Below are 71,744 nucleotides of genomic sequence, written 5' to 3'. Positions count from 1 at the left end.
GTCACATGTGCTAAGTGCCACGTGACCAAGCTGAACTCATAAATGGGCCAGATTACTTGACAAAAAAAAGGAGATTCCGGTCAGCCTGAGCCAATGTACTAAGGAAGTCCCCTCTGTTTAAACCCTATAAGGAGAGTAACTTTGAAATGACCAATCTACTTTTTGTTCTCTGTTTCTGTTTTCTTTAGCCCTTTTCTGCCTATAAATCCCACCTCCTCTGCTCAGCTCATCAGAGCACTCATTCTATTTTACAGAATTGGATGAATCACAAATAAATGCCAATTAAAGTTTTTAAACTAAATGCCCATCAACTGGTGTATGAATAAATAAATTTTAGCATTTCCATACAATGGAGTGTTATTTAACAATAAAAAAAAGTACCAACCACTGACACACAGCATGACATAAATCTTTAAGACATGATGTTAAAGCTAAAGAAGCCAATTGCTAGAGAATACAACCTCAAACTACCTGCTGCCTAAATTTTAGCAAAAGCCCTGTGTTAAAAAAAAATTGTATTTATATTTGAACCAGTCAGTCTACCATTTCATTGTATCAGTGATGAGCATACAATTTTGCCCAAGGGCAAGTTCCAGAGAAGAAAAAGAAAAATATTTGCAGGCTACAGTTTATTTCATAAATTATACATATTTTTCTATCAACAAGTATAATATGTACAACTGGGATTTAACATTAATTTAATATTTCTTTAACCAAGGGTTTCAGATTATATGCCACAGTTTCTGCAGTGACAAGAGGGGTACATAGTACAGTATCTGGTTTCACCTTTTTGCCCTTGAATAGATGTTGCTGTTAAGTATTCATGAAGCTCTTTACTGTCCCACATAACCTAGACTCTATCTCAGTGTTATGTCCAAGTTGACTCCCGCAAACCCCCACATTTCTCGCCTTGGTCTACCTTGTCTCTCAGCAAGCCATGTGGTTAACCAGACTGTCTACAGACTTCCTGATTAATTGATGGCTCACCATAGTGATGTTCACCACAATATAATAACCCTGTTCTCAGACCCAGACAGTAAAAAGATAGAAAAAATATATATATATATATGCGCTTTCTTCATTGCAGGGAAGTAGAAATTCTTACCTTGAATAAAAACATGAGTGAATTAAGCACAACCAGAGAGACAGCCAGTCCAATGCCAGTCTCTTTGGAAACTCTTCCCCTTCCTCTTAGACCCTTTGTCTGTTCTCAGCATCAGCCTCAAGATGAAGGTTAAAGAAAAATTAAACAGAACAAACTTTTCTCTACTTCCAGAAAAAGTGAAATATTTTACCGTCATTTGTGACTCAACCTGGAATACTCCTGAGTTGTTATTGTAGTTGCAAATTTTCTCAATGTCTTCAAACATTTCCAGTTCGACAAGCCTAAATAAGTTCTAAGCAAAAAAGAAAGAAAAATTGGAAGGAAAGAAGGAGGGAAGAAAGGATGGAGGGAGAAAGGAAGGTTGGTTCTATGGAGAAACTGCTGCTCAACATACATGCTATTTCCAAACGTTCATTTTGGATCACTCCTAAAACGCCCTGAAATGAGCTTTCAGCGTTTTACACCTAAAAGAACTAAGATAAGACAGGAGTCTGTACATATTCTAAATTCTCAGATATGGCTTAAAGAATCAATTCATCGCCTCTATTTATGTGAGCAGCACATATTAGAAAAACTGGATCTGTCCATCTTAACCATAAACATGACTCAGCTCCAACATCCTTCCATTCTCTCATCTCTGCTGGGATCAGCAGCAGTCAACTATAAAGGGCAAATTTCAGGGATGTGTGTTGTGCCTCATCTCACAGAACTATTTTTTTTTTTTCTCTTTTGAGACATAGTCTTGCTTTGTTGCCCAGGCTAGAGTGAGTGCCGGGGAGTCAGCCTAGCTCACAGCAACCTCAAACTCCTGGGCTCGAGCAATCCTCCTGCCTCAGCCTCCCGAGTAGCTGGGACTACAGGCATGTGCCACCATGCCCAGCTTATTCTTTCTATATATATTGGTTGGCCAATTAATTGCTTTCTATTTATAGTAGAGACAGGGTCTCGCTCTTGCTCAGGCTGGTTTCGAACTCCTGACCTCGAGCAATCTGCCCGCCTCGGCCTCCCAGAGTGCTAGGATTACAGGCGTGAGCCACCGTGCCCGGCCTCACAGAGCTATTTTTAATGGATACGTGCATGTGACTGACTGTATATTGTTTTTATAGCGTATAAACCTAACAGGTCTAAAGAATGTGAACAAAAAATAGACATATATATAAAGTTGAGTTAAAAACTGTTACTGTTACTAAGACATGTATTAAATTCATCAATATCTCACAAAAAGACCATGAGTCCTGGGTATTCTGACACTTGAATACATTTAGGAACATCTGTCCCAGTAATCCCTGTGTCTATTGTGCCAATTGTTTTTCATTCTCTTCCAGACCTCAACTCCACCCTTGTTTTCTTCCTTCTCCCCAGAAGACCTCGCTGAACCAAAGGCCTCCAACAGCTACCCTTTTCCTGAGTTACAACCCTCCCTTCTGCCTCAGAGCCCCCTTCCCCTATATCTGTCCCCCCTCCCCCAGCCGCCACCTCCTGAAACCATTCATTTCCTTTCCTCCTTGGTAGCTTTCATCTCTTCTTCTCTGTGGGATCTTAGTGCTGTAAAAGTTTATCCATGAAAGATGCCCGAAAGATAAACTCCTGGGGAAAGCTTCATCCAGCACAAATGTGTATGACAATTTTTTGAGAAAAATGACCTAAAGAATGGATGCCCTTCACCTCTGTTTACAGCCTCTCCCACTAGATCAAGCAGCCACCCACTCCAAAACATGGGGACCAAGGGGGACCTGGCTGCCCCACTTCTTTTGAGCTGCTGTGAGAGGGTGCTCAGGCTAAGTCTTCTCGGGTCTCTGGAGACTCTGGGAGCTACATCGGCAATGCTCACATTGTCCTGATCACCTCCCTGTGCAGAGGAGGTCAGCTCCTGGGTCATTTACCAAAACCAAAGAAAATACTTGTTCTCTTCGAAGGCCGAGTGCTCGTGCTTTGTCGTACAGCACCATTTCCAATCCTATGGAAATTGCTGCAGCCACTACTGCATCTTTCACAGACAGATGTGATGAACAAGTGGTCAGAATCTGTCACCTCTACCTCCTCACCTCTCCTTCCCTCCTAAGCCCTTGCATTTGGCTTCTACAACAAAAATGCAATGAAAACCGATCCTTGGAGAATCATCTTCTAATTGCTCCTTGAAGAACAGCTCCACTCTTGGTTACCCCAACATTTTGCTATTCTGGTTCTCTTTTACTTCCACGTTGGTCTCCTCTGAAAGCTCCTCTTTCTTCCTTAAGGAAATATACCTCCAAACAGTTGTCCTTAAATCAGCTTTAGCAAAATGGCACATATTGGCTCACGTAACAGGGGAGAGGAAGGGCTGCAGGAAGTAAGGAATGCCCAGGAACTGGAACTGAACTCTCTACACACTTGGACTCTTCCTCTCTATGTCCATCCCTCAGTTCTGCTTGCCTCTGCCTCTGGAGTGTCGATCTCATCACCTCCTCCTGCAAAAAAAAAAAAAAAAGAAAAGAAAAGAAAAAAAAACTTGCTTATATGATGGGAAATGTGGCCATATGCAGGTTCAGCTGTAAATTCCCAATGAAAAGAGACAGCTTTCTTCTTCCTTTTTTGCTGAGACTCCAGATGGTTCCAGAGTCTTGGTGCTGCCCACAGACACCAGTGGCATTTGTATAGAGGTCTTCCAGTAGAAATGTTTGTTGTATCTCTGAGAAAATCCTAGTAGAGTTGAGTAGGTGACAAAATCGGTCACCTTGCAGGGAGCTCAATGGACATTGGAAGCAGTGACGATGCCGGACGGAGAGGAAGACTCAGGCCTCCGTAAAGAAGCCATCATTCACACACCCATGAGATCGCATCCCAGGCTTGCCAGAAACAACCAATTTTCCAAACTGGCATTGCCTGTATACCTGGGAACATGCGGGAAAACTAGAAGAATGAATGAGAGCAAATTAAAAAAGAAACATAACTTATAAAGACTTCCTTGTAGATACCAGCGATTGTTGTTTGGAGTTCCTTGCCCAGGAGAAGCCCAAGTAAAGTTGTTAAGTTAGAGAAGATTGTCTTTGGTGTACTACCCTCTTTTGTTTCTCTTTCCCTCATTTTCCAGGCAGCCAACGACTCCATGATGCCTTTCATCTTGCCAAGGACCACACATCCAAGGTCTCCAAAACCAAACTAACTCTCTCTAATTCCTTTCTCAAAATGAAATTCCCTTTTACAATGGAATGATCTTAGTTGGTAGTGAGGAAAAAGCATCTCATAAACTAATTCACATTAAGGTATGGATGCCTAATATACTCTTTCCCTGATTTGTGGTTCTGAATCACAGATCATATTGACCCAATCACCAACTATAACTCAAGGGCTCCAAAATGTCTCTTTCTGGATTTTACCTTCACCCCCTTCCTACAAAACTGGACCAATATAACCAATTACTCATAGGCACCTTGAGTCACCCTAATTAGCATCTAAACTTATGGTCTACCCTACCTAGAAAACATTTGTCCTCAAACAGTGCCATCTTGGTTTTGAGCAGAGGCATCCAACCATTGGCCCATCAGACCCTGGAACCTTTTCCCAAACTCCCCCCTCTCTTTAACCTCTCCCCACCTCCTACCCCTACCTCAGATATGAGCAATTTCCAAATCCTAGCAATTCCATCCTCTCTCTGTTCCCCATCCCCTCTGATGTTTCAGGGCTTCATTATTTCTTGCTTGGGTTTTAACAATAGCTCTCAACCACAGCATCTCCATACCATACCAGCCCTATCAAATCTGATCCAACCTCATATGGTTGCCAGAGTGAGCTCCCTAAAATGCAAATTTGATCATTTCACTCCCTTGCCTAAAATCTTGAAATGGATATCTTCATTATTTGGAGAAGGAAATCCAAATTCCTTAAGATGACACACAAGGCTCTTCACATTTTGGTCCCCATTTGTTTCTTCAGTCACATGTTCTGCTGCCCCCCCTCAACTGTCCTTCATGCTTCTTCTGTGCCAACCATTCATATTTTTGAACATGATATGCCATTCTGTGCCACGATACCCATGCATGCTCTGTGTTTTTTGTCCAAAAAGCCCTCTGCTTCCCAGTCTTCCTGGTAAACTCCTATCTATCCTTTAGATGCAACACCGTCATCTCCTCTGGGAACCCTTCTAGGACCAACCCTCTGTCACAGAATAACTCAGTTGCACTTTATTTTACTTTGACTCTGTACTTTGTCTCTATTTACATTGTTGCATTTATCACACTATATGGGAACTGTTTGCAGTGGAGTATAAAAGAAGAGAATTCTATTTAAAACCACAACCAACTTAATTACTTTTGCCCTAAGGAGTAATTAAGTCAATCTGCATACACTTCTACTCTGGGATGTAATTTTTCCCCAGAGTAGAAGTGTATGCAACATACTTTAAAAAGCAGTATTTGATGCAGAAGGTAAGGTGACTGGGACCTGTTTTAGCAGACAACAGAAAAACAGAGACAGCTAAACTATACTGCAAATAGAAGGTACTAGAACGTGGTGAGGGACTTGGGGGACTGGGTGAGTACTAAGAAGAAAGAATAAACAGAATAGATGGAGTCAGGGGCAGAGTTACTCAGAGATAGGCAGGGAGCCTGTGGAGAAATAGTTACCCCTGAGAATCCCTCAATGCCAGTGGTGGCTGAAGAATGTTTAAGAACAAGAATATCGGGCCAGGGGCAGTGGCTCACGCCTGTAATCCTAGCACTCTAGGAGGCTGAGGCAGGCAAATCGCTCAAGGTCAAGAGTTCGAAACTAGCCTGAGCAAGAGCAAGACCCCATCTTTACTAAAAAATAGCAAGAAATTAATTGGCCAACTAAAATATATAGAAAATTAGCTCTGAGAGGCTGAGGCGGGAGGATTGCTCGAGGTCAGGAGTTCGAAACCAGCCTGAGCAAGAGTGAGACCCCGTCCCTACTATAAATAGAAAGAAATTAATTGGCAAACTAATATATATAGAAAAAATTAGCTGGGCATGGTGGCACATGCCTGTAGTCCCAGCTACTTGGGAGGCTGAGGCAGAAGGATTGCTTGAGCCCAGGAGTTTGAGGTTGCTGTGAGCTAGGCTGACACCATAGCACTCACTCTACCTTGGGCAACAAAGTTTGACTATGTCTCAAAAAAAAAAAAAAAGAAAGAAAAATTAGCCAGGCATGGTGGCACATGCCTGTAGTCCCTAGCTACTTGGGAGGCTGAGGCAGAAGGATCACTTGAGCCCAGGAGTTTGAGGTTGCTGTGAGCTAGGCTGACACCACAGTACTCTAGCCTGAGTAACAAAGTGAGACCCTATCTCAAAAAAAAAAAAGAACAAGAACAAGAATATCTCTATTGAGTGTGCAATTAATTGAACCATGGCACAGCTAGGTACCTCCCTCTGTCACTCCACATCTTCGGGGGAGGGGGGGACATCTGCCACACACATGTGCCCCGTGTGCTTTCCTCATGGGGCAAAGCATTCAGGCCAGCTCAGAGCAGAGCCATCTTGGGGGAGGTGGCCCACGACAGCAGAAGGTCAGGACAGCAGAGCCTCGAGAAGCCAGGGCTCTAGAAGAAAGCCAAGATCCTCCTGAGGAACCTCCAGGTATGGGGAGGGCCCATTGGGTTGTTTGAACCAATTATTGCCTAAATTTCAACTGTCATGATGATCCCAGCTGACAGGGCTTAGGTTTGCTCACTTTCTTTCTGACTCCCTTTCTAGAACGTGAGCCCTGTATAGACCTTTGATTCATTCCCCTTTGGCTACCAGGGTGCTGGACTCTTAAAAGGAAGGTGTTCAAAGAATGTCTAGAAAACTGAATCTGCCTTACCAGGTGAATGTGTCAACCTCCTAGAAGTACGTATTTTTCCCACAAAAGCCCTCAAGCATGATGTTTTCAAAGACAGCATTTCAGCAGAGCCACAAAGAAATATTTTTGAGGCAGAGTTTCCTCCCGGCAACCTCCTAAGTCACCCTGCATAGAAAACGGCCCGTTTGCTGAGCTCGGGACCCAGATGTAGCCACACACGGGTGGGAACAAAAAGTGAGAGGCGCTCTCCACTCTTTGTGGAGGAGGCGAGTTTCCCTAAAGGTATGAAACAGCTCGCCCACAAGGACAAATAATTACCGCTCACCCCCTTTTTTTTTCTTTTTTTTTTTTTTACCTCCTTGCCCTTTCGTGTATCAAATTCAAGGAGTCTGATGAAGACGAAGGATTTCAAATCATCTTTGCATGACCTGCGGTTGTCGTGCAATGTTGACTGCTGTGCGTTTAACCTTGAACCGCGCCACCAAATAGAATGGAGGTCACCTTGGAGGCTAAAATTGTAGGTCAGGCATCTCAGTTTAGGCGCGTGGAAGGAGCGCTCCACCGACACCCCGACTTCCTGGCCCCCACCCCCACCCCCGGGGGTGACTGTAAGAAAGCGCCTGCTTGGGTCAGATTGTTAAGAAGGCAGCTCTGGGCTCCTTCGCTGTCTCCCACATGGGGCGAGAGGCAGTCAAACCGAAACAGCGTCCTTGCTGCTCCCCTTGGGGACCCACCGCGTGGGTGAGTCACAGGCGGTTCGCAGCCTGCACGTCCCGCCGAAGGAGGGAAGACGTCGCTCAGCTGGCTGGCCGCTGGACAGAGCCAACTGCCTGGAATAGACAAACTTGGAATTGGTATATTCTGGACGCAGCAGACCTGCATTACTGCTCTGCGGCAGGGGACGTTGACACAGACATGACAAACGGGCAGGCCGTGCCTGATGATGCCTAGAGTGAATGCTCTTCCAGCCTTGAAAACAAGGATGCTTAGGCCAATCAAATATCCAACTTGATGAAGAGTTATCCATGCAAGAAAGAGTTTTCAAAAAAGAGAAACATACTCAGATACACATAGCATACTATTTTTTTCCATTTTTTTTATTTCAGCATATTATGGGGGTACAAATGTTAAGGTTACGTATATTGCCCATAACCTCCTCTCCCTCCTCGAGTCAGAGCTTCAATCGTGACCATACCCCAGACATTGCATATCTCACTTATTATGTTTGTATATATATACCCATCCCCTCCTCCTCCCTTCCACCCGCCGACACCTGATAGATGTTATTCCTATATGTCCACTTAGGTGTTGATCCTTTAATACCAATTTGCTGGTGAGTACATGTGGCACTTATTTTTCCATTCTTGAGATACTTCACTTAGTAGAATGGGTTCCAGCTGTATCCAGGAAAATACAAGAGGTGCTATATCATCAATGTTTCTTAAAGCTAAATAGTACTCCATGGTACACATATATCACATTTTATTAATCCACTCATGTATTGATGGGTACCTGGGTTGTTTCCACACCTTTGTGATTGTGAACTGTGCTGCTATAAACATTCGAGTGCAGGTGTCCCATTTGTAGAGTGTCATTTGATCTTTTGGGTAGATGCCCAGTAATGGGATTGCTGGATCAAATGGTAGATCTACTTGCATTGCTTTAAGGTATCTCCATATTGCTTTCCACAGAGGCTGAACCAGTTTGCAGTCCCACCAGCAATGTAGGAGTGTTCCTATCTCTCCACATCCATGCCAACATTTATTGTTTGGGGATTTTTTTGATAAAGGCCATTCTTACTGAAGATAAGTAATATCTCATTGCGGTTTTGATTTGCACTTCCCCGATGATTAGAGATGTTGAGCATTTTTTCATATGTTTGCTGGCCATTATTCTGTCTTCTTTCATAGCATACTATTAATGTTAGTTTCCTACCACTGCTGGAACAAATTACCACAAACTTGGCAGTTTAAAACACATTTTTTTACAGTTCACTGGGCCAAGATCAAGGTGTCAGCAGGGCGGTGCTCCCTTTGGAGGCTCTAGGGGACAATTGTGCTTTGCCCTTTCCAGCTTCTACAGCTGCGGTCCTTGCATTCCTTGGCTTGTAGCCCCTTCCTCCGTCTTCGAAGCTGTTTGTTTCCGTCCTCACGTTGCCTTCTGTCCTGTGGTCAAATCTTCCTTTGCCTCCCTCGCACAAGGAGCCTTATGATAGACTCAGGGCCCACCCAGGGAATTCAGAATAATCTCCCCATTGTAAAATCCTTAATTTAATTATATCTGCAAGGTCCCTTTTGCCATATAAGGCAACATTCCCAGGTTCCAGAGATTAGGATGTAGACCTCTTTGGGGACCGTTATTCAGCCTAGCATATCGTGCAAGAAAGATTTTCAAAGAGAGAAATTAGACACACGTAGGGCTCTAACACAACAGAACATGACAGTCTCTTAACTATACAGAGAACAATATCCAAGGTTGCTATCGTTCCGAACATCACCACAGTCATCGTGTTCCATCGGCACAGCAATGCTGGCTGATGCAGAGTTTGAAACCAGCGGCTCAGCTCTATTTGCCTTCAGACTCAGTTATAAGATATGGGCTTGTTTCTCATTTGGTGCCTCGGTGCAAATAATAGAATTTGAAAATCTGCATTTCCAGGAGGCAAGCATTTTTCTGCCTTGCAGGAAATGGGTCTTGAAACCCCCTATTCTTTTTTCTGAGAAACGCAGGTATTTGGGCCCTTTAATTATGCAAATATAAAGTGGGGCCACTTGGAAAGCTGTGGTTCTTGGGGATTAAGTTGGTTTTTGTGAAAAGTGATGTGAAAGGTCGTGTGTATGTATATACGGTAGGCAGAGTTGCAACTCTGCAGACTATGTCTTTTGTGGAAAAACACCTTTCTAAATGCCGATATACTGTGCTACTGTGCACGGTTGCTTGTTATTGAAGAGGTGTATGCTTGTGGGTTTTTAAATTTAGTCGTTGCAAAAATGCAACAAAGGTATAAAGGCACAACCTGCTAGAGGACAGAACAAAAAGTGGAATTGGATTAGACATAATCCAGCTCACTGACAAATTTAAAGCTGAGTGAACATTTAGAAAATGTAACAATGCTGAGTTCTTGCAGCCTAAAATAATTGTTCTTGGGGCCTGATGAGATTATTAGTGCCATGTAACAAATCACCCCAAAATTTCCTGATGTAAAACCGTAACTGTTTTTCATTTCCATCACAAAACTTCAGGAAGACTTCAGCAGGGCACCCGAGCCTTTCACTTTAAAGAGCCCCGCACTTATTTTAATCCTCTGCGTAACATGCTTAATTTTTTAATAAAAGACCTCATGCTTTAATTTTGCACCGGGCCCCACAGATTATGTAGCTGGTCCTGCTGGCGAGGTTGCATTCAGATAGCGGCTGGAGCTTCATCAGTTGAAGTCTCGGTGAGGCTGGATGTCCAAGACAGTGTCTTCACATGGCTGGCGTTTGATGCTGGCTGTCGGCTGGGAGCTCGTGTGAGACTGTCAACCAGAGCACCTCCACATGGCCCTTCCAGCATGGCGTTCTCAGGGGAGTTGGACTTCTTGCATGGCGGTTGGCTTCTGCAGAGTGAGCATCCTCAGAGAACAAGGTGGAAGCTGCATAGACTTTTGTGACCTAGCCTTGCAAACCATAGAGCCTAACAGAAGTCACCAGGGTTCTTCCTGCAGGTGGCTGCGAGGGACAGGGATGGGTTGTCCAAAACCAGATAGTTGGCCAAGGTGGTGAACAACTTCAGGAAAGATTTGAGGGAGGCCGGGCGCGGTGGCTCACACCTGTAATCCTAGCTCTCTGGGAGGCCGAGGCGGGCAGATTGCTCGAGGTCAGGAGTTCTAAACCAGCCTGAGCAAGAGCGAGACCCCGTCTCTACTATAAATAGAAAGAAATTAATTGGCCAACTAATATATATACAAAAAATTAGCTGGGCATGGTGGCGAATGCCTGTAGTCCCAGCTACTTGGGAGGCTGAGGCAGGAGGATTGCTTGAGCCAGGAGTTTGAGGTTGCTGTGAGCTAGGCTGACGCCATGGCACTCACTCTAGCCTGGGCAACAAAGCCGGACTCTGTCTCAAAAAAAAAAAAAAAAAAAAAAAAAGATTTGAGGGAAATGAGGATGTGGCTTAGAGATTCCCAGAAAACACTAGGGCAGAGGGCCTGGTAAAGAAGTGGACTTCCTGCAGACAAGCAAGGCGAGGGCCATTATAACTTGACGTATTTGTGGAAGCTAGCAAATCCAAGGATATATTTTTGGTTATAGTCTAATGAGCTTTCCCTTAAGGCTTAAAATTCCATAATTGTATGACTAAGCACATACTGAAATTAACATGCTCTCTCTGCTCACTCACAGAGAGAATGACCCTCCTATAAGAGTCCATGGTTCAGAGACTCCAGTATAGGCAAGTGACTTGTGGTGGATCTCCTACAAACACATAATGGAGTTCGGTGACAAAATTCAGGAGTTTACCACCATATAACTATTATAAGGTACTAACTCAACCTGTGCCTCAATTTTCTCATCTGCGCAATGAGACCATTTAATATTTCCTACCTCCTAGACTTATTATGACGATTAAATGAGAGAACGCATGTAAAGTTAGAAGTGTCTGTTATAACCATTGAACAAGTGTCAGCTTTCATCACAATGGGTTTCAGTACTAATGAGAATAATGGGGAATCTTTTGGCATTCACCTACTGTGCAGTAGGAATAATTAACATCATTGTTTCACCCAGTAAAACTCACTTTCATATGACAAGAACTACAATACATCCAAATTCTTAAAATCAAGTAATTGGCTGGCATAGTGGCTCATGCCCATAATCCCAGCACTTTGGGAGGCCAAGGCAAGAGAATCCCTTAAGGCCAGGAGTTCAAGAGCAGCTTGAGCTAGACCCTGTCTCTACAAAAAAAAAAAATAGAAAAATTAGCCAAGCATGGTGGTGCACACCTATAGTCCCAGCTACTCAGGAAACTGAGGCAGGAGGATCGCTTAAGCTCAGGAGTTGGAAGTTGCAGTGAGCTGTGATGATGCCACTGCACTCTAGCCTGGGCAACAGAGTGAAACCTTGTCTCAAATATATACATATATTTTTTTTTTTCAAATAATTGCACTTAATAGATCTTAACAATGCTAAGCAACATAGATCCGAAAGAGAAGATTTGAGGTTTTCTTTATGCTTCATTCTATTTTCTGTGCGTTTTCACGTGCAATAACCAGAAGCCTGGCAACATATGCAGACAGAGCCAACATCGAGGGGCAGGAGCAAGCCTCGCTTTCTTAATGGATCTCACTTGGGGTTTGACGCGACCGCAGAAGACAATCAGGGACTTGGCAAGTGGTCTGTGGGAAATCTGGGTCTTGTTTCTCTTAGGTGTTGAGAAGCCCAGGAATGTGGAATCAGCAGATGCCTAAGACCCGGGAAACTCCTGCCTGACGGGTCAGTATCTTAAGAATACTGGCCGGGCGCGGTGGCTCACGCCTGTAATCCTAGCTCTTGGGAGGCCGAGGCGGGCGGATTGCTCGAGGTCAGGAGTTCAAAACCAGCCTGAGCAAGAGCGAGACCCCGTCTCTACTATAAATAGAAAGAAATTAATTGGCCAACTGATATATATATATAAAAAATTAGCCGGGCATGGTGGCGCATGCCTGTAGTCCCAGCAACTCGGGAGGCTGAGGCAGGAGGATTGCTTGAGCCCAGGAGTTTGAGGTTGCTGTGAGCTAGGCTGACGCCACGGCACTCACTCTAGCCTGGACAACAAAGCGAGACTCTGTCTCAAAAAAAAAAAAAAAAAAAAGAATACTGAGCACTTTTCCACGAGCATGGTGTCCCTTCCAAAGGGGACAGCCACACTCAGACCCCACTCCAACATTCAGCACACACAGCCCGTCCGAGCCGTGCCTCCCAGAGCTGGCTTCCAGTCAAAGCCATGAGAGTGTGGTTGTGGGAAATGGTTACAGGGCGTCTGGTGTTGTCACCGCTATAAACAAGGGCTCGTCCATACAAAGGGCTGCGGTGTGTCACCTACAGATAGCATGTAAGGAAACCACAGAGGTAAGCCAGTGGAGTCAGAAGTCTCTGAATGTTTTCACAGCCACAACCCCAGACCAACTCATAAATCCACATTTGCCTAATGCATTCAAGTACTTTGAAAACAAGAATTTAAAGGTAGGAGCATTGATCCGCAGACCTGCATAACCAGTGACACTATTAAGAATTAGTTGAGGCCGGGCGCGGTGGCTCACGCCTGTAATCCTAGCACTCTGGGAGGCCCAGGCAGGCGGATTGCTCCAGGTCAGGAGTTCAAAACCAGCCTGAGCAAGAGCGAGACCCCGTCTCTACTATAAATAGAAAGAAATTAAGATATATATAGAAAAAATTAGCCAGGTATGATGGCGCATGCCTGTAGTCCCAGCTACTCGGGAGGCTGAGGCAGGAGGATCGCTTGAGCCCAGGAGTTTGAGGTTGCTGTGAGCAAGGCTGACATCACAGCACTCACTCTAGCCTGGGCAACAGAGTGAGACTCTGTCTCAAAAAACAAAACAAAACAAAAAGGCTAGTTGGAGCTGGGAACTGCTCTAAATGCCTTACATATATTATTTCTTTTAATCCACAATCTTATGAGGCAGATATTATTATCATCCCATTTTATAGCTGAGGAAACTGAGACTCAGAGAAATTAAGTAACTTGTCCAAAGTAGCCTGGAGATATCAATAACACACACACATACACACACAGAGGTGGTTAACATGCAAGCCAACCACACATACATAAAGGCATAAGCTCTTCTCTCTGTCTTATATATTCACAATAAAAAGTATTTATTTTTTAAAGTTCACAATAAAAAAGCAATTAAAACGGCTACAAGCATTATTTAATGTATGGATAAAGGTCCAAAAACAAAGGAATAACTAAATAAATTCTGGTTCATCAACTTAGAAGAATTATGCAGCTACTAAAAATCATTGTGAACACTCAATGGAAACACAGGAAATAAATAGAATATAACATTAAGTTTAAAATTACCCAGTACGAATTGCATATATGGTATAGTTATAGCCTTTTAAAGTATGAATCTGTGAGGCAAAAGAGCAGAAGAGAAAGCAAGATATTAAAAATGAAGCTATGGAGGGAGGATAATGGATGGCTTTCCTCTTTTTAAATAATATATTAAACAATACGCCTACCATGCCAGGTATTAGTCTACGTACCTTACAGATATTATTCTGTCCTCTTGACAACTCTACAAAGTAGGTACTGTTATCATCCTCATTTTACAATTGAGGAAAGGGAGGCTCCAAGAGGTTGGGTAACTAGCCCCAGATCATCAGTAATTGGCACAGCTATTAAGTTCCAGAACTTACCACACATTTGAACCCAGTATCTGGCTCCAATGCCCATGCGCTTACTCTTTATGCTGTGCTCTCTGATATTGCTACGATGCCTGTGCAGATGAAGAGATAAACGTTTTGCCAGCAAGAACATCTTAATGCTCAAATTGTGATCATTTTACTTTAATCTTAGTTTCAAAATATTTCCTTCTACTGAGCAGAATTCTCAGAATCAGTATCTACTAAGTAGTTGCCAGTGAGCCAGCACATACTTTTTAAAGCACATATTTATCCAACTAAGCATGCACCGGCTCCTGAAACTTATTGAACTAAAAGTGTCTTCCTTCCGAAGACACTTTTATAACACTGGAGTAGGTAACAATAGAATTGAATCTATAGCTTCCTTAATTTTCACAAATGGCAAGATGGTTTAAACAAAGGATCTCTATACTATTAATAATATATACCTGTACCATATATACTATACCCTATTAATATATGTGCATGTGTATAGGCATTAAATGGAGAAAGTAAATTTGATAACCATGAGATATAGTATAGTTGTCGTGTTTAAACAAAAAGTTGGTTCTGAGTTTCCTTGGGCCAAGCAAAACGGGAAAAGCAAATTCTGCACCTCTTGGAATAACAACTTTTACTAAGCCCAACATTTCCTAGTTACTATATTCAGTCACTTATGTTTTCTAATTTCAATTACTTTACACATAACTCTTTAAAATAGATATTATCCCGCATTTAACATACAAGGAAGCTGAGTCTCAGAAAGACTAATTTGCCTAAATTCACACAACCAGAAAATGGTAGAACCAGGATTCAAAAAGCCCAAGAGGCCGGGCGCGGTGGCTCACGCCTGTAATCCTAGCACTTTGGGAGGCCGAGGCGGGCGGATTGCTCAAGGTCAGGAGTTCGAAACCAGCCTGAGCGAGACCCCGTCTCTACCAAAAATAGAAAGAAATTAATTGACCAACTAAAAATATATATATACAAAAAATTAGCTGGGCATGGTGGCACATGCCTGTAGTCCCAGCTACTCGGGAGGCTGAGGCAGGAGGATCACTTGAGCCCAGAAGATTGAGGTTGCTGTGAGCTAGGCTGACGCCACGGCACTCACTCTAGCCTGGGCAACAAAGTGAGACTCTGTCTCAAAAAAAAAAAAAATAAAATAAAAACAAAAAGCCCAAGAGCCGTCAACATATTAAATACCTTTTTTTAACCTCTCCTTTTATTAGGAAAAGAAAAAATTAGGGAAAAAATAGACAAACCTACTTCCTATTTTCCTCACTGTCGATTACAAGTGAAATATCTCACACAGAGCTTTATGAATAAAGGTGACTTTTATCCAAATTTGGGGAGATGGGGAGGAAGGGAGGAAGAGAAAGAGAGAGAGTGAGAGAGAGAGAATTGTTTTTTCCTCAGTCAAGCCTTCATAAATAAGAACTGGATATTAAAAGAAAAGGTGAGGCCGGGGGCAGTGGCTCACACCTGTAATTCTAACACTCTGGGAGGTAGAGGATCGCTCAAGGTCAATAGTTCAAAACCAGCCTAGAGCAAGAATGAGATCCCTGTCTCTACCATAAATAGAAAGAAATTAGCTGGACAACTAAAAATATATAGAGAAAAATTAGCCGGGCATGGTGGCACATGCCTGGAGTTCCAGCTCCTCGGGAGGCTGAGGCAGGAAGACCGCTTGAGCCCAGGAGTGTGAGGTTGCTGTGAGCTAGGCTGACACCATGGCACTCTACCCCGGGGCAACAGAGGTAGACTCTGTCTCAAAAAAAAAAAAAAAGGAAAAGAAAAGGCGATATGCTTTCAAGTTGCCCTGTGGAAGAAAGATTTCTCTCTCCACACATTATGATGACAACCTTGTATGTGAACACCTGAACTGCTCAACTTAAGCCATTTCTCCTACAGGCAAAACAAGGGAGCTCCCAGAATGCAGAGCAGAAGAACACAGGCTGCTCATGCTGCCTCAGCATTGTCTTGAGTCAACAAAGAAACAGATTCCCCCATACAGTGGCCATTTATTTCCTTTGGCCACGTGCAAAATGGGTATAGTGTGCCACCTTGTGAGCAGGAGAAGACGTGCATGTTCCAACCCTCAGTAAAAGCCCCAAAGGGAAGCTGTAATTAGGGTCCCAGACCCCAGAGCACCACGTACAGTGTATTTGGAAATATGGGGTGTGGAGGTACTTCCGTACCCCCTCCCAAGGCCAGCCCTAAGCCATGAAGAGAAATGACAGAAATGAGTCTCTATTACAAAACACGTTCTTACATTTAGGAAGAAGAAAAAAATAAAAATAAAAAAAAGAAATGAGTCTTTACTGGACACGCTACAGTGTTGCTGCAAAACCCACATGAAAAGTCACGAACTTGGATTCGGTGAACCTGTTTCTGCCACTAACTACTGAGTGACCTCGAGCAAGTCACCTAATTCCTGCAAGGCCACTTTTGCAAATGAGAAAGGCGGCCCAGGTGATCTGCAGGGGTCCATGCAGCGCTAACAGTGTGAGTCTGCCAATCACAGTGAACTTGCTTTCGCTCTGCTCTTCTCTCTGGCCTTCAGGTTTCTGGTCCCTTTTGTACACTATCACCAAAGCTGTCTTGCGAGATACAGCTATGCTCTCGTCACTCCTGTAACAGAGCATGCAAAACCATCCATGCCCATTTGCCTACTGTTCTAGTACCATCCATGTTCATTCATTCATTCATTCATTAAAGAAATAATTTGTTATATGTTCCCCACTGTGTCCTCGTGTCCACACTATCCCAAGCACATAGGACTACTTACTGGCTGTTTCCCTAGCATACCAGGCTTTTTTGTACCTCTTGCCTTTGCTCATGCTGTTCCCTTTGCTAGGAATGCCTTTCCCACATCTTCCTCCAGACCAACTTCACATTTCATCTCAGTGCAAAAGCCTTTCTGAAATTTCTCAGTAACTATCATCTTGTGTTTTCCTAACATTTTATGCCTTGATCCTAGTATTTAGCGCACTGACTTGAAATTACATGTGATTTATTTTTGATGAGATACTATTTTGATACACTCAGAGCTGTAATTTTTTTCCCCTGCAACTTCCTATATTTCCTCCACTACTCAAAGAGGGCTTTTTACATGTACTTTCCTCAGGGTAGGGCTATTACCACCAAAATGAACAGAGTAAAGAAGATTCATTGCACAGATTTGAGCATCAAAATAAACTTGTGAGATTCATAGTAAACTTACGAAGCTGATGGCTATGAGAAAAAGGTTTTTTTAGGTTTCAGCATTTTAAGTACAAAAGTCAATATTTGGCTAGACGCAGTGGCCTGTAATCCTAGCACTCTGGGAGGCTGAGGCAGGAAGATTGCTGGAGGCTAGGAGTTCAACACCAGCCTGAGCAAGAGCGAGACCCTGAGTCCCTGTCTCTACAAAAAATAGAAAATTTAGCCGGGCATGGTGGCGCATGCCTGTAGTCCCAGCTACTCGGGAGGCTGCGGCAGGAAGATCGTTTGAGTCCAAGAGTTTGAGGTTTCTGTGAACAAAGCTGATGCCACGGCACTCTAACGCAGGCAGCAGAGTGAAACTCTATCTCAAAAAAAAAAAAAAAAAAAAGTCGATATATTTGTACCTTAAGCAAAAGACTCTGGAGCAAAGAGATGAAGAGTCAGTCTCCCCAGCAACTCCATTTTCACATCCACCAACAGATTAGACAAGAGAGTAAGAAACGGGGGCCAGACTCCTGCCCCTGCCCATCCTCAAGCCACTCCCAGGTGGCAGTGAGAACTTACACCCCACTTTCTCTCGAATCTGGAAAGCAGATGTGTTCTGAGTGGGAGCATAGAAGCAGTAAGGGAGAAATCGTGGTGCGCCGTAACTGGACAAGAGACACACAAGAGGACCTCTGAATTTCCCCAGAGTGGCATGGAGACCAAAATCTGGAAGCTCATGTGCCCCCAAAAAGCATAAGAGATGAACGAAAGACAACCAGTGACCCCCCCAAAGGGCCCAGAAGTCAGAATGAGGACACAAAGTGGCCACCATGGCCCTAATGACCAGGGGCCCTGTGGATGGCTACGACCAACATGTGGCCCTTCCCTACGCATTTCTTTTTTTTTTTGAGACAGAGTCTCACTCTGTTGCCCAGGCTAGAGTGAGTGCCCTGGCGTCAGCCTAGCTCACAGCAACCTCAAACTCCTGGACTCAAGCAATCTTTCTGCTTCATCCTCCCGAGTAGCTGGGACTACAGGCATGTGCCACCATGCCTGGCTAATTTTTTCGATATATACTAGTTGGCCAATTAACTTCTTTCTATTTTTTTATAGTAGAGATGAGGTCTCACTCTTGCTCAGGCTGGTTTCGAACTCCTGACGTCGAGCAATCTGCCCGCCTCGGCCTCCCAGAGTGCTAGGATTACAGGTGTGAGCCACCACGCCCAGCCCCCTATGCATTTCTGACTTTTCTTTGTACCTCCAGTGGCTGGCACCGTGGCCAACAAATGTTTGCTTTGTAAAGTACTATAGGCAGGACGACGGAGCAGTAAATGGTTACCAGGGAATCAGAGTTCTGTTTGCACCCTTCTCCTTAACTTTCTATGCAACCAACCTCCAAGCACCATTAATGATAAAACAACTCTAACACCAATGCCATAATGAGAAAATATGAAAAGCACGTGATAGGTATATAGAATTCCAACATCTTTGGGGCTACAAGGTCTGTGAGTCCAAGCTGAGACTAGAAACAAACACTTGAAGTATTTTTCAGTCATTAATACTTTATTATATTAGTACAGGATATATTATTAATTATTTTTCTCATTTTACATATAATCAAATATAAAATGCAATACATACATACAATAGTGATTATTTTTTCTGCACTTCCATATACCTCCAGCAGAGCCCCCAGGGAAGGGCACTGGGCCAGGCTGGCCGCATGGGCAGAAGGCGGTCATCATGTAACACAGGGAGTGGGCCAAGGGCTCCTTAATTCTCCTCCATCTGTTGCCAGGGGGTTGGGACAGTGGAACATCTAGGACCCCATAATCATTCTGAAACGCCCCGGAAGGTTAATATTATACCTAGTACAGAGCTTTGCGAATTCCATGTAGGTGTTAGTAAGAGTCCTATGAAGTGGAGGGAACTGGGGCTCAGACAGGACTTGTTGCAGAGCGCCGGGAAAGGAGTGGTGTTTCCATAGCTTCTCTGGCTGAGTTGATCCACTGCTCTCAGCGCAGGCGGTGGACCATGGGGGCAACGCAGGTGCAGCCGACAGTCACCATCACTTTCTCCAGCTGGAAGAAGATAGAGCAGCCCTCCCGCTTCCTCCGGAGGACCAGCGTCTCTTGCTGGATGGGGACAGAGTTCATCGAGACATCTTCCTTGCCCTGGGCATTGACGCAGCCCAAGTTCCTACACCGGGCCTGTGCAATTTCTGAGGGGAACCGGTTGGGGTCCCAGTTGAAACTGCAGGGGGAGCAAGCAAAAGCACAATGGTGAGGAGAGGGAAAGCAAGGAGTGAGGGTGACAGCCCCGCAGCACTGGGCGCTCCCTAACCCTAACCCTAGCCCTAGCCCTAACCCGTGCAGCGAAGCACAGGCTCTGGAGCTGGGTGGCCTGGATTCATCCCCGGGCCTCTGGCAGTTGCTTACCCACCCCCACCCCCAAGCCTCAGTTTCCTCAACTATAAAATGAAGATAGTCATATACTGTTCTCTCATGGGGTTGTTGAGAACACTGAGCGATACAAATGCATATAAGATACCCTGCTGTACAATGTTAGCATCCAACTCATGTTAGATCTTTTAGTTTATTTTTATTGGCATTATTATTATTATTACAATGATTATTTATCCTTTGCCTAGAGATGGAACACCACTAATAGGTCTCTCAATCTACAATCTACAGAGCTTACGGCCTGGAAAGGAAAGCCAGATTTCCCTAGGTCTGTGAATCCAGTGCCTTCTCTCTGCAAAGTCAATGCAGCCAGCATGCTCCTGTCCACGCCCCACTTGTGTGGGAAGTTAGGCAGCAACCCCAGAAGCTCTTCTAATTGTCCCTGGAATCTGTTGTCCTATTTGGAGAGTATTGGGGGGAGGGGTGCTTGATGTTCTAACAACCTGTATCTTAAGACAAAATTATAAAACTATACCCCAATGGCCCCCACCTAGGATCCCACTTCCCAAACTGGCCTGTTTCTGCAATCCTCCCTCACCCCCACTGCTGAAAGGGTAATGCCTAATGTGAGTGCATCTCCCCGAACTGACGTTTCCTGGTCCCCACTGATCCTCATGCAGAGATATTTACGAGGGCTGCTTTAAAGAGTCCTCTCTTCTGGGGGGGGTGGGGAGTCGGAAAGGGCATTTATTGAAACCTTAAAATATGTACCCCCATAATATGCCAAAAAAAAAAAGAAATGCAAACCAAAAAAAAAAAAAAAAAGAATCCTCTCTTCCAACACAGAAAAGAATTGTAGATTCCAACCTAGGACTGCATGAAGCAGAAAAAGGCACAGAGTCCATGAGAATACGGAAGCAAAATATTAGGACCGTCCAACCACCGGGGTGGACCCAGCCCAAAACGGCAAGAACAGCGTGAGCTCCCTGGTAAAGTGAGATTTCCCTTGTGGAGAGTGAATGTGAGGGCTTTCCCTTGTTATTTTTTTATATATATATATTCTAAATGTTCTATTTGATGATTAGAATGAATGAACATTTTTTTATTTCAAAATATTAAGGGGGTACAAAGGTTTTTGTTATAGGAAATACTCCATAATGCTGCAGTCAGGGCTTTCAGTGAAATTTTTAACATATTCTTCGAAAGAACGTGAAGATCATTCTCGGTGTTGGCACTCACGTGTAATCCCAGGGGGAGCTGGAGCGGTTCTGGAAGCTACGTCCCATGGCAACACGGTGGTTTTCATTGACGATGCGAATGTCAAGCTTCACAAAGTTGCCCCCCTCCAGAGGAGGGCAACTGTCGGGCTTTGGGAAGGCAGCGTTCCAGGCTTTGAAGTTTTTCCCAGCAGCCACGTCCTTCAGACAGGCGAGCCCCAGCATCAACAGCAGCAGGGACTGGAGCTGGGAAAGAGAGGAAGTTGCCCCTGGTTAGAGACTCTGGCATCATTTGCTGGCAAGAGGTAACACGTGCTCTAGCTGAACTCAGCATTCCTTGTCCTTTTACGGGATCAGGGCTTCTCTCTGCACCTCAGTTCCTCACCTGGAAATGGGAACACTCTTACCTGGAGATATCAGGGTGCCAAACTGAAAACTAAAACTCATTAGCCTGATGATCGAAGCCCTCCATGGTCCTAAACAGTCAGACAGAAAGACTGGGACTGGGTTTAAATGCTATCCCGGCTTCCTTGCTGAGCCTCTGATTTCTCATCTTTTGCAATTGGATAACATACTTATTTTATAAAAATATAAACAAGATTGAATGGAATGTTCTATGGAAAGCACCTATAAATGTGTCTAACAAAAATAGAGGCTTAATAAATGCTTTCGTTCTGATGTCCAACCTCATATCCCATGACTTCTCTAGAAAATCCTTCCTCCCATCCATCCCTCCATCAGGAATACACTACCCCTCCTCTGTCTGTGGAAATCCTACCCTTCCGTCAAGGCCCAGCTCAGATGTGGATTCCCTAAAGAGGTCCAATCAGAGGTATGTTTATTGTCTTTAAATCATAAAGCCTTTACCGTCTAACACTCAAGTAGCATTTTTTTTAATTGTCCGGAAACATAGTATTTGTGTTCATGCCAGATCTACACCCATTAGATTGTCAATTCCTGCAGGAGAACTTGCATTTTACGGATTTTTCCATAAATACTTTCTGAATGAATGAAAAAATGGATGAGTGAATGAATGAAACAAACGATACCGTTCAATAAACAATATAGTTAAGCTCAACGCATTAAGAAAAGCATTATGCAAAACCAGCTATAGTAAAGTTCCAATTATCCACGCTAATTGAAAGAAACAGCAGCACTAATGAAGCACAACAACAGAGAATACAGAAACTATTTCTCTTAAGCTCTGGAATATACTTTCTTTATGTACTTACACTGAAATATCAGTTTCTCTGGTGTGACAGGAATGCACAAAGAATGAAAGTGCTCTGTGAAGACCTAACTAAAAGAAGAGCTAAAAATCTCACCAGCTTCCCTTTGTCATGACTGTGCTTCGCTCACCCCACCGTTACCCTTCTTGGGTATGGACAAGGGCCATCACCAGCTCTCAGCATGACGCAGAGCAAGAGCGGAAGCTGAGCTGCCTTCATTCGCTGGGCTCCGTGTTGTTCAGGCTCACCGCCTGCATCAGTTAAGGCAGGTAAGGTGGTTAGACATACTGATTTAAAAGGCCCTTCTTTTTACAATTTGTAGATGCCTGAGGCCAGAAATGAAAAGAGTAAACAAAAAGGTCACGGTGTCAACTTGCTGTACCCAAGTAGCTGATAGCAAAAAGAAGTTGAAAGCAAGGTTGACCCAGATCAGCCAGAATGAGGTTGATTTGCCTTCAGATAATCAATAGCCATCTGCTCTCAGGTGCCACGATCATCCATCCATTCAACATCTAGTTCTTCACTCTCTAGTGTGGTGGCTCAGGGCACAGGCTCCAGAGTCAGAATTCCAAGGTCTGTAACCCGGTTCCAGGACTCTTAGAAGACAGGACTCAGTTTCCGCCAATGGAAAATGCATGAATGAGATGATATACACTTAAGGCCCCACACATAGTGAATATTCAGTGCCACCAGCGGCTATTGTTAGGTCAGCAGTTTGCCAATGCTATGCAGTGGACAAGACTGATGTGGAAGCCACCCTCGTGCACCTTCTGTCTTGACAAAGTGCCACAAAGTTGTTTTCTCTTAAAATGCCAACTTAGATAAGAGGGTCCTTAGACGGCTTCCCAAGCCTCTGAATCACTTTTGTTAGGTTTCTTGAGTAAATTCATCCTTTGTGTTTTGTCTTTCCTCTTCTGTATCATATTCACTGAATCACTTCTAATTTTCATTATGGAAGCTTTAAAGTAACTATGCCTTGGGGTTATATGATTTAGCAATAATTACCATACTTCTAACACGCCATTATTATATTTTCTTACATATTCTTAGAGTATTTTAGAAAACACTTTCACATCTCTTTAAACACTGGATTCTCACAACTACAGTTGTGAGACAGAGAGAGCTGGTGTTAATTATCCCCATTAGACAGGTGAAGGAGTTAGGTCTGAGAGCAATACATAACTTGAGTGGGTTCATCAGCCTGTTAATGCCAGTCCACAGACTCAAACCTAGGAGTCAGTGGTCAGTGCTACTGCCCTTGAAGGTCATTATTCTAACTGTCAACATTACTCTTAGCTTTATGTCACTAGGAGAGCCAAGCATTTTAAGCAATGTGACAGCTGTATCAGAATTGCATGAGTGTTGTAGGTCACACGGCCCTTTATCAGGAAATCAGATAAGGTCTGCAAATCACTCCTATTTGCTCCACAAAGCTTTTGATCTGAAACTGTAGATTTTAGTCGTTATCCAATACAGAGCAGGGGCCCTGATAAGGCTGTCGCTGGTTCTTAAGAATGATACAGGCCAGGTGAGGTGGCTCACGCCTATAATCCTAGCACTCTGGAGGATTGCTCGAGGTCAGGAGTTTGAAACCAGCCTGAGCAAGAGCGAGACCCCGTCTCTACTATAAATAGGAAGAAATTAACTGGCCAACTAATATATAGAGAAAAAATTAGCCGGGCATGGTGGCGCATGCCTGTAGTCCCAGCTACTATGGAGGCTTAGGCAGCAGGATTGCTTGAGCCCAGGAGTTTGAGGTTGCTGTGAGCTAGGCTGACACCACGGCACTCACTCTAGCCTGAGCAACAAAGCGAGACTCTGTCTCAAAAAAAAAAAAAAAAAAAAAAGAATGATATAAACAGCACTTCTCAGAGGAGTTCAGAGCATTTTATAGACTTCAATTCTTATATGCTATCTATAAAGCAGGTGAATAGATATTGCTCTCATGCTGCAGAATAGGAAGCAGGGGCAAGAGAAAGCAACAGCTGGAGGTGAGCAGTAACAAGACACAAAACTTAGCCTAGCTTTGCACCTCACTCTAATGGGAGCCCACCTGAGTGAATTGATACTGACCTCCTGTACTTATCTGCAGTTTGTGCCCTCCCCATATAAATATGAATTCCAGAGCCTGGCCAGGTTCTAGGTCCATGAGAATTTGCCTACACTACTTATTGAGGATGTCCTAAGTACCCTAACTCCCAACTTTTAATCCTATTCCAATACCTCTTACACCATCTTGTTTCTTGCTGGCAACCCAACAGATTTCTTCAAAGAAACCAGAAATAGAAACAGCTTTGCAGCACAGAGCTACTCAACTGATTTGCTTGGATGCAATGGCTTTAAATTCAGAAACCTTGCCTCTGCAGCCTTCAAAGAGAAGCATACTAGACTTGGAGCCTGAAAACTTAGGTTCATGTCCCAGTTCTTATGCTTATGGTATCCAGGGATGTTAAATAAGTCAGTTAATTGAATTGGGCTTTTGTTCATCTGTATAATGCAGAAAGTAATCCCCATCTACTTCGGTGGTGAGAATGATGAGAGTCTCTGGGGTAACAATAATACTAATAGTAATAGCTAATACTTACGGAATGCTTTCTCTATCACTATTAGTTGTTGTATATTAGAATGGACAAGTTAACTAAAAGCTAACCATACACAGATCTGCCAATACAGAGTATAAATTCATTTATTCTCAATGATATCAGTTAATTCCCCCCCAAAAATGCCATGGGAGAGATGCCATTATGATTCCCACTGTATAATTGGAGAAACTGAGGCACAGAGAAGATAAGTAGATTATCCAAAATCCTACACTTAGCAAGTAGTGGATCCAGGTCTGTCTAACTCCAATGCCTATGCTCCTAAATAATGTACTTTGCTGCATGTCTTGTAATCTCCAAAATAACATACAAATATAAAATAAAAGTATTATCTTTGCCATATGTCATGGACCTTTTATGACATCCAAGCTCTTTTAAGTTGCATGGCTTGTAAGGAGAAAAAAAGAGGAATTTTCTAAGCCAATAATATGGTGCATAATTCCCTAAGCCCTATTCCTTTATGCCTGTACATTAAATTCTTCCCAGACCTTATCTGAATAATGCCAGGCAAAATTCCAAACCCTGAGTTGGGGTAGGAGGGAAGATTTCCATCACATTAACCACCCTTTTTGTTCCAAGAGGAATGAGATGGTACAAAAAAATAAACAAGTAGCAATGAGAAACATGGGAAATCTCACTTCTCTAGGAGCTGTCCAAAGTCAACATTGGGTGGTTTCGCTTCTTCCATTCAAGTCATCCATATAGTGTTGGGGAAATCATTAAATCTCTTGGGGCCCCGGCTTCCTTGGGTAAAATATAAATGTACATATCCCCTAAAGGGTGGCTAAGCTCCTAACATGAGATAAGAGTTTTAGGCCAACCTAACTCTATAGCAGGTGGCCACAGGAGAGACCATGCCAGTTGTGATACCCAGACCACACTCACTAACACTGCCTGGGCAAAAGCCATCGGGTGAGAGCTATGTTTTGCATCCCATTATAACTTTTCTAGATATTTTTTTTTTTCTTTTTCTCCACCAGGCAGGAGTCAAAGTTAAAGTCATCTCTGTATTTTAAAGAAGTAATTTTAAAAAGACCCAAGCACACCTCATTGCTTAGAAATCTGCTCTTCTGAAATCCTAGACACGACTGGCCTTAAACCAGAATTCTTGCCACTCACCAAAGCCATGCCTCGCAGGATCTTCACTGTCATTTTGCTCAGGTTGCTTGCTTCGTGCAGGAAGCTCTGTGGATATGTCTTCCTCTGTATGCCTGTGTTGTATCAATGAGAGTACCTGTCGGTTTTATAGCAATCACTGCCCCTGTTTCGATTGACCTGCTTACTGTCTTGAAGTTGTGGTTGACCTAGAGTTACTGACGAATGCAGGGGTTTTTTTTCCTACTCCACTTCCTGAAGGGGAACCAAGGGGGGGACCCTAAAAAGGGATGACAGGAAAAAAACCAAATCTTCCTTTTCTTCTACCCCACTTCCACCCCCATCGCCCTCAAATTATAGTAAAATTCTTATTTCCTACAGAGATGAACCAAGTTACAGATTTTGGTCATGATCTTTTATGTTCTTCCACAAATTGCCAACTGCCTTGTCATGCACCCTACGTTCCACTTTCTAGTCATGCAATATGAATCATGATTGAATATTAATCGTTAACACTTACCGAGTGCTTTCTCTACCATTATCAGCTGTTGAACATTAGAATGGCCAGATAAGTCATCCTTAGAGGAGCCTTAGTGTTAAACCAGAGGACTATCTCTAGCTCTATTTTATGAATGGGAAAACACAACCAAAGAACTAAATGACGTCAGTGAGAGATTCAGGAATTATATCCGCAGGTAGTTTTGTTGTCTCCCTAAACTATTTTTTCAGCCCCATGGTTAGACTCCCTATGGTGCTTCATAAATAATCATTATTCATTGTGATGAAAAAAACAAACTGTTTTTCCCTCTGCTCTCACATCAACAACAATCAACACAAAAGACTTTTGTGGCCAAACAGGCGGGGACTTCTCCCCACCACCAAGCAAGCAATCAACCCCGCAGGGGACACCAGCAGGGCTTCTTCTAATCTGATTCAATCCTGACACCTTCTACCTGGAGAGAGCATCAGACCCGGCAGGTAGGCGGCCCAGTCCTCAGGCACCAGCCACAGAGTCTGAGCCTCTGGGACTTCTGACCAACTGGCTTCGAGGTGGGGTTCCCACAACCCCCTCTTTAGGCTTGATTAATTGGCCAGAGCAGCTCACAAAATTCAGGGGAACGTTTATGCTGACCAGTCCGTGCTAAAAGATATTGTTAAGGACAGACATAAACAGCCAGATGAGGAGATACACAGAGCAAGGCCTGGAAGGGTCCTGCACACAGGCGCTTCCATTCCTGTGGGGTTGGGGTATGCCACCCTCCCGGCCGGTGGATAAGTTGTCATTACCTTCCTGTGAGCCTCCCCAAGTCCAGGTGTCCAGAAGCTCTCCCTACTCCATCTTCCTGGGCCTTTTATGGAAACTTCGCTGGATGAGCATGATTGAAACATGGGCAACTGTAGAACACGATTGGACAAAAGGGCTTGATCTGATATTCACAGATTGAGTGGGCAAACCCAGCAAGGCCTGTCTGTTCAGATTCCTCTTCGGTGTGGGGCAGGACCCCTTCCGAAATGGGGGTCTTATGATCTACAGTCAGATCTACAATCAGACAGGGTAGGTCAAAAAGATTTTTTAATGGCCAGCTCCAAGACAGAAGGTGAGGGGGAAATTAGAGTATAATTTCAGTTTCTATAGTCTGCCTTGGGGAGAAAAAGGAGCAGGTGAATGAAGGGCAGAAGAAGGTCAGAGAGAGAGATTATGCGCTTGGAGGCCTGCTTCTTAGACCTAAAACACCTGATATCTTCTGCAATCATGGGCTTGTCATCCACATTGCTCCTGGCCATGGCTATGGAGTCCTCTGCTCCTCCCTCTGGAACCATAAGAAGTTTAACACATCTGTGCTCATAGTTAGTCTATCTCGTGCTTGCTTATGTTTTAGGATGGTTCTCTGGGATCTTCATAGATTTGGGGTAATTTTAGCCCCCCTCCACTCATCTCTACCCGCCTTCTTCTCCAAATAAACATCCACAAACACACAATCTAAATTAAAACAGCTAGCACTCTGGGAGGCCGAGGTGGGCAGTGTTCGAAGGTCAGGTGTTCGAAACCAGCCTGAGCAAGAGCAAGACCCCCGTCTCTACTATAACTAGAAAGAAATTAATTGGCCAACTAATATATATAGAAAAAATTAGCCGGGCATGGTGGCGCATGCCTGTAGTCCCAGCTACTCGGGAGGCTGAGGCAGGAGGATCGCTTGAGCCCAGGAGTTTGAGGTTGCTGTGAGCTAGGCTGACGCCATGGCACTCACTCTAGCCTGGGCAACAAAGTGAGACTCTGTCTCAAGATAAATAAATAAATAAACAAAATAAAATAAAAGAGTAAGTCTAATCAAGATATGCTGCCATAGCATAGCACTATATCTGCAGATACAGAAATTGATCCCTACAAGTGAGGTGCTCCCAGAACAAAAGTCTAAAATAGCCATAACATGATGGTGGTCAGGTAGCAGGCTGCGATGACAGTAAAATTATAGGCTGGATAAGTGTGATCCATGTTCTGCAATGGCAAAACATTTACTAGAACTATTACCATCAGTAACTAGAGAGGCAGATCTCATGCCTAACAAACCTGTAGTTCTAGAGAAAGAGATTAGAAAATAGAATGTTAGTTGCATGCGTTGGATACTACTATCTGCATTTGGCAAGGGAACACAGGGAAGAGAGGAGCTCGGGAAAGAGTTGGCAGGCTTACAAAACAAAATAAAAGGGAACGAAGAGACCAGTCACGGTGGCTCACGCCTGTAATCCTAGCACTCTGGGAGGCCGAGGCGGGTGGATAGCTCAAGATCAGGAGTTCTAAACCAGCCTGAGCAAGAGTGAGACCCCGTCTCTACTATAAATAGAAAGAAATTAATTGGCCAACTAATATATAGAGAAAAAATTAGCCGGGCATGGTGGCGCATGACTGTAGTCACAGCTACTCGGGAGGCTGAGGCAGAAGGTTTGCTTGAGCCCAGGAGTCTGAGGTTGCTGTGAGCTAGGCTGATGCCACGGCACTCACTCTAGCCTGGGCAACAAAGCGTGTCTCAAAAAAAAAAAAAGGGAACGAAGAGAGGCCAAAAATTCAGAGCCCTGCAAGGTGGAAAAACACCCCAACTCCTTCTAGCCCTCAAGAGTAAAAGATAAGATTGAAAAAGCCTTTGAGGGAGAAATGCACAATAAAACATTTCAAGCAAATAAATTTCCTAAGGGCAAGAATCAGAATGAAGCATCTGGTAAATCCTTTTAATTAGATAAAGGGACTCACAGTAAAAATTGTAAGAGTATGGTTCTAGTAATCTACAGTTAAATCAAGAGTGGAGGAGTTATAGGAATGAAAAAATAAAGAAATAGAAATTCTCTGGGAATTATGCCTCAAAAATAATTGATTTAGATAAGAAGTTTACTAAGATTTTGAGAGAGCTCTCAAAATTAATCAGAAATAAATCCTCAGTGCCCCAACCACCAAGGAGCGGAAATTAGGCTCTAAAAAAGATAGGTTCACCAACACCATTTTAGATGTGACCAAACAGAGTACAGGCAGGAAAAAAAATGTTTTTAACCACCCAAGGAGGCCCAGCACAGTGGCTCATGTCTATAATCCTAGCACTCTGGGAGGCCTAGGTGGAGGATCACTTGAGCTCATGAGTTCGAGAACAGCCTGAATAAGAGCGAGACCCCTCTAGAGAAAATTACCCAGTCAACTAAAAATAGAAATAAAAAATTAGCCAGGCATGGTGGCGCGTGCCTGTAGTCCCAGCTCCTTGGGAGGCTGAGGCAAGAGGATCGCTTGAGCTTGAGGAGATTGAGGTTGCTGTGAGCTAGGCTGACACTATGGCACTCACTGTAGCCTTGGCAACAAAGCGAGACTCTGTCTCATAAATAAATAAAATAACCTCCCCTGGAGTGGAGCCAGGGACTGAAGTGAGCCCCTCCCAAGAAGCAGAACCAGGGTCCAGTCAAAGGACAGTCCACATCCCCTGGCCATGGGTTCCCACAAGGTCAGCCAAGCAGGATTTCAAAGGATTTGCTCTAAATCAACACTCCCATGCACTTTCCATTCTTTCTTTTTCCAAATGGAAGTGTTTATTGCTATTTTCCTGTGCCTATTCTACTCACTCAGACCTTATGCAATGAATTGGAGCACACTATTTAGAAACCCTAGACTTTGAGCTAGATACTCTGATCGGACTTTTGGGTGCTCTCCCTTGGGGAGGGACCAAAGCTATGAAGCCAGCGAGGATTGCCAACCAAGTATTTGGTGAACAGGAAGGTGGATGAGGGTAGACGTCACCAAAATGCTGTTCTTCTCTACTTTCCAGGAACAAAGGGGATTACACTTTTCTTGCGTCCTTGCTGTGTTGCGTGACTTACTTTGGCCAGTGAATTGTGAGTGGAAGTGAAGTGAGTCACTTCCAGGCAGAAGAATCTAAAACCCATGTGTCATTCTCCACGACCTCTTTTCTCCTGCCTCAGGTGACCATGGAAATATGTGGGGAAATGACAGCATGGTGCACGGTGGAGCCTCCATCAGTCTTCATCTTTGAGTCTGCCTGGTGACCCACGCTGGAACAGCTGGGCATAGTTGAGGAATAAGCCTCTGTCCTTGTAAACCCCTGGGATTCAACGTTCTTACTGTTGCATATTCTAGTCTACACTGAATGACAGAGATATTCAAAAAATTTGCAGGCTTTTCTGTTTATTTTTATTTTTTACCAAAGCTCTGACTCTGCATTAAAACAGCCAGTCAAACAATGTTATCAGCCGGGCGGGGCGCGGTGGCTCACGCCTATAATCCTAGCACTCTGGGAGACCAAGGCGGGTGGATTGCTCGAGGTCAGGAATTCAAAACCAGCCTGAGCAGGAGCAAGACCCCCCATCTCTACTAAAAATGGAAAGAAATTAATTGGACAACTGAATATATTAGCCGGGCATGGTGGCGCATGCCTGTAGTCCCAGCTACTCGGGAGGCTGAGGCAGGAGGATTGCTTGAGCCCAGGAGTTTGAGGTTGCTGTGAGCTAGGCTGACACCACGGCACTCACTCTAGCCCGGGGAACAGAGTGAGACTCTGTCTCAAAAACAAACAAACAAACAAAAACAATGTTATCATATACTAGGTTTAAAAAGTATTCTAGGCTGGGCATGGTGGCTCACGCCTATAATCCTAGCACTCTGGGAGACCAAGGCAGGCTCAAGGTCAGGAATTCAAAACCAGCCTGAGCAAGAGCAAGACCCCATCTCTACTAAAAATGGAAAGAAATTAATTGGCCAACTAAAAAAATATATATAGAAAAAATTAGCCAGACATAGTGGCACATGCCTGTAGTCCCAGCTACTCAGGAGGCTGAGGCAGGAGGATTGCTTGAGCCCAGGAGTTTGAGGTTGCTGTGAGCTAGACTGACACCACAGCACTCTAGCCTGGGCAACAGTGAGACTCTGTCTCAAAAAAAAAAAAAAAAAAAAAAAAAACCAATGTTATCATATACTAGGTTTAAAAAGTATTCTAAAGAATTAAATTCTAAAAATAAATTAACCCTATATTAATAATTCTTAATCTTAGTCACTAAACAGAAGTTATTAGTATATAATTTATTTAAACTCCAGTCTATCACTAAATGCTAGTAAAACACTTCTGATTTCTCTGAACACTTATTTGTGTTAGAGTGGGAGCCTTCCAAATATAGCTTCAGAGCACTGGGCCAGAAAGGCCTTGGGTATCATGGCTTTTATTCTCAACCTTCAAGCCTCTGGAAGCTCTTCTCTCCCTCAAGCACAAAACTTCTTCCTCTGTTTAGGTTAACTAAACTAATTAAATATATGGTTAATTTACCTTTGTAGCCCCTAGATCAGTTAGGAGGCCCCTTTCCCCCTTCATAACCGTACCTCTCTGTCCCCCTGTTGAAGAAAAAGAAATTGTGGTAATATGTCAGCATCTCTTACTGAAAAACTACAGGCCCCCAAAACTCCACACTATCCTTTTTTTTTTTTTTTTCATTTTAATGCAAAAGATTATTTTCAGTCTCAAAATTCTTTGAACCTGTTAATTCGGTTTTCCTATTTGTTTGAGTCAAATATTCAAATCCATCATGTACTTTCTAGAATCTCCACAATATCACAGTCCATAGCAACGAACCCTTCTTTTCAAATGTAATGACTATTGTCAGATGAAAACACTGTGGCAGGGTTCTCGTATGCCAGCATTTGTGACAGTAGGAACTGCTTGAGGCTTAGGTACACAGAAGACCTCCTTTCCCTCCTGTCTCTGTGGCACACATGCTCTCTCTCTCTCTGAAAAAGGGTACAATTTCCGATCTTCTGATGAAAAGAGAGTGGAAACGGGGAGGGACAAGGGAAGGGATCAGAGACAAAGCTGAGAAAGAAGTAAGAAAAAAAAATAGGTAGGAAAGGCATTTCTCCAGAGCGCTGTGTGAGAATCCGGGGTGGAACAGGGTTTAAATCACTAGAGAAAGTTCCAGATTGAATGAGGGACACCCTCCCCCAGTTCTCAATCTATCCTGTGGACCTGTGGAGATTTGTGCATCCAAGTTTTATCATCTAGTTAACAAAAACACCGTCTATTAAACATCTGCTCTGTGCTGGTGGTCACTGTGTTAGGTAAGAAGAAAAATAAAAGTGCTAGCAAAAAAAGAAGAAAGTCGCCATAACAGTTTTCTGCATCCAGGAGAGCTGTGAACTTTATGTCAGACCAGATGGCACTTCTTGTTTTGGAATGAGCTTCTCACGGGCCTCTTGGGAAGTGCAAAGATAGAGCCTATGCCAGGGTAGAGACAGAGAGGGAAATTGTGATGTGCAAAAATAAGAAGAATTTAGGCCGGGCGCGGTGGCTCACGCCTATAATCCTAGCACTCTAGGAGGCCAAGGCGGGCGGATCGTTCGAGGTCAAGAGTTTGAAACCAGCCTGAGCAAGAGTGAGACCCCTGTCTCTACTATAAACAGAAAGAAATTAATTGGCCAACTAACATATATAGAAAAAATTAGCTGGGCGTGGTGGCGCATGCCTGTAGTCCCAGCTACTTGGGAGGCTGAGGCAGCAGGATTGCTTGAGCCCGGAAGTTTGAAGTTGCTGTTACCTAGGCTGACGCCACGGCACTCACTCTAGCCTGGGCAACACAGTGAGATTCTGTCTCGAAAAAAAAAAAAAAAAATGAGAGGAATTTAAGTTAACCCTGGAGAGAAGAGAAATGGGGAGAGATATCAGCCAGAAACTCCTAGTAGCTAATGACCAGGGAATTTTGAAGAGTCATGAGCCTCATATTCAGATTGTTTGCATGCTACATCGTGCTTTAATTCTCTTCCATTATTTCTATGTCTAAGGAAAAATTCTTTACATACAAAACAGGCTTATGTTGCCTACACAAATCGAAGTGATATATGTGGAGAGAGGACAACAGCCTCAGGAAGGAAGGCAGCAAGTACAGGCCGAGCACGATCCGGAATGAGAAAGTAGGCACTGCTCTCCTTGCTGCCATTGTTGAGCCCGGGGACTAGCAGCATCTAGCTTGTTAGCACCTGGGAGCATTGTTAAAAATGCAGACTCTTGGCCGGGCGCGGTGGCTCCCGCCTGTAATCCTAGCTCTCTGGGAGGCCGAGGTGGGCGCATCGTTTGAGTTCAGGAGTTCGAAACCAACCTGAGCAAGAGCAAGACCCCGTCTCTACTATAAATAGAAATAAATTAATTGGCCAACTAATACATATAGGAAAAATTAGCCGGGCATGGTGGTGCATGCCTGTAGTCCCAGCTACTCGGGAGGCTGAGGCAGGAGGATCGCTTGAGCCCAGGAGTTTGAGGTTGCTGTGAGCTAGGCTGACGCCACGGCGCTCACTCTAGCCTGGGCAACAAAGTGAGACTCTGTCTCAAAAAAAAAAAAAAAAAAAAAAAAACAATGCAAACTCTCCACCTCTCCCCCAAACCTACTGAATCAGACTCTGCATTTTCACAAGATGCCCAAGTGACTCCCACCAACGTGAAAGCCCGAGATGCTCTGCCTTAGGGAACATTCGAGAAAGCACTGGAACCGCCCACAGCATTGCAACGGGGTTCGCTGAACGCACTGCGTTTTCTGAAACTGAGAAACTGAGCGTCCGGCATACTCGAAAGGCTATTGGGAATAAGAAAACAGAAGTCTCAAATCTCAGAGCTTCACTCCCTCCTAGCTAAGATCCATAGCTCTTCTCCTATACCCCGGAAAGTTCTCTGGCAAGTGCGGGGTTGAAGGGAGGACTAGGAAAGCGAGGCTGTTCCGTGGCCAAATTCGTCAGCATTCTCCCAGCGCGTGGCCCCTCCTGGCGACCACAGGCTCGCTGCAGCTCGCAGGGTTCGTGCAGACTTTCACTTACTCAGCAGCCACGCTGACTTCCTGCGCTGGGGTGGGTCGAATTAGTCAACACGCCGCCAGAGCCCGGGGCCTGGGGAAAGCCCAGCTGAGAGTGTCTGTGGAACACTGTCGAATTTTCCTGGTGTCCTCCCACCAAAATTTCTCCTCAGCTTGTAGAACCCGGGGATCAGCAACTTTTGCTTCTGTGTGTTCCCCCAGGCCTCATGCTGACAACAAACAGAGTTTTGGGGTGGTGGATGGGGAAGGCTAGTCCGGGCCCAGAGAGATGACACTTCACTCCATTCTTGCCTCAGGATTAAATTACCCCTCCCTTCAGCACTGGCCCAAATCTCATGCGTGGCCCGACCTAATTTGCTAAAGCAAATCACTTTGCCAAACACACGAGGCAAACTCGATTTTCAGCTTTTGCTCCACAAAATGTTTTGGATTTCTGAGTCCACACGCTCTCCAGGCTAGTTTGTTTTTTGTTTTTGTTTTTTTCCTGGAATGAGCATTTCGATTCTCTCTGCTCATCTGGGTTCTACCCAAGTTCCAAGCCTCTTCCTCAATGTCCATTTCCTCCTGCCCCAAACCCACTGCCTTTCCTTCTTCTGAACTCTCAACTTTCTCATGACATTTCATTTAGCAGTTAACAATTAGAGACAACTTTTCTACTGTCCACTTGGATGGTATGTGCTTCTTTCATTTTTTTATTTTTTTTATTTTTTTTGAGACAGAGTCTTGCTCTGTTACCCAGGCTAGAGTGTGGTAGCACCATCATAGCTCACGGCAACCTCAAACTCCTGGGCTCAAGTGATCCTCCTACCTCAGCCTCCTGAGTAGCTGGGACTACAGGCACACACCATCATGCCCACCTAATTTGTCTATTTGTTGTAGAGACAGGTTCTCCCTATGTTGCTCAAGCTGGTCTCAAACTCCTGGCCTCAAGCGATCCTCCTGCCTGGCCCTCCCAAAGGAGGGTGAGCCACACCCAGCCTGGCTTTTTTAAGTTTTCAAATGTTTGCTCCTAATCTGCTCTCTGGATCTCAAATTCTTTGAATGAGATAACTGCTTTTTTGTGTTCCCACCACTCCCATACCCTTAGCAAATCATTCTACCCATAGCTGTAATCAATGTTTATTCACTTGATTTAACTGGGTGTTGACATTAGTTTATTTCTTCTTCCACCTAGTTTCTTGCTACCTTCAATTTCTAATATATCAGATGAGTCGTCAACAAAATTGTTTTGTCGGGAGAAAACCTTGGAGAAAACTTACAGACACAAAACATTATTTTCAAATATTTTTTCTAAAGAGAGAGATTGGACTGTCAGCAGACCACACCAAGGCTTGGCGAACATCTGGTGGAGACGTTCCAGAGGGGAGTCATGCACTCCTCTGTCTAGACTGAGCCACCTCAAAGGTCCCGTCCAATTTTGGAACTCTATGGAAACAAAAAAAAAAAAAAATTGTTTTTTGAATTAAATATATAATCTCAATTTTGGAAGTAGGGGTGTGAATGTACGTGTGTGTGTCCATGCACACACGTATAGGAGGTAGGGTAATACATCTTCTGCACTCTGCAATTTGTTTCCTCTTTCTGTGGAAAATAATCATGACTCCACATGCTAAAAATGCTGTGGCATAACTGTACGTTTCCCATGAAAATCCAGATTAAGAAGAAAACAATAGGGAGCAGAGGAGAACCAGTGAGAGCCCTGAAACAACCACACTTCTGAGAAATGTGTCACTTTCACTCCTGCATGGATCTGACTCAGAATGACAATTCTCGGGTTCTGGCCGGGTGTGGTGGCTCACGCCTGTAATCCTAGCACTCTGGGAGGCCGAGGCGGGAGGACTTCTTGAGCTCAGGAGTTTGAGGCCAGCCTGAGCAAGAGTGAGATCCTATCTCTATTTAAAAAGTAAATAAATAAATAAAAGGAAAGAAAAATAATTCTTGGGTTCTCCTAATTTTGGTAGAAATGCTATAGAAGGACAAGAGGAAATGGGTTTCCTATGAGATAACAACAGTTCTTTATCTTTGCAGAGGTAAGGACTTGAAGGATGCATAAAGGAGAAGTTCAAAGGAGAAGAAAATAAAGAAAAAAGAAAAGGGCAAGGTACCTGGGAAGGAAAAGTGTGGAACTTGCACGCCCTTCCATTTCCTGCCCTCTGGGTTAATGGAGCAGAGCAAGTGCTGCTGATATATCAGGGCTCATTCCACTGCTCTCTCTGCTGCTTCTGACCCAGGGGAGATCAAAGGAAGGTAGATGCAAAAGGACATAAAGGAAAAAGTAAAGACTCTGAGGTTGTTGGCCAGCACTTATATAAGCTGGAGAGAAAGCTTTCTGTAGATTGCACATGTTTATATCAACTGCACAGGTTTTATGTTAAGCAAACAATTCAGAGAGTGTCACTACTGACTTTATTATCCCATGACACCTTACAGGGCACCCTAGTTAGATTAGCCATTAAGGGAGGTAAGACACCCCCCTCACCTTTGCTGTCTGCCTCCATCATAGATTTCAAGGGCTGTGCAGGTCTGTAGAAATAATCTGGTCCAGCCCTCTCAGCTGATGGTGGAGATTGTTGAATGGCTTTCCTACAGATACCCATTGGGGAAGCCTGGCCTGTACCCAAGGCTCCCGACTCACTCCAGTCTCCATCTACAAACAAAGGTACCTCTCTCTCCAACTCTTCCCATGACCATTTTTCTCTGATCTAACACTGTCAGCTATTTACCAAAGTGCTGACAAGGAAGGAAAAGGATTATATAACAGTCTTACATTGTAGATAAAGCCATACAGCTTGCAAAGCATTTTCATGTGCATCATTTTATTTGATTCTTACAAGAACCCCAAGAGGAAATTATAAATCTCTCCATTATACAGATTAACAAATTCAGATTTAAAGAGTGCATGAAAACTGTCCAAAGGCACATAGCTATTAAATACCAGAGCTGAAATTCAAATTCAGGTTTTCTGACTCTAACCCCAGAAGAGGAAAACTAATTTTCCTCAGATGCAGGCCAGAGAATATTTGGAACAAAGACACATGGTGGAAAGGTGAGGGGTTGTCAGAGAATCAAACTTGCAAAATGAGCAGCATCTGCTAAGTGGTATCTGGGAGTAGAGTCAAGATATTTGAGCAAAAATGCTCATCATCATTAGTCATCAGAGAAATTCAAATCAAAACTCAATGAAATATCATCTCACCCCAGTTAAAATGGCTTTTATCAAAAAGATAGGCAATAACGGGCCGGGCGTGGTGGCTCACGCCTGTAATCCTAGCACTTTGGGAGGCCGAGGCGGGCAGATTGCTCAAGGTCAGGAGTTCGAAACCAGCCTGAGCGAGACCCCGTCTCTACCAAAAATAGAAATAAATTAATTGACCAACTAAAAATATATATACAAAAAAAAAAAAATTAGCCGGGCATGGTGGCGCATGCCTGTAGTCCCAGCTACTCGGGAGGCTGAGGCAGTAGGATCACTGAGCCCAGGAGATTGAGGTTGCTGTGAGCTAGGCTGACGCCACGGCACTCACTCTAGCCTGGGCAACAAAGTGAGACTCTGTCTCAAAAAAAAAAAAAAAAGAAAGAAAGAAATGATAAATGCCTCAGTTCATGGATACCCCAATTACCCTGATTTGGTTAATTCACACTGTATGCCTGTATCATATGTCCCCTATAAAGATATACAATGATTATATACCCATAATAATTAAAAATGAAAACTTTTTTAAAAAAAAGATATGAGTAACTCTGCCTATTTTCTGAAAATGATGAGGACTGAAACCAGCTTTCGGTTTTTTGATTCTGAACCCTTTCTAGCCTTTACACATTATCTTATTCACATTTGCCCTTGTATTAGCAAGATAAACAGAAACCATATCAGACCAGGTGGTTTCAACGATAGCTCTTAAAATGCCTTACGCTACCAACTTTCCACCTCTAGTTATCAAAGATGACACAGTGGTGAAAAGTGGCCTTTTCTGTACTTTCTCTGTGTTAATGACAGGAAGAATTTTTAAACCACTTTCATAACTCTGAATTGCAGGTACTACTGAAGGTATTGGTGAGAAATATATAAGACCTTAAAAATAAACTTCAAATCTCAACCAGACTAAATGTGGCAATTTTTAAAAGAATGGAGTTGGGAGTGGGGATGATTACACCCGGCATCAGCAAAGCACGCAGGACAGAGGGCATCTCTAATACATGAATGTGGGGATATAAAATGGTTATTTAGTGAGACATATCTAAAACTTTAATTATGGTCATATCTTTGGTCCATCAATTATACTTCTAGGAAATTATCCTAAGGAAGCAAATATGTGCACCAAAATTTAGCAACAAGTTTGTTCATCATAGCATTATTTGTAATCATGAAAAACAGGCCGGGCGCGGTGGCTCACGCCTGTAATCCTAGCTCTCTGGGAGGCCGAGGCGGGCGGATTGCTCAAGGTCAGGAGTTCAAAACCAGCCTGAGCAAGAGCGAGACCCCGTCTCTACTATAAATAGAAAGAAATTAATTGGCCAACTGATATGTATATAAAAAATTAGCCGGGCATGGTGGCGCATGCCTATAGTCCCAGCTACTCGGGAGGCTAAGGCAGAAGGATCGCTGGAGCCCAGGAATGTGAGGTTGCTGTGAGCTAGGCTGACGCCATGGCACTCACTCTAGCCTGGACAACAAAGCGAGACTCTGTCTCAAAAAAAAAAAAAAAAAAAAAAAACAGATAAATGTCCAACTATATAGGCATATACATAGGTATCTAAAAAACATACCCAGGTATGTTTTCTCTGGGTGGCTAGACTATAGGTGTTTTCTATGTACTTCTTATGGTTATTTTCTAGTGTTTCACTAATAAAAATGTCCTGGTTTTGTAATAAGAAAAAAGTATTTTTGTTTTTCTTAATTAAAACATTTTAACAGGATCCAAGGCCAGATGTGGTGGCTGATGCCTGTAATTTTAGCACTCTGGGAGGCTGAGGCAGGAGGATCACTTGGGGTCAGGAGTTCATGAACAGCCTGAACAAGAGCGAGACCCCATCTCTACTGAAAATGGAAAAAACTAGTAGGGCATGGTGACCCATGCCTATTGTCCGAGCTACTTGGGAGGCTGAGGCAAGAGAATCACTTGAGCCCAGGAGTTTGAGGTTGCTGTGAGCTAGGCTGATGCCACAGCACTCTAGCCCGGGCAACACAGTGAGACTCTGAAAAAAAAAAAAAAAAAAAAGAAATGAAAGAAAAGAAAAGAAAAGAAAAGAAAAGAAAAGAAAAGAAAAGAAAAGAAAAGAAAAGAAAAGAAAAGAAAAGAAAAGAAAGAAGGAAGGAAGGAAGGAAGGAAGGAAGGAAGGAAGGAAGGAAGGAAGGAAGGAAGAAAGAAAGAAAGAAAGAAAGAAAGAAAGAAAGAAAGAAAGAAAGAAAGAAAGAAAGAAAGAAAGAAAGAAAGAAAGAAAGAAAGATCTTAACAGGATCCAGAAGGGCAGTGTTTCCTAGTAGCACCCTTACTATCTATCACAGGCTTTGTGACATGATAATGAAATAGCAACAGCAGTCATTGCTAAATAGAGTTCTTTGCCCTTAGGGCAAATCCCTGAGATTGCTCAGACAGCATCACCAATTATTAATCTGAAAGGTCTTCAATTTCATCTCTGGACACTGGTACCCACGCAGACCTCTCTTCATACCAGAATTCTGCCACCCCATCCAACAGGTGCACTCATACAAGTAACTCTGACCACCTCGAGCTCCCCAGGGCACTCCCAGTGCTTTGAAATCCTTTGAAGCCAGCGGCACAGTACGCTGGTTAGAACACAGTGGTTATTAGTAAGAATCAAGATACCCTTGGGTGTGAATTTAGAGCCCCACCACCTACTAGCTGTGAGACCCTGGACAAATTATCCAATATCTCTAGACTTATTTCTTCTTCTATAAAATTGAGATAACATCTGTCATAATATTGTAGGGAAGATTTAATGAGATAATTTATATGGGGCTTAGCATATAGTAACAGGCCACTCCTGATCTGCCCCAATCACTAAAGTGCATGAAATTGTTTCTGGGAGTCAAAGTTTGGTTGTGAGTTTGGAACCTATATATATATACATCATCCGTATGTTAACTTTAATTTCCTTTTTATTGTCCACTAGGGTGAAATGTAACATGTGAACACTTGCATTTCTTCTGCAGATTTTCAGAAATATGACTTCAAATTCAATTTTTCAAAAACATTCCTAGTCCCTAAATTCCTAGACTATTGTTTATTCATCTCAATCTCAAATGTCTAATCAGAAACTTGCTGATACAACTGGATATATCATGAAGTGTTACTTAAAACTGGACTTAAAACTGGTTTTAAAGTTTACCAAAAATAAGTTTGAGTAGTTATATTAGGGTGGTAAGATTTTTGTTCTTTCCTTCTTGAATATTCCATGTTATATTTTATTAGTCATAATATTTTTAAAAAACAGAACCACATACATAGTTAAGTTCCATCTTTAGTTTGAGGAGATTTTATTAGACTTTATTATGGCTTCTCACTCAGAACTACAACCATTTAAATTACTAGAATAGCTGCATACATATGCAAGATGGCATGACCCAACCTTTCCATTGCAAGGTTAAATAGTGGTCCTTAAGGGTAGGAAAGCTTAGCTTGCTACAAAAAGTACCTACTGGGAGAACTATTATCAGAATGGTAAATCTCTGCAGAGTCTAATATCCTCCAGAGGGTGGGAAAATACTCAGAACTTAATAGTAAAAACATTCAGGAAAAGAATTCAGAATGTCAATTCTCTCCCTTGAGGAAAGACTGAAGAGAACGAACTAGGATTACATGCTGGTTAGTAATGGACCAGCTAAAATCTGAGACTCACCACTGAGGCATCAAACCTGAAAAAGAAAGTTAAGCTAGGTTTATAGCTCAGCAAATTAAAATGGAATTAAAATTTTCTTCTAAAATCTTTCTAGGAATGAAATCCCTCGAGATCAAGGGAAACACCCTGGGGCACTACGTACAAAACAGGGAAGCACAGAAGCCACTTCCCCTAAGAGGCATGTTTCTAACAGGCCGATACAAGGCCTGCCCTGGCCTGCCCCTGCAAGCAGCCCAACCCAGGTTTTATGAGGTGGTGCCTGGGCTGAAGTGTCTTGTGCTAGAACTGACACTAGGTGTAAATAAAATCCTATACATTACCAGAGGGACCTCAGAGATCACCTAGTTCAACCACATCCTTTCCCAGACAAAGAAACCATGCCCTCTCCTCTAAGGAAGTGACACGTTAACTCAGCTACGCAGTGTCAGAAAAGGAACTCAGGCCGGGCTCCGTGGCTCTTGCCTGTAATCCTAGCACTCTGGGAGGCTGAGACAGGAGGATCGCTCAAGGTCAGGAGTTCGAAACCAGCCTGAGCAAGAGCAAGACCCGGTCTCTACTAAAAAAATAGAAAGAAATTAATTTGCCAACTAAAAATATATAGAAAAAAAAAATGAGCCGGGCATGGTGGCGCATGCCTGCAGTCCCAGCTACTCAGGAGGCTGAGGCAGGAGGATCACTTGAGCCCAGGAGTTTGAGGTTGCTGTGAGCCAGGCTGACACCACGGCACTCTAGCCCGGGCAACAGAGTGAGACTCTGTCTCAAAAAAAAAAAAAAGAAAAGAAAAGGAACTCAGTTGCTTCCCAGCGCAGGGCTCATTCCCCTCTGCCAAACTTTTGGCCCTGGTGGGATTTCCTGTGCAACCCGCTTCCCTGCCTGTGAAGCAGATATGGGGTGTTCCCAGGCTCTTGAGGAGGGAGGGGAGACGAGCCATGATGAGGGCTGAGGATCAAGCAGCCAGCCCCCAGCTGACTCTCCCATCTTCCTTATTCCACTGACCAAACCCTCTGGGGAGACTTCACCTCTCAGAAAGTCTAGAATCATGAAGACTGACGTAGTTTGAAATCTCCCCAGGAGAAAGGAGGTAACCGGCCGATTCTTTGGTTTGTGCAAGCCTCCTCCTCCACGTTTTCCTAACCCTCCTTCACGGGCTGTTGTGAGCTAACACTGTCCTGGGGAGAGAAAGCTGCAGAAACCACGGCCACAGGCTAATGGTAAGGATCTGCCCCGTGAGAAGTGCTCAAGTCAGAGCCACACTGATGGCGGTAGAACAGCAGGGGAGGGGGAAAAGCTCAGGAATGTAACAAGGGTGAAATCTTTTCAAATGGCTCTATTGAAAGGATCCTGTCTTTAAGCACTTATCAAAATGAGTCATTTTGGTTTTAATGGGCCCCGGAACCTGTAGTAACAATACCACCACCATGAAGCAGGCAGGAACTTGCCACCTGCTGTCCCGGTTGCATCTCACAAGGCAGTAAATGATCCCCATTTTACAGCTGAAATAACAAAGCTCAAAACTCACCTGAGGTTACTTGGTAAATTGGCAGAGGACTCAATCCCAGCAACACTTATCAAATTGTCTTTTTTGAAAAAAACTTTCCTTTCACGTTGCCACTTTGTTTATCCAGGAGAGTTATGAGGAACAAGCTGTCAAAATGTTTCAGGATACAAAAACTTACTTCTATGAGCCTCACGAATTATTTTAACTACAGAATTTCAGATGTCAAACCTAAATGTAAACAGATGTCACTTTTGGAATGAGGCATGTAGATAATTTAGCATTTTTTTTTTCCTGTTGAATCTGGGTCACCACTGCAATCTCTGCAGCGTGGCAACAGTGACACCCTCAGGGGCCACTGGCCTGTAGACATGTCAGTGCCTGCCTGAGCAGCCTCTTTCAGCAGGTCCAGCAGTGGACGGCCCATCAGTGAGCAAGAACCCACCCTGTGAACACTTACCAACTCTCTTCTGTTCCTAGAAGTTGGGAAACTACACAGTTTCTTAAAACTCAACATAAAGATTCAGTGAGCTCCTAAAATTCATTTTAATACAATTTACATCTATTGTGGCTGTGGAAACAATGTCTTCCACCTTCTACTCTTTTGGCTAGCTTAAAGAGAGCAGAAATGGTCAGCCAAGTAAACCTGACATTCTAGCTATTACCCAAATGGTCGGTGCCTCAGTTTCCTCAGGGGTGAAGGATAGAGTTAAGAGTCCTATTGACAAAAGGTTCAGCCTTTCTGGAACAGATCATTTGAGGAAATACATTAAAACCCCTAGCTTTTCTTCATAACAGTGCCTATCAGAATTTCACACTCTCCCCCTGACACTCTCGTGGCCCCCCTGGATTTTGATAGTTCTTGTCGTGTGTGCCCTCATTTGGCATATAATTGCACTTTAGTCTCATTTTTGCACCCACTGCCACACCTAGCACAAATTCTGACTCATTGAAATGCTCAATTAATAACATCAAATTTCTCCTTCCAGTCCCATTGCACTCCCCTTGGAAACTGTGCTCTTTAGAACACTTCCAATAGGACCTGGATCTCACATGTGTGGAAAACAATCACCAAGTTAAAATTGAACTCCACAATAATTATGCCCTCCCTTAAGAAAAAAAAAAATCCCTTGGCCATGAAAAACCAAAGAAAATCTTCTGCTTTTTGGCTTCATGGAAAAGGGCTACCCCTCGGCCAAAAGGGAGAAATAAGTACCTCAACAATCTTCCATGTGAGAACCAGCACAATTTCTCCTCAGAACTACATCTGCCACCCGAAAGCAGCTTCCAATCCAGGCCCACCAGAAAGTCACACATTTTTGTTTTTTCTTGTTATTTAAGTCACCTCAAAAGTTCTTCTGAAGCTACTCAAACCATACAACAGTAGTAGAGAAGGCCTGCCCAAGCCTGCCACAAGCTTCTGTGGAAACTGGCTAACAACCCCCAAAGAGTGGACAGCCAGGTAATTTCAAAAGTATTCTGCAATGGGATCTCTTTATAGGCCAGAACTCATAGGATTTTGAGCTGTCTGACATAACAGGTGTTATTTTTCTATGAAGAGGCTTAAATTCAGGTTCAGAAAAGCCAGACATAGGGTTAATTCTTCTCCTGGACTCACTGGCCTCCAGTGGCCATTTGGCTCTTCCAAATTGACAAGGTTTGGTTTGCACTGTCAATTCTGACTAAAATGCTAGTGTTACTGAGCAAGGAAACACTGAAGACATGACCCCCAGAGACAGATCGCAGCGAGCTGCTGCCACCTTGTGGTGGCTTGGTGCAAATACGGGAGCAGCAAACCCTGCTGGGGAGCAAGCTCACCAAAAACAAAATTTTTAAATGTGTGTATAAAAAGCACACAGTCTTAAGGCCATGTGTACAAAATGGTTAAGTTTATTCAATGTCTTGGATGTTCTGGTCAAACATACATATGACATACAGTCTTAACTGCAAAGAAAGCTTTCTTGACTGACATGACTGACCTCAGTTTCCCTCCCCAGCATACAACACCCTAAAGCCTAGTCTAGACCAAAGTGCTCTGGAACAGCCAACAGATAGAAAAGATAAACAGAAATCAGCTGGGCCATAAAAAGTACTCTGAAGTCACATGTTATTTACAGACAATAACAACTGGGTTGTTTGGGGTAGGAGGCGGGAGCGTAGCCAGCGCTGCTGCAATGAAGGTGCAATAGTCCCGTCCTTCCCCACTTTCTCCTCTGTCCTTACCCCACACAGCTTCCATCGCCATTCCCAGAGCTTCCAGAGTGCTGATTCAGCTTCCTCACCACTGTCCCTCAACTTCAGTTCAATTAACACTGTTATTGGCGATGAAGGCAAAGAGGAGGGTGGGGGAGGGGAATGGGAACATGGGAGGCCTCTTCAGATGAGGAAGATGATGCCCTCAGACACCATGACCTGGTTGTCATCCTGCATCTTGGTCAGAGCAGCCTGGATCTCCGCTGAAGAGAAGGGCTCTTCTCTGTCCCGGTTGATGGATTCTGTGAGGCGATTCATGCCCACTGACTGTGCGTGAGCTTCCCGGAATACATCCAAGAGGGCCACCTTGAATGCCTTCAGTCTGCCCAAGACAAAAAAAACAGTGGAGGAGGAGTCAACAAGCCCAAATGCCCTCAGGCAAGATCCATACTGGGAAAATACAAGGTATTAATGCAGTAGAGGTGGCCCTAAATATTCTCACACACACATGCCTGCCTCTGATGGCTGCTCCACACCTGAGCATCCCCCTTTAAAGCCAGACTGTTGTACTACAGAGCTTCCTGCACAGTGAGAAATAACAGCACTTTAAAACTAGAGGCCTCTGAGTGTGGGGGAAGTTGGCATTCCCATGCACTGTAGAAAGGCAAATTGGTCAACACCTATGGGGGACAATTCAGCAACACTTAAGTAAAGTTTTAAAAGCACATATCCTTTTGGCCCAGGGAGTCCATTTCTAGGAACTCACAGCTACACCCGCATGAGTGTACAGTGAAAAGTTTAAGAATCTTTTACTATAAACAGGGAACCCAAATGTCCATCATTAGAGACCTCACTAAATAGTTTTTTATTCAACCACACTATGGAAACCCTGCAGTCACTAAAAAGAGTGAGATCTGTGTGAGCCGATTCAGAAGCATTTTAAGATATAGTTCGATGGTTATGTCTGGGGAGTGGCATTACAATTGATTTAATGTTTTTTCCTAAATATTTTTCAATATTTTTCAAATTTTCTTCATTAAACATACTGTTATGTGTTGAAGGTATAAAAAAGGAAAAAGTAAACCTTAGCTATGGAGTTTCTTTGATGTCTAATAAACAAAATTTACAGATAAATTCTTCATTTCAAAAACAAATGTCCAAAATTTAGTGAAGAAAAATATATCTTTACTACTAAGAAGTATTCAAACTTACAATAAGACACAAATTTTGTCCTTGCTGTTCTTCTTTCTGATCCCACAGGGACACAATTCGAATTCCCAGAGAGGGAATTATTAATAAAGCAAACGATAAAATATAAACAACTGAGGATTCTGGGTAAAGGATATACAGAAATTCTCCAAGTTTTTCTCATAGCTTTTTAGTAAGTTTGAAATAAGAATCAGATATAAAATGTTTTTAAAACGCTTGAGGCCAGGCACCATGGCTCTCGGCTGTAATCCTAGCACTCTGGGAGGCCTAGGAGGGAGGATCGCTCAATGTCAGGAGTTTGAAACCAGCCTGAGCAAGAGTGAGACCCTGTCTCTACTAAAAATATAAAGAAATTAATTGGACAACTAAAAATATATAGAAAAAATTAGCCGCGCATGGTGGCACATGCCTGTAGTCTCAGCTACTTGGGAGGCTGAGGCAAGAGGATTGCTTGAGCCCAGGAGTTTGAGGTTGCTGTGAGCTAGACTGACGCCACGGCACTCTAGCCTGGGGAACAGAGTGAGACTCTGTCTCAAAAAAAAACAAAAAGAACCACTTGGGCCTCTAGTTTGGAATCCTGTAGATAACCAGCAATTTTTTTCTTTCTTTCCGCAAGAGCAAGTTCTTGCCTAAGTAATAAATGGAATTCCCAAAAGGGTAAGAGCAACTTCCCTACTCACCTGGATTCACTCAACTCCACCTTCGGGGACTCCTTGGTCTCCTGTGAGTCTGCTGTCTTTGGAGTATGCACTTCAGAGGATGGATGGTTTCAGAGATGGAGAAGACAGCAAGGTGAAGCCATTTCCACAAATACCAGAAGTCCTCTTCTCCACTCCCCTTCCCTTACCGAGCCTATTCCCTAGGGTTCTTCCCGGGCCAGGCAGAACAATCAGGATATAGGGTAATCCCCACAGGATGACAAAGGTACTGAGTCAAGCAGGAGGCTTCAAAAGACATGTTATCGGGGATACTTACACTAGGTGGGTCAAAAGAGCACAGTTCACCAAGGTAGAAGTAAACAACTGAGCAAAGCTTTTCCCAAAGATTTTGTGGGGTTTTTTTTGTTGTGGGTTTCCCCTGAGGTTCTCCTGACACAAACCTTTTGGACACTGGGCCCCAAGCAGGAAGCCGAACAGGAGCCCACAAGAAAATACAGTGCATTGAGCAACTAAAAGAATTCAGGACTCAAAGGAACAACCTCTTTGATCAGTAAGGGACACTCACTCACCTTGAGGCATTTCCTCCTCTGTGTCACTGAAGTCATAGGGGTCATATGAATCCCCCTCTTTGGCATCCGACTGGCGAGTCCTCCTCCTAAAATACCCACAGCAGTTAACAGAGAGAAAGGCTTTGGGGAAGCCCATCCCGTGCCTCTGACCACAAAGAAAAGGAAATAGAATCATCCATAATTAAAGTGAAGCACTAGGCTTAGGCCTGTACCAATTGCTACTTTTTCTGAAAGAGACTGAATCTCCAGACTAGAACATAAACAGGCTGTGCTTCCCAGTGCTCTTTTCCCATATATTCCACCCTTATAGACTCAACCACAAGCATGCAGAGAAAATTATCTCAAGAATTTTGAAATACATATTCAAAATCCTCAGTGAGTGGGTTACTGCTCTTGCTATTCAGCATTTCTCTAGCGGGAAAGGGGTAAAAAGCAACATACATATTAAACACAAGTGTTAGCACCCCGCCTGCCCCTGAAGAACCTGACATCAGCAAGTAGCACTGGAGCCAGCCTCCACCTCTCTCCCCAGCCCAAATTGGAGCCCTTTCATCTCATTTCATTCTGCCCCACCTTACCTCTTCCTCTTCTGCTGAGGTTCCTCCTGGCTTTTCTCCTCTTCGTCTTCTGTCTCTGATTCATCTTCACTTCGCTTCTTACGTTTCTTCTCCTTCTCCAGAACCTAGGACCAAGGCAGGTGGTTGCGGGGTGGGTGCTGGAGAGGTCACTGATGCTGGAGACTGCATCGCAAACTCTGATAAGGGTCCTTTCTGCACCATCAGCAAGAGTGACTTCCATGTTTCCAATGGCTTACCTAGCCTCTTGTCCCAAAGTCCTAGCACCAGGGGCAGGGAGAGAGGCTGCTACTCATCTTTTAAAAATGCTAAGAGGTGTGTTCAATGCCCTTCACAGAGTACATACTCAATATATGTTTACTGAATAAAAAAACAAATGAAAAAAGTGTTCAGCCCATAATGGTGAAGTGGAAAACAATTTAAGACACCCTCCAACCTAGCAAAGAGAAAGGGCCAGGAAAAGCTTATCAAACTCACAACCAAATCCCAAAGGATTAGAATTCCCCAGACTAGGGAAGAGATAGACAACCAGAAAAAGGGAGTCTAGGCTTCAAGGTTTGGTATCTAAATGACACAGACATAGTGTCACAAACAGAAATAGGGAAATAAGATAAGGGGCAAGTCTGAGAGTTCAACTTTTAACATGAGCTTTAGAGGTGCCAATGGGACACATGAAGAGACTGTCAAGGGGAAGGGTACAGGGAGAAGAGGAAGATTATCCAGGTAACTCCTTTGGAGATACCCACATTTTTAAGATGCAAAGGAAGGAGGGGTAGACAGAAGTAGTTGACTGAAAGTATGACACATCAGTTAAACCAGAATCCCTAGGAGCCCTGGCTTCCATATTTTAAAGCTTGCCATCTGCTTTTCGGGTGCAGCCAGGGTTGAGAATCACTGTGTGTTCCAGAGGAAGGAGCAAGGCAGGCTGAACACTGGCAGACAAATGCTGCTTTCTGTTGACAATCCAAATGCAGGTGTCAGCCATGACTTATGTAAAAAAGCATCTCAACCCAAAGCACCTGAATCCTCACCTTCTTGAAGTAAGCATATTGGACCAATTCCACAGCTTCCTCTGCGTCCTGCAGGTCCACAGTCTTGCTCATGCGGGCCTTCGCGTGGGCCGTGGCCAATCGAATCAGAGTTTCCAGAGTTCGGGCTGTAACTGGAGATGTCTGGGGAAGAAAACTCAAGGATTACTTACCCAGAATCCTTTAGACACGCCCATAATTCCAACTACACAGCAAGGGCAATAAAAACACTACTAAAAAAGCTCCAGGAAGCCTGAGCAAAGAATTCAGAGCTCTTCATTCTCTATAAATACCATATAAAATTCAGAAAGATAACAAAAATGATCAAGGAAATATATGTAAGAGAGTACTGAGGGAGAAAATAAGGCATCTCAAGGCTGGAAAGATAAAAGACTATAAAGAGTACAAAAGTGAAGGGAGAAAAATAATCACTTATTGCAGGCCTACAACACACCAGGAAGTTTGCTTTCAAATATATTCATTCTGTCATTCAGCCCTCTTAATAACTTGGAGAAGTTTTACAGATGAAAGAAATTCAAAGAGCTTCAATAAGTTTTCCAAGGTCACACTAATTCCTGAATCACCTAAAAAGCTGGGGAAACCCCTGCCTGCACCAGCAGAACTAGAGTCCCAACCAAGGGATTTACAAACCCCATGCACCCTAAGATCACATCTTAAATGGTGTCTTATGCTCAGTTCTAGGTTCAGTGAGAGGGCCTCTGACACATGGAACAAGTTCACATGGAGGGAAGAACAGTTAAAAAGAAAGGGAGCTGCTTAACATGAAGACAATTGATATACAATCTCCAGAAAGCAAAATTAAAATCCATGGGTAGAAGTCATGAGGAAGCAGGTTTAACCTCAATAAATAGAATATTCTAAGACTTCAACACAGTACTGTTGTGAGCAGGCTATCTCTGGTTGTGTTAAGATTCCAGAAGACAGAATGTGTGTGAGGCTGAAGTAGATGAGCTGGGATCGTGTCTAAACCCAAGAATCTATGTCTACGTCATAAAATGAAGGTTTTGAACTTGGGTCTGTAAAATCCTATATGAATGACACTGCCCCTAAAAGATTCAGACAAATTCAAGGACAGCTATATCAAGTTACTAGAAATTCCTCTGGATAACCATCATGGTTGCCCAACTGCTAGTCATTTGTCAAAGTCCAGCCCAAATATCACACTCTCTGGGAATCCTTCCTTAACATTATACCCCTTCGGGGAACTTTAAAGGAGAAATTAATAGATTCTTCATCTATACTCAAATAGCCTTCCACATTCCATTCCTTTGTAAGTACCACACTGGGGTACTTACAAATATGTATAAAAGATCTATCTGCCTTTCTGTTTCCTTCTCTACATCTGAGCTCTTTGAGGAGGGCTCTTATTAATTTTACACTGCATGTAAGAGTAAAGACTAGGTCAGTTCTCAGAAGTCACTCATATGTTTGCTGAATGAATCACAGCTTCTGGAGGCCAATGTTATTTGAACTAATGAGATATATCTTATCTCTGGGGTCCTTACTTCATTTTCCCTTGTAAAATAAAAAGGTTAAAATTATGTAACAGGAAGCCCTTCAGACCAAGAAAGAAGCACTAAGTTAAAATGTTTTCAAATCCCCCGACAGCAGGGACTCCTGCCCCAGCCATATTCCTAAGGGACCCCAGATCAATGCTACCCTGGGGCACTCACCCTGGCGGTGTCTGAGCTCATGCTATCCTGGCTGCGCAGGCGTGAGTACTCCTCTGCAATGTAGGCAGCCGATTCCTGTGTCAGGATGGGCTTGATAATTTTGGCCACATGGATGTACTTCTTCATGAACACTGCACTCACCATCTTCTCCCTGGAGCCACACACAGTAAATTCCATTTCTCTGCCATACTTTATACTTGCCTCAATTAGTGCTTTGCCTCTCCTGAGAAAAGTCAAGCTCAAATGGCACAGCAGAGACAAGGCCTAGAACCCATTATCACAACTCCCATTTAAGTGGAACACACACAAGGCCCTTTCACATATCTTTATTTTAATTTAATTGTTTTAGGTATTATTTGTGAATCAGGTAGTTTAAGTAGGAAGTTTAGGTATTATTTGCTCTGTTGTATAGGTGGGAAAACTATGGCTCAGAGAAACTAAAATGGACTCAAGTTCAGTTTTCTGACTCTAAATTCTACATTCTTAAACCAACAGCTTTGAAGATTATGCTATGCTTCTTACTGCAACATGGCCAAAAAAAGAGGTGTAGGATCCTACATTTCATGCTTTGAGGACCTGATCACAAGTCTCCTTTAACCAAATCTACTTGCAGAGTCTCCAATGCTTGCCTTCTACTGAGCCTTCGCCACAAACAGCTATACGACACGTGCAATTCATGTATAAGGAAGATATCATACACCCACCACCAATTGGGCATGTTGCCAAAACCTTCTATTTTAAGAAAAGATCTGAACCTGAGCTGAGCCACTCACAAACATTTACACAAACATCTGGGCAACTGGCCCAGATAAACGGTGTATCTGTGGACCTAGAAAAAAAGAAAACTGGCCCACATGGTTATGACTCCAGGCATGACTTTGGCCCAGGCACATAATGCCTTAAATAAGCTCAGATATACATGTGTTCTATTATGACACAAATCTCAGGTTCCCTCAAGGGAGAGGTATGAGGAATGCTCACTTTTTCTTCTTGGTCCCGTGCAGAAGGTTGTCATGTTTCTCATAAATCTGGGTGTCCTGCTGGTCCTCCTGGTTAAAGTTGGGATCATCGGTGGCCAAGATATCCACAGCACTACCCAAGGGCATAGCTGGTAAACCAAAGTTGGGAGAAAGGAGAGTGAGAAAGAGTTTAACTCAGGAAACTGCATCTTCTAAAGCACAAGAAAGGAAAAGACCAAGATTCACAAAGAAAGGACCCAGAAGGAAACCAACATGTGGAACCACAAATAAAGAGGGGGAAACTGCCTGACCCACAGAAGTTGCTCAAAGATATGCCCAAACCCAGAAATGGACAAAAGACACTACCTTAGGATAAACTCCAGTGAGCAAGCAAGGGAGGTGGCTAGGCAACATCACCCCCGGACACTGAAACACCTGCCACCACCACCCAGGCCGGGCCAAAGACAACAGCATCTGTTTAGGAACCCTTGTGTTAGTCACTCTTACTCTCCTCATGGCCTCACCATCGCCATCCTGCTCCCCGGGGGCTCTGTAACGGTGCATCCTGAGGACGTGGTCCGAGATCTCCCGATCCTGCTCAGGATCCATCTGATCCAGCATGATGAAAAGCAAGTCAAATCGGGACAGCAGCGAGTCCTGCAGCCCAATGTTCTCCATTGGGGTCTTGTACTGATCATACTGGGGAACACAAGAAAAAAGGAAGTGACCATCAATAGGAAGAAAGGATAAAGAGGCTGGATTGATTCTGGGAATGAGACTGGAAGGCTAGATCTTAGAGAACAAGACAAAAAAAAATGGCAGTGAAAAAGTATTTTAAAGCTATAAAACATGTAAATCACAACATGAAAGTTAATAACAAAAAAAAGAAAAGAAAACAAATACATAAATCATCTCTTCCACCTGCAAACCTTCTTTAACCGAAGTTCAGGTGACCCGATCTAACTCAGAAGCCCCACCTCCTAGCATAGGAACCTCTAACAGGGTGAGTGTGGGTCCCAAAACCAGCTCTCTCCTTCCCAAGCTTGATTTTGCTCTTCTCATTCCCAAGGCAGTATCAACTCTAAAAGATGATTCCCTCTCCCCTACCTGTCATAAACACAAGGAAAGCTGGTTAGGCCAAAAGAACTACAAACTTTGGAGTCCCTTACTCAGAAGGTAATGAGTAAAATTTCAACCAAAATGGTCAATGATCTATAAATCATAATGTCTTAGGAATCAAAGGAGCTTTTTCCTTCGGATCCAGGTACCCTGATACTCTTATCTTCTAGTGCTGGGCCTACTAGGCTGTTGCCTACCTACCTACATACACTTCACAGTCAGAGAGCATGACAACCTTGTAAGTAATGATTTCAGGTCCTGCCATTTTCTTAAATTTCCCAATCATTCTTCTGAATGATGTAAATACACAGTATCATTATTAATAATTTAAAAACCATCAACTGGATTTGCAAAAAAAAAAAAAAGAAAAAGAAAAACATATAGTTTTCAACCTAGGCTACATAATAAAACCAATCTGTGGAGCCTTTCTAACCCATAGCTACCAAGCATGCCAACTCAGAGATTCAGATTCAGAAAATCTGGACTGGGGACCATGCATCTGTATGTTTAAAAAAATACCACCACGCCAGGAGCTGTGGCTTACGTCTGCAATCATAGCACTCCAGGAGGCCGAGGTGGGTGGATCGTTTAAGCTCAGGAGTTCGAAACCAGCCTGAGCAAGAACGAGACCCTGTCTCTACTAAAAATAAAAAGAAATTAATTGGACAACTAAAAATATATAAAGAAAAAATTAGCCAGGCATGGTGGCACATGCCTATAGTCCCAGTTACTCAGTAGGCTGAGGCAGGATGATTGCTTGAATCCAGGAATTTGAGGTTGCTGGGAGCTAGGCTGATGCCATGGCACTCTAGCCTGGGTAACAGAGTTGACTCTGTCTCAAATAAAACAAATGTTCCCATACACCGTGTGATTATAAACTGCCAGAGTACATGTGAGCTCTGGGTTCAAATCCTGGCTCTGCCATCTTCTAGACTGTGGCTCTTCAGCAAGTTATATAACCTTTGTGCCTCCATTTTCTCACCTGTAAAATGAGGATAACTACCTACTTCCCATTGTAGTTACTGAGAGGTAGTTACTGAGAGGATGCAAGGAGTTGATACCTATAAAGCATTTATAAGCTCTAGTTATTACAAGTATTAATATGATACAATCGTTAGAGAGCAATTTTGCAATCTCTACCAAAATAAAAATGCATACAACTCTTAATCCAGTAATTCTATTACTAGGTATTTATAATATGGGTATAACAAAATAAACATAAAGGGATGTTCATTGCTGCTTCATTCATAGTGGGAAGGAAAAAGGGAAGCCACTAACGGCCTATCAAACAAAAATTAGTTTAATAAATTACTATAAATCTATACAATGGAATACTGAAAGCTGTTTTAAAAAGGTGGGGGGGGGCAAAACTCTGCAAACCAAGGAGGATAAATATAAAAAGTTAAACCTAAGCACATCACAGTCATGCCAAAAACAAAGATAAAGAGATAATTCTTAACAAGGAGATAGTGTATTTGCTGGTACATGCTTCAATTTCTGTTTTCTGAAACACTCCATAGCTGTTATCTCTTAGAAAAAAGATAGGAAGGAAGTTTCATACTATATCTCTCTGTTGTATTTAGAAATTCTCCTGTCATGTGCATGTAGCACTTTTATTTAATGACAGACAATACAGGTGACCTGGGTTGTACTACAGTCATTTTTTGTTTTGTCCTTTGTATTGTTAAAAAGTTATTTTAAAATCGGCCGGGCGCGGTGGCTCACGCCTGTAATCCTAGCACTCTGGGAGGCCAAGGCGGGTGGATTGCTCGAGGTCGGGAGTTCGAAACCAGCCTGAGCGAGACCCCGTCTCTACTAAAAATAGAAAGAAATTAATTGACCAACTAAAAGTATATATAGAAAAAATTAGCAGGGCATGGTGGTGCATGCTTGTAGTCCCAGCTACTCGGGAGGCTGAGGCAGGAGGATCACTTGAGCCCAGGAGTTTGAGGTTGCTGTGAGCTAGGCTGACACCACGGCACTCACTCTGGCCTGGGCAACAAAAATGAGACTCTGTCTCAAAAAAAAAAAAAAAAAAAAAAAAAAAGTTATTTTAAAATAAACAGCTTTCCAGGGGACTCTGTTGTACAGGAATGGGTGAGGAATCACTACTCTAAACCAAGGACAATAACAAGATGATGACCTTACTTTCAGTCTTTGGCCTGTTATTCCCCTGGGGCACCTGGAATAAACTTCTCAGCAAAACCAAATGAAAATGAGGACAATAGTTAAGGGCCTGATTCCACTTACCCTGCCGTAGACGGGGTTGGCAGCTGCCAAAACACTGCAGCGGGCATTGAGCCGAGCGTGGATGCCAGCCTTGGCGATGGTCACTCGACCCTGCTCCATCACTTCATGGATGGCTGTGCGATCCATGTCAGACATCTTGTCGAACTCATCAATGCAAACCACACCTCGGTCAGCCAGGACCATGGCCCCGGCTTCCAGACGGCGCTCCCCTGGGATGTGAGGAGGTAAAAACATGTGCTCCAGTCCCGGTTATAGAGGACATAAGGGAGGGATTTCAATCTCCTTCCTCAGAACTTCTCACTGTAGCACGAAAATGCAGTAAAGAGGTTTCATCTCCAAGAAACTTAGAGGAAAGCCTGGGGGGGGGGGTCACCTTTTCAGCTCAAATCTGAATATCTGTCTGTCCCACTTTGAGCCCTATGCAGCTAGCCTCTCATAAACTTCCTTTATATGTTCTCTCTTCACCCCTATCCTCATGTGATAGCCCAACCACACCTGTTCTCTTTTCACTGGTCTTCAAATCCCTTCCTGTAGTTCATAAAACAGTATAATCTTCATTTTTATTTCCCTTCCAATGTGCTAAGCTTTCTCCTTTGAAACTCTTTCAAATCACTTGGGAAACATTCGTGTAAACAGAAAGCCACCGGAAGACTTAAATAATTCACCCACCACTGCCAAATACTCAGTCCTCATACAATCTGGCCCCAACTAGCTTCTTAACTATCTTCAGAACACAAGCCATGCCTAGAGCAAGCTCAAAGAATCTGTGCTCAATCTCACTGTTGGGCCTTTGCCAAGGACCCTTACACCTTTACCTGTTTCCTGGTCTGTGGTGACAGCGGCCGTCAGACCCACTCCAGAGGAGCCCCGGCCAGTGGTGGGGATGGCCCGGGGTGCAGTGCAAAGCACGTACCGCAGAAGCTGAGACTTGGCAACCGACGGGTCTCCTGCGGTATGGGGTGGTGATGATTCTCTAAGAAACTCCAAACTCCCCACTCCCCACAGCAAGTCTACTTTTCTAGCACAGCTCTTGACACAGAGATACACAGTAACTGGTTGTTAATATTATTTCCTTCACTTTTCCCTTTACCATTCATGGGAAAATGTATTTTAGCTATTATAAGTCAGGAACTCCAGAAATGATTTTTTAAAAAAAGATTTATTTTAGCCTCTTGCCCTAAAATACTGCCAGGTACAGAACACACATTCTTACTATTTATGTCTCCACAAGCTAAGACAAGAGTTTAAAGCAAATCCTCGATACCATACCTATTAGAAGAATATTGATGTCCCCACGGATGTGACTGCCATTTTCTAGGTCTCGTTCCACCCCTCCCAAGAGCAAGCAGAGGATTGCCTTCTTGACATAGTCATGTCCGTGGATACTAGGAGCCAATGACCTGGCCAGCTGGTCAAAGATATCCTAGAGGAGAGACAACCAATAGAGTGAAAAGCTAAGTGAGATTCAGTGGGGTTTTGCAGAGCTCCATTTTATACTTTGGCCAACAGAAAATGCTTGAAATATACAAATCACATTGTTAGACCATTATCAGAGCACATGCAGAGGCAGCCTAGATTCCAAAACTTGTTTAGAGGTTTAATCTTTAAGAAAAAAAAAATTGTAGAGCTGGCTTTTTTTCTGCAAAAAAAAAAAAGAAAAAAAAAATTGTTCCTAGCTTCAACATTTTAGGAATAAGACTGTGTACTGTGCTTCAGCAGTAACCTTTATCACACATTCATACAATTTAGAATTGTAGCTCAATTCTAAATGTGGACATCTGTCTTCAAAAAAAAAAGATAGGAAATAAAACATAACATTTTAAATTTAAATAATGTATCACTAATGTCTTCAGTAATTAATAGACTTATTGGTACTCGTAATATTTGTATTAGGCTCACTTAGCAGCCCAGCAAGTAGTACAAAAGAATTATTAAGAACAACCAGCAAAAACACCCTTTCACACTTGTTGATTGGGACAAAAACCAGAAGCTAGTACTAAATATTTCAGAGAAAAAAACCCTTGACCGTTCCTCCTGATCCAGTACAAAGACAGCCATGCACCAAAATACAACTTTTTTTCTTTTCTGAGACAAGGTCTCACTCTGTCGCCCAAGCTGGGTACAGTGGTGTGATCATAGCTCAGTGCAACCTCTAACTCCTGGGCTCCCCAATTACAAATCCATTTCCATACTCATATCTCTAAAGGATTCTCAGACCTTGGAACGGGTTTTACTGAACTTCTTGATCTTGGCTATATCCTCAGCAGAGAACGAAGGCTGCGCGTCCTTGCTCATTTGCTTCACATTACAGGCAATCAGGACAGTCCTGGGACAAAGAGAGTTAAGAGGAAGTCTGTTATATTCGATTCCTAACATCAGTAGCTAGCACCTCCAGGAGTAAGCCTTTGTAGGCTACTAAACTAGACCAGCAAACTAGTTTTTTATGGTGGTGGGGGCGGGGAGGTTGGAGTGGCTGGGGGAGCGGTGTGTAGCTATTCTTAATTAAACAAATGATTCTGTATATGACTCAAATATACTGATCATGTCCCATCTCTGGAATTTATTTAGCTCCTGATGATCCACAGAGCTAAAGACAGAAGTGTGTATGGGAAGGAGGTAGGAATAAGTGAGAAATTCCCAGATAAGCCATGAGGCTGTAATCGCATCATCAATAACTCCCACTTTTGGCTTAAGATGTTAAGTATCACCAGCTTCACTGATAGAAAAGATGTATCAGGCTGGGCGCAATGGCTCATGTCTATAATCCTAGCACTCTGGGAGGCCAAGGAGAGAGGATCCTTTGAGCTCAGGAGTTCGAGACCAGCCTGAGCAAGAGTGAGACCCTGTCTCTACTAAAAAATAGAAAGAAATTAGCTGGACAACTAAAAATATATAGAAAAAAATTAGCCGGGCATGGTGGTGCATGTCCATAGTCCCAGCTACTCGGGAGGCTGAGGCAGAGGATTGCTTGAGCCCAGGAGTTTGAGGTTGCTGTGAGCTAGGCTGATGCCATGGCACTCTAGCCCAGGCAACAGAGTGAGACTCCGTCTCTAAAAAAAAAAGAAAAGAGGTATCAGAGGCTATCCCATCTCCCACGCAGGTAGAATAGTCCACCTATCTCTGGGATATGGCAAACTGGAGAAAGGATACTACCAGAAATGGAAGCTGCCAACAGCATTCCAAACACTTTACAGCAGACCCTTTACCTGAAGGTCCCTGAGGTGTAGCCTCCCTTTTTTCCAGGAAGACAACGGTAGGTTCCCACCACCTGGACTCGGTCACCAGGCTTTGCTTTATCCACCAAGTCATCATCCAGAATGACGTCCACAGAGCGGGGAAGCTGGCCGGCTGGGGCCTTCTCCGGCATCTCCTGGATGGTGATGGTCTGGTGATCCTTATAGACAGAGAGGCCGTATTCTGTCTCAAGGGGATTGTTCTCCTCATCCTGGAAAAAGGCACATCGAAAAGTAGAGTCATCTCAGTCCTGTCTTAAAAATGCTACACTCATCTGTTCTGGAAAACAATAAGATGACTTCATGAAATTTTAGTACACAGAAGCCAAACGAAAAATAAAAACCTAGGTATCTTCTCTATCTTTTTCTATCACTATCTCTGTTCTAGCAACAAACCATCTAATGGAAGAAGCAACCCATAGTCTGAAGGGACCGTGGCTATATCAGCATCTAAATTAAGATTCTTAATTTCCCTACTAAAGCTGAATACGTGCTTACATTCTAAAGCAGTTTTTCACTGCTACATAATACCCAACAAAAATGTTCACCAAAAGCCATGCCTATAATGCTCATAGCAGCATTATTCCTAATAGTCAAAAATTAGAAAGTATCCAAATGCTGTCAATAGTATAATGGTTAAATTAATGTGATATATTCATATTATACTATACAGCAATAAAGATGTATGAAGCACACCTATAAACAACATGTATGGATTTTATAAACACAATGTTGAGCAAAAGAAGCCCCAAACAAAAGAGTACTTAAATAAAACAGAAAAACCTGCAAAAGTTATCTATGCTGTTAACATCATGATAGTGGTTACCCTAGAGTAACATGGGCCTTCTAGAAGGACTTCTGACGGCTAGTAAGGTTTTGTTTCCTCGTTTGAATGCTGGTTATACAGGTATATGCAGCTTTCAGTAATTGTATGTATATTAAACTTCAATAAAAACATTTTTTAAAGTTTTTACTTCCTTGATAATTGAATTTTCTAAAAACACAACAGCTATCACTTACTGAGTACTTGCTATGTGCCACGCACTGTACTATTATTTCATGAAATTATCTCATAATTATCACAACTACTTTGTAAAGCAGGTATTTTTCACACTTTATGGACAAGGAAATTGAGACTAGAAGAGATTAAACTAGGTAGCAGAGCTGGACTTGACACACGAGTAACCCCAAAGCCCAGCACACTAGACAATACCCAGAAGACCTGGACCAACGTATTTCACTTCTGAAGCAAAGAAGCTGGGCCGCAGTAACCAGCAGAAAAGTAGTCCCTGAGTACTGCCTAAAGAATAAATTATAGAAAGTGGAGACTTCAATAAAGAAGAAAACAAGATGACTTTAAAAATGCACCTGCCCTGAACTAAAGAGACATGGGTCCTAGTCCGTAAGGCCATCACTAACTGGGACCCTAAGCAATTCATTTAACCTCTGTGAATCTCAGCATTTCATCTGGAGGTAAACTAAATAATTCTAAAGTATGTTTCAAGTATGTATAATTCTAGGATACTCATTCTTATTTTGGTTTGTTTATACGTTTGATTTCTCCACCAATTTAAAGACTGATGACAAGGACTGGGTCTATTTATATCTTTGTCCTCCACAGTGCCTACCAATGCTTTGGATGCAGTAGCTCTCAATTAAAATGTGATGGGGGGAGAGGAGGTATTCTTTCATAGAATGAGTTCAGACATCAAGTAATCAATATTAATGATCTTGTGTCTCATTAAGTAAGAAAAGCTTTGCACTGTCCTGAATCCGGATCAATCTCAACACTAATAATAAACAAAGCCCTTTACTATGCTGCCTTTCTCCCAAACCCACAGTGAAATATCTGCAAAGATTACACAGTAATGTTATAGCACAAGTACTTTTCTAGTTTACTTTTTTTTTTCCTAGTTTACTTTTAAAAAGCAGAAGATAAAATTATACATGATTATGACTATGCTAAGAGATCTATGTAGGTTGGATGACTTTTTTCCTTCTTTTGACCATTCATAATTTTCTAAAGTGAATATTAATCTTTCTTTAAAAAAATAAGAATTGTGAAGCTGGGCACGGTGGCATGAGCCTGTAGTCCCAGCTACTCAGGAGGCTCAGACAAGAGGATCGCTGAGCCCAGGAGTTAAAGGTTATAGTGTGGCACAATGACACATGTGAATAGACACTATACTCCAGTCTGGACGACACAGTGAGACCCTGTCTCTAAAAATAAATGAATGAATAAATGAATTAATGAATAAATAAATAAAAATAAGAATTGTGGACTTTCCTTATTAAACTCTGGTCAAAAATCAGTCTTTCCTTGGGATTAATACTTTCACTCTCTCTACTTCTAGAAAACAGACTTCAGATATTACACTATTCCTTATTAAAGGAATATTAATATTAATAATGTTAAAATATGTATCTTTGACTTCAACCTCCAAGGAGGCCCAATCAACTCACGCCCCTCACCTTGGTGGGATAGACGGCGCTGGATGGAAAGGCCACCAAGGTGGTGAGATCAGAATAACGTCGCTCTATGGTCTTCTTGGTAGCAGGACAGTAGTGGACACTGCGGACAACTTTGGGACGAACTAAAGAGCCTAGGAATGGAAAGTGTGCATAAAAAGTCATCCAACTAAACAGTGATAGAGGTGGGACCTAAACCCATACAAACCTATGACAATTCCAAATACTGTGTTCTTCCATCTAGGTTAAGCTATTTCAATACTACCTGTCTTTTACCCATTTTTACATTTATATATAGAATACCACATTTATGTAAAATTTTAATAGCACTGATTCCAACTAAAAGACAGTAGGAGATTATGTTTGGAATGAGGGGACTGCCAGGAACCAAGACTCCTCCAGCTCTCAGCAGAATGAATTCTGCTAACACAAGTGGTCACTCGAGGTCCTCCTAATCATCATGCATGCTCAGCTACTCTGAGTTTTACCACATAATGTCAATGCTCCACCCTCTGAAGCCACAAGCTACCCAGATCTACTTTGCCTATCCTGTTTCCCCAGTCTCCCTAAGTCCCCCCACCTCCATTTCCTTAGTGTCCCCCTTTAACACACTCACATTTAGTGACAATGCCCTCCACACAGACCACACAGCTAAGGAAGCAGGAGGTAAGAGTCCGGGGAGAGACGTGCTTAGAACCAAAACTGCCCTCCAATCCTATGTAGAACTCCTCATACTGCTTGGCATAGGTAGCATCAATGGAGGCCACAAAATCCTTTAAGGCCCGCTGGAAGGCAACCAGTTCCTCAAAGGCATTGCTCAGGAGGCTGTATATGGGCAAGAGAGAGAATTAGACAGAGAGGGCAGAACTCAAAAAAACTGAGCCTCCAAACAGTAGACATTCCTAGATCATTAAAGGCAACAAGAGAAAATCCAGCTCCTACTTTCTCCTGTTATCCTACAAGACTAAGTAAAATACATCAGAACTGAGGACCAATTTTAATTCAACTTATCAAAGATATAAAAATCACATTAAATTAAAAACATTAGAAGAAGAGGCACTTAAGAAGAAAATGCTCACCACCTACTTTTGGAATGAAAAAATGTAGGTGCGGATGAGCCATGAGGGCTTCTGGGTCACCCCTGTTTCATTTAGGTCCTCTCCAGGGAAGCCTGTTCCAATCCAGACAAGAGGGAGGGGAGCTATTCTCCCTCAGAGCCAGGATATCCCCCTGGAAACCCTTGCCACTCACCGGTTAGCCCTCTTCTCATTTTTTCTGCGCAAGTCATTCACATTGACAATCAGCCGGTAATGGTTGTCACTGATCAGCTCCCGAACTTTGCTCTGATAAATTCCCTGGTCTTCCTGCAAAACAGCCACCACGTATCACAAGAGCCACAAATTCAAAAATAAAATTTTTCAAAAAAGAAGCAGTTCTCACAGCAAAATAAATGAGAGTCAATCACTGTGACATAGCTGAATCCCAAGTATATGTTTACCGATTTCTCCCTTTTATTCACTATCCCCAAATTCCAAATACACCCTCCCGGGAGACTGTAAAAATTATAATGAATTCCTCAAAGTCTATGCTATTACTCCCACCATGATCAACAGCTTTTCTGTATAGTCATTTTTCATCCTTTAACAGGGAATTAAAATGGGTTCATAAGAAGGCTAAAAGGAAAATAAGTAAAAAACCTTATTAAAATGTAAACTTAATGACAAAAGGAAACAATGCCAACAGATATTTGTTTGCTTGACTGTAGTAATCATCTCACTATGTATATCAAAACATCATGTTGCCCACTTTAAATATATACAATAAAAAGTGTAAATTAAACAGACAGAATTTTAAAATTCGAATTAAACGGTTTTCATTTTAAAATTATGTACGGAATTAAAATATTTTTCCCAATAATAAAGAGTTATCATATCTGAACCTAAAGGAGTAGGGAGCTTTAGCTATTTGTTTACAACATCAACCCTTCAAGATGCTTCATCAGTAGTCTATGGGTTTATCTTGGATTGCATACAAAACCCCCTTAATCTGCATACAACACTTTTTCATCTGCATCTCCTGTGGTATTGAAAAAGAATGCAACCAAAATAGGAAGTCTTTCCCTCCTGGTAGAAAATGAGTCACTAAAATCTTAGCACCCTACAAGACTGCAGGTCATTGCCTCCTTACAGCAGTCTCTCCTCCACCATCCCCCCAAAATAGAGAGCCAGACACGACGTGGAAAAGGCCAACGTGGGTTTTGCCATTTTGTTTGCACTTGATAGGAACCTGTCGCCTTTCGCGCGCCCGGACCATCGCCTGTACTCAGGAGAAAGTTACAGATCGCTCTCCAAGGTCACCTACAGAACACAAACTGGGGACTCACTCCACAGCAAGAGAAGCTACAAGGTTGGGTGGGAGGCTCCGGGCGGGCCGGCAGAGCCACGGCCCGCAGTGTGGAGGTCTGGCGGGCCTCCGGCTCCCGCGCCCTGTCGCTGCCGGGGCGAGGAGCGGCATCCCGCGCGACCTCCCTCGGCTGGTCCACGAGAGCCCGCGCCGCGGCATCCCGCTCACCTCGTCGTCCAAGAAATCCAAGTAGTCTCTCTGAGCCTCCCGCAGCTCCACATCATCCAGCACCACGGTCCCCGCCATGCCCGCTGCCTTGGAACTGCCGGTACCGAAGAAGCGTGAAGGGACCCAGGATGTCTCCGCCCCGGCGCGGAAACTTCCGAACTTTTCCCGCCACCAAAGGCTACCAGGAGGAAGAGGCGGATACGCTGGGAGCATATACACACTATGATTGGCTGAGTCCTCTGACGCCGGAATAGCGAGTGTCCAATCGAGAGATTCCTCTTCTTCGGGTTTTCCGCTCCGCGCCTTGCGTGGCGGGAAATGTGCCATCCGGGGTGCTCTGACTCTCTCCGCCCTCCTCCGCCCTCACTGACGGAAAAGATGACCAATGAGGCCAAGAGGAGGGTCTCAGAACAGTCATTGGGCAGCCAAAGGGGGCGGACCGCAGAGATGGGAAGCGCTGCATTCTGGGAGTTGTAGTCTCTCCCCTTTTCCGGATGTTTTGCTGGGTTTTTCAAGCTTCGGCTATGTGACCCCACCACAGTGACTACATTCAGCCTGGTGGTAGGACTGTCTTTGAAAGTAGAATAAACGTCAGAGAACGGAATTTGTAACGCAGGAAGGTGAAAACATAAAAGCAAATCGTTTCTAAGATGTGCAAATCAGAACTGCCCTCCAGTGGCATGGGGGAAAGAATGGATTTTGAGAATCTATGAGATGGAAATTAGAATCATAGCATCTTAGGGAAAGGTTAGTCAGGACCCATTTGCTACCTGAATACCATTGCCCGAAGGTCCCCACAGAGATACCAGGCTACAGAAGAGGATGAAGTGAACAAAAAAAATTTCAGTATGTACCCAGCTGCTCTAGAGAACATCTCTTGTGTTATTATACAAAATTCTGAACTACACCATCTTACTTGCAAATGGGTAAATTAAAGGCTTTCTCACCTTATAAAAAAATTACAGGATCCTTTTAAGTAAATTAGTTTACTGAAAGTTACACACAAGAGAACAAAGTGTTTCGCGCCACTAATTTTTATCAGTCAATAATTAAGATATAGCACATATGAAATTATAATGATTAAAAGATCAATTGCATGTCCAAATTTGTTTGTGTTTAGTCCTTCTTGGTTGGTTTTCTATTATACTTCTAAGGTTTATTTTGAGGTATAATTTTATGTATGCATAAATGCACAAATCTTAAGTGTACAGCTCAATAAATTTTTACCCAAGTACACACTTGCGTAACCACTCACTGCACAATAAAGAACATGCCCATTGTCCCAGCATATGTTTTTAATTTTACTGAACAAGAAGCTAAAATAGCAGATTGCCTGATAACCAGACATTTGGTAACTCTTTATCTGAAATTCTGGACAACTGATTATTAGCTTATGTTTGAAGGTCTCCAGGACTCACTATGTACTGATAAATATTCTAACTATAATCTGCTTAAACAAAATATATATGCCATCTATTTGTATGTGTGTATGTATTTCTAGTTATCATTGTTCAGTTTAGAGTTACTATATGTTTTGTGCCATCCCAGTGGGCAGATTAATCAACCCATAGTCAAAGAAAAAAGACCATCACTTGACTGCTTGCTTTTGTGTATATTAACAGGCAAAAGAAAAAGAAATTCTAGAATGAAGATCCTGTTTGCAATTACATAGTAAGAGATAATGAGTTAGTAACTTCAGACTGTCTTTATCACTTGATCATAGCTCTCATTTTATGAATTTATGAAACACAATACTAATGATATTCTCTGCTCTGGACACAACTTGAAATTAATCCTAAAAGAACCAGTTATTTCAGACCAGCAAAGAAATCAAGTCTTTGCAGTAGAAAGTCCAAAGGAGTGGTGGTCTAGAAACCACATCTTTGATTCTAACACAGTTTTTTCTGGACTTTTGTTTCCTCATATACAATATAAGATGAGGAAGTTGAATTAGTAAATCTCTAATAATCTATCTCACTCTAACATTCTGTGAGCCTGTGGCAAATTTGAAAACTATGTAAGCACAATTCTATTGAATGAATTAATCACACCATGGTCCTTGAGAAGGATTTGATTTTCCCTAATGTCATCATCTTCAGTTGAGAACAACATGTGGCTATTTAGTTGGTGTTTCTCCCTTCTTTCATTAGGGTATGAGATCTTTAGACAGAGAAAGCAACTTCCCTTTGTTATCCTCCACACCTCCAAACTGCTTAGAGAGAACCGTCAATCCAGTTGTTGCTAAAGAAAAGTTGGGGCATTTGTAATATACATACCTCATAAAGAGTCCAGCTGAGCTTAGCCAACGGCCCTCCTCTACTTCTGGCTCAAAATTAAAAAGCACATATAACCAAATAAGTAGTGTATCAACAGTTTCCATACTTGCTCACATTCTTGCTTTCCTCTGTATACATTTTCTTTCCACCCTAGGCCTTGATGGACCCAAGCCGATCTTCAAGGCTAAATAAACGCTAGGGGGCTCACTGGAGAGCAGAAGTGTGCAAGAAGACAGTGGAAAGAAAACAAAATACTGCAAAGACATTGCAAAGGACATGTGCTACTTCTATTTTTCCATGTCCTCAGGAACCAAAAAGTACCCAAAGGCACACTACAAACCCATAATAAATATTAATACTAAATGATAAATACCTTTATTTAAAACAATGAATAGCGTTACATATTGCAAAACATTTCAAACAATATCCTGTGATTAATAACTTGCTTCAGGCATTCAGGAAAGTATTATAATCCACTAACAGTCCTTTGACACTCAAAAACCATAAAAGTTTGTAAGTCAGAAAAATCTATGCCTCTAGGTGCTAGACCAGTTTAAGGAATAATCTACAGGTGCAGGCTCACCCTGGCCAAGCAGATCTGTTCTTTTCTGCAGCAGGAATAATTCAGAAGCTTCCCCAGATGCTATAGTCTATAGTCTTGGTGTCTTGAGCACCAAGACAGGCAGATTTGGTTACTCTTTCTGGCTGCTCTACTTATCAGCTGTGTGACTAGACAACTTACTTTACTACTTTGTGACTTAGTTTCCTCACCTTTCAAATTAGGTTAGAAGTTGTATCTAGCTCAAAGAATGGTTTAAGTATTCAGAGAAGTCAACAGATGTAAAATGTTGAGAAAAGTACCTGGCATTAATAGTTATTAAGCATTAAATAAATGTTGACCATTGGTGATGGTGTGGATGGTAGTTGGAGAGGGATCAGGGGATGGAGGAGAGGCCTGGCACAATGGCTCACGCCTGTAATTCTAGCACTCTGGGAGGCCAAGGCAGGAGGATTGCTTGAGCTCAGGAGTTCAAGACCAGCCTGAGCAAGAGTGAGACCCCTTCTCTAATAAAAATAGAAATCTGTCTGAATTTGATATGTGTGCTTTTTTTTTTTTTTTTTTTTTTTTTTTTGAGAGAGAGTCTCACTCTGTTGCCCTGGCTTAGAGTGCCATGGCATTAGCCTAGCTCACAGCAACCTCAAACTCCTGGGCTCAAGTGACCTTCCTGCCTCAGCCTCTCGAGTAGCTGGGACTACAGGCATGCGCCACCAAGCCTGGCTAATTTTTTTCTATCTATATTTTAGTTGTCCAGCTAATTTATTCCTATTTTTTTAGTAGAGACGTGGTCTCACTCTTGCCCAGGCTGGGCTCAAATTCCTGACCTCAAAGGATCCGCCTACCTTGACCTCCAGAATGGTAGGATTACAGGCATGAGCCACCGTGCCAAGTTATAAGTGTGCATTTTTAAAGATACAGTCTCTTAATGTAACAAAATGATGAAATTTAGCCTTATCTATCAACCAATCAAATAGTAGTTGAGCATCTGTTTACCTAATTCTGTCCTGGAACAGAGACTTTTAGGTCAGTGCTGCCTGACAGAAATATAATGCAAGACATATATAATTTTAAAATTTCCAGTAGGCACATTTTAAAAAGAAAAAAAAAAACAACAAAAACCAGGTAAAATTAATTTAATAATATATTTAATAATATTCAAAATATTATCATTTGAACATATAATTAGTATAAAGAAGTATTGAAATATTTTACTTTTTTGTACTGTCTTAAAAGTCCAGTATATAGGCTGGGTGCGGTGGCTCACGCCTGTAATCCTAGCACTCTGGGACGTCAAGGCAGGATTGCTCAAGGTCAGGAGCCTGAGCAAGAGCAAGACCCCGTCTCTACTATAAATAGAAAGAAATTAATTGGCCAACTAATATATATAGAAAAAATTAGCCGAGCATAGTGGCACATGCCTGTAGTCCCAACTACTCGGGTGGCTGAGGCAGAAGGATCACTTGAGCCCAGGAGTTTGAGGTTGCTGTGCGCTAGGCTGACGCCATGGCACTCACTCTAGCCTGGGCAACAAAGCAAGACTCTGTCTCAAAAAAAAAAAAAAAAAAAAATCCAGTGTGTATTTTACACTTACCCACATCTCAATTCAGACTAGCCACATTTCAAGTACTCAATCACTACATGTGGTCTGTGGCTACTATACTAGAACAGCTTTGGAGTATAAAAAGTTATACCTTAAAATAACTTATGATTTACCTTGAAATAATAGTAACCATTTGTTGAGCATGTTCTATGTGCCAGACACTATGCTAAGCACTTTACCATGTAATTTTACCCCACCTGGTGAGATAGTTATTTTGAATCCTCATTTTACAGGTGAGGAGACTAAAGCTTAAAAGATTCCAGAATTCCTAACCAATAAGGATCAGGGGCAGGAATTGAACCCAGGTCTATATGGCTATATCAAATAGCATTTAAGAACAAAACGAGCATGTTACAATGCAAATGCAGAGTCTGACCTATAAGACTCAGTAGAATTTACTTAAATATTGAGCAAATATCTTATATTTTAAAATATTTTAATTGAGTTTAAAAAATGTGTTATAGGCATAGTTTGAAGTATTACATACATTAAAAAATGACAGATACAGATTTGCACTGGAGTGATGAGGGAAGGCTAATGAAAGGAGGCAGTATTTGATCTGAGGATCAAAGCAGGGGTCCCCAAACTTTTTAAACAGGGGGCCAGTTCACTGTCCCTCAGACCATTGGAGGGCCGGACTACAGTTTAAAAAAAACTATGAACAAATTCCTATGCACACTGCACATATCTTATTTTGAAGTAAAAAAACAAACGGGCAAAAACACCCACATGTGGCCTGCAGGCCGTAGTTTGAGGATGCCTTGACCAAAAGCTAGTCAATATTGCCTCTAGGCAATCACAGCCAAGGCCCTGGGAGATACCAGCGTGGCTGAAATGTAGGGTCTGCAAGAGAGGTGAGTGCAGGGTAGGACTGGAAGCAAGTGAGTGCATGAGGCCTAACTGTAGACCACACTGACTAGCAGAGTAAGTAGACTGGGCTTGATTTAGGAGGCAAAAGGGAGCCATTGATGGCTTTTGAGGAAAGGAGAGACACTATCAAAGTTGTGCTTTAGGAAGATTAATCTAGCCAGGGCATGTGTAGAATGGATTATTTGAATCCATAATAAAAAGAAATGAAGCCAAAAAAGGAGTCTTCAAACAAGAGTCAGAAAAGAAAGGATGAGGGTGAGACATTTCAGGGGGAAACTGACAGATCTAAAAGCTATTTGGGGCCGGGCACGGTGGCTCACACCTGTAATCCTAGCACTCTGGGAGGCCAAGGTGGGAGGATCGCTCAAGGTCAGGAATTTGAAACCAGCCTGAGCAAGAGCAAGACCCCCGTCTCTACTAAAAAAATAGAAAGAAATTAATTGGCCAACTAAAAATATATAGAAAAAATTAGCCGGGCATAGTGGTGCATGCCTGTAGCTACTCAGGTGGCTGAGGCAGAAGGATTGCTTAAGCCCAGGAGTTTGAGGTTGCTGTGAGCTAGGCTGACACCACGGCATGCTAGCCCAGGCAACAGAGTGAAACTCTGTCTCAAAAAAAATAAAAGCTATCTGGATAGACATAGGAAGGAATGAGGAAGAGGAAGGAATAAAAATTATAATTATGTCACATAATTAGACACAGTGCCTCAAGGGCTTACAAAAAGCATATAGATGTTACTGACCTTTACTTAGATCTATATTTAGAATGAACAATTGTTTTGTAGTTAAGACACAAAGGAAAAGAAATTTCAGAGACAGCTAAGTCTCCCAGAACAGCAGTGGTCTGGAAAAGAATGCAAAATTGACATTTAGTTTCAATACATTGTAGAGGATGTAAGGAAAAAGAAAGGGTGGAAAAAGAAAGGAAATCATATTTTGTTTCATTTTAGAACAAATTACTATATATATATATAAACTATACCTTCGTAAAGCAAAGTGTCTACAAATTATGCTTCAATCAAGTTTATTCTAAAAATCTAAGCAAAGAATATAAATCAAATCATAAACGCATCCTGACTGCATCTGGTTAGAAAAGAGGGTGGACAGCCAGTGCTGCTTGGAGCAAGTTGAATATTCATTTTTACTGGATCCATGTCATTTGTCTAAGAAGCTACAGTTCCTGTCCACAGCATTCACAATCACTGTGATAAACCCAGAAGCCAGGGCTTGAGGCGACTGAATCTCACTGTATCCTCTACTCACTGAACATTTGACAACATAGGAGCAGAATTTGAAAAAAATGTTTGCAAGGCACTGTGAGATAAAAGCTGTAGAAATGGTTGTATTGATCACTCACTCGCTCTTTTGAGAAATAAAATCACCTCCCCCTATCTTGCACCCCAGCTCATGCCCAGAGTTCCCTCCAGCATCTTACTACATTCTTCCAGCGGAATGATGGGAATCTTTAGATAAAAAGAAATACAGGCCTTCCTTCTTCTTCCAGCCCTCCAATATTCTGTTGGCTTTTGAAAGTGCAGAGAAACTGTTGGCACTCTGATTTCATCGTATTTTATGTGCTACAAGGATCAAAACAAAAATCTCTAAGAAGCTTAGAAGTTTAATGTTCACCTCTTTTTCCCAGCCTTTCACTGGATCCTTTGATGAGCCTCCAAAAAATATCTCTGATCCAAAACTAAACCCAGATGGAAATTTTTCCTGGCCTGTGTCCATCTGGTAAGCCACCTGTTTCTCTCCATGCTAATACAGGAAGCGGATATGAGGAACTTGAAGGTGTTGGCTCAGAGCCTTACAGGTCTGGGGGACGTGGCTTTTAAAATAATTATTCTTTATTCACTGGCATGCTTCAATGCCACCTTCATTACTTGGAAATGTAAATTACTCCAACAATATTTATTAAAATATAAATGAATATCAGGGTGCATAGTAGAATTTCAGAGCTGGAAGTCACTCTATAAGCCATTTAGTCTAAAGCCCCATTCATAACTTAGACAAGTGAGGGCCAGAAAAATAGGTTACACTTTAAAATCAACATATTTAAAATGAAGGGTTTTTTGGGGTTTTTTTTGGTAGAGAAATACTCAGGGCAGAAAAAGACCCTGAAAGGTAGATTTGAGCAAATCAAACTTTTAGAAGTGAAATATATAGTTATTGAGAGAATAAATAAATGGAATGGTTAAATCCACAGCGGATACATTTGAAAAGAGATAAACTAGAAGACGGAGCTGAGGAAATTGCTAACATGCAGCAGAGTGGGGAAAGAGGAAGTAGAATACGAAAAGTGATTTAATAGTCTGTTTAGGCTATATCCTATATTCCTATAAATGCAAAAAACAATGGTGAACAAAATAATTGGTAAATACGAAGGTAAATCTAAGAAAGTGTTGACTCTAAAAATTAATACTACTTAGTAATAATGACTAACTAAGATGGCAGTAAAAACTAGATACGAATCGCTAGCATTGTCTAATAAATAGCACACTGGTCAGTGATGGAAATATTCTATTTCTGCTCTGTCCAATATGGTAGCCATTAACCACGTGCCACTACTGAGCATTTGAAATGTGGTATGCAAATAAGGAAAAAAATTTTAATTTTATTTAACTCTGATTAATTTAAATTTAAATATCTATATGTGGCTAGCAGCTACTATATTAGATACCACAAGACAATAATAACATGGCAAGTGGCTAGAGCCAATTAAAGTTAAATATCCTAAGGTCTTTATATTATTTGGGAGGAGAATGGAGATTTTGAAGGTATTTATTCATGTTAAAAATTCAAGGATAAGGACTAGAAAATTGAAATATTAATAGAATGTATTATTTCCACATAGCAGAGGGAAAAGAAGAATAAAGGAAACACTATCAATCCACAGAAACCAAGAAAAGAAGTGGGGAAAACAAATCAAAGAAAAGCATGGTAAAAGTTAACAGAAAGCACAAGAAACGTAATAGAAATAAACTGGTCTATTCTTACAATGGAATACGGAAGTTTAATGGAGCTACCATATCAGGAGAATGCCGAATGAAAAAAATCAGGCAGCAAAAGATATGTACAGTATTTGACCTTTTATATAAAGTTTTAAGATGTACAAACTTGCTATTTATTTTTATTAACATAAAAATATAGCATAATAAAACAGTATGCATCGCAGGCATTCTGTATTACTCTGCTCTTAGGTTCTTCTCTCACCCACTCCACCTTCCT

At 42.7% G+C, this 71,744-nt stretch overlaps 2 protein-coding genes across 3 annotated transcripts; both read right to left on the bottom strand.

The window, feature by feature from the left end:
• Window positions 1-19,466: 19,466 nt before the first annotated feature.
• Window positions 19,467-26,051, bottom strand: IL17F (interleukin 17F). Its single transcript, XM_012760871.2, has 3 exons — window positions 26,019-26,051; window positions 21,093-21,316; window positions 19,467-19,704 (listed from the first exon to the last, which is right to left on the bottom strand). The coding sequence occupies exons 1-3, from the start codon at window positions 26,049-26,051 to the stop codon at window positions 19,467-19,469; spliced, it is 495 nt and encodes a 164-aa protein (XP_012616325.1).
• An 18,499-nt stretch (window positions 26,052-44,550) lies between these two features.
• MCM3 (minichromosome maintenance complex component 3) lies at window positions 44,551-63,561 on the bottom strand. Of its 2 annotated transcripts, XM_012760875.2 has the most exons (17): window positions 63,213-63,561; window positions 61,893-62,005; window positions 61,258-61,466; window positions 60,645-60,775; window positions 58,146-58,384; window positions 57,157-57,265; window positions 56,209-56,362; window positions 55,755-55,886; window positions 54,940-55,148; window positions 52,095-52,269; window positions 51,593-51,719; window positions 50,612-50,762; window positions 48,921-49,061; window positions 47,893-47,996; window positions 47,315-47,400; window positions 46,767-46,836; window positions 44,551-45,259 (listed from the first exon to the last, which is right to left on the bottom strand). In XM_012760875.2, the coding sequence occupies exons 1-17, from the start codon at window positions 63,537-63,539 to the stop codon at window positions 45,061-45,063; spliced, it is 2,676 nt and encodes an 891-aa protein (XP_012616329.2). In that variant the 5' UTR covers window positions 63,540-63,561; the 3' UTR covers window positions 44,551-45,060. The 2 variants fall into 2 exon arrangements, with proteins under 2 accessions (XP_012616329.2, XP_012616330.2); XM_012760876.2 differs by lacking the exon at window positions 61,893-62,005 and having other exon boundaries at window positions 63,213-63,382.
• Window positions 63,562-71,744: the final 8,183 nt, after the last annotated feature.

This window comes from Microcebus murinus, chromosome 5, assembly GCF_040939455.1.
Source record: "Microcebus murinus isolate Inina chromosome 5, M.murinus_Inina_mat1.0, whole genome shotgun sequence".
Lineage (NCBI taxonomy): Eukaryota > Metazoa > Chordata > Mammalia > Primates > Cheirogaleidae > Microcebus > Microcebus murinus.
The sequence above is the reverse complement of the archived record's forward strand: the minus strand, read 5'-3'. Positions and strand labels throughout refer to the sequence as shown.

What these genes read in the sequence shown, in the direction of transcription:
- IL17F (XM_012760871.2), bottom strand. Translation starts at nt 26,051, where the DNA reads ATGACAGTGAAGATCCTGCGAGGCATGGCTTTG. An exon ending in TCCTGCGAGGCATGGCTTTG is followed by an intron (nt 21,317 to 26,018) that starts GTGAGTGGCAAG and finishes TCTCTTTCCCAG; the next exon opens with CTCCAGTCCCTGCTGCTGTT. An exon ending in AGCTCCCCCTGGGATTACAC is followed by an intron (nt 19,705 to 21,092) that starts GTGAGTGCCAAC and finishes CTCCCCCTGCAG; the next exon opens with TTTCAACTGGGACCCCAACC.
- MCM3 (XM_012760875.2), bottom strand. Translation starts at nt 63,539, where the DNA reads ATGGCACATTTCCCGCCACGCAAGGCGCGGAGCGGAAAACCCGAAGAA. An exon ending in GCGCCGTCTATCCCACCAAG is followed by an intron (nt 58,385 to 60,644) that starts GTGAGGGGCGTG and finishes GCCTTTTTCCAG; the next exon opens with GATGAGGAGAACAATCCCCT. An exon ending in CACGGGACCAAGAAGAAAAA is followed by an intron (nt 50,763 to 51,592) that starts GTGAGCATTCCT and finishes GTGTGGCTCCAG; the next exon opens with GGAGAAGATGGTGAGTGCAG.